At 44.2% G+C, this 54,246-nt stretch overlaps 3 protein-coding genes across 6 annotated transcripts; 2 read left to right on the top strand and 1 right to left on the bottom strand.

Annotated features, from left to right (window-relative positions):
- The first annotated feature begins 1,100 nt into the window (after nucleotides 1-1,100).
- Nucleotides 1,101-3,168, top strand: TMEM37 (transmembrane protein 37). Its single transcript, XM_068687276.1, has 2 exons — nucleotides 1,101-1,255; nucleotides 1,665-3,168. Exons 1-2 carry the CDS (start codon nucleotides 1,235-1,237, stop codon nucleotides 2,235-2,237), a joined length of 594 nt encoding a protein of 197 aa, XP_068543377.1. The 5' UTR covers nucleotides 1,101-1,234; the 3' UTR covers nucleotides 2,238-3,168.
- A 2,852-nt stretch (nucleotides 3,169-6,020) lies between these two features.
- Nucleotides 6,021-29,027, bottom strand: SCTR (secretin receptor). The gene is given in 16 exon segments (XM_068687275.1): nucleotides 6,021-8,800; nucleotides 9,836-9,877; nucleotides 10,053-10,191; nucleotides 10,286-10,377; nucleotides 13,023-13,092; nucleotides 13,616-13,676; nucleotides 13,768-13,921; nucleotides 14,636-14,768; nucleotides 15,749-15,846; nucleotides 16,139-16,242; nucleotides 20,582-20,692; nucleotides 22,893-23,019; nucleotides 26,864-26,915; nucleotides 26,917-26,963; nucleotides 26,966-27,025; nucleotides 27,027-29,027. Coding segments are annotated over 16 exon segments (1,530 nt in total). The 5' UTR covers nucleotides 27,090-29,027; the 3' UTR covers nucleotides 6,021-8,623.
- Nucleotides 29,028-30,656: 1,629 nt separating this feature from the next.
- Nucleotides 30,657-54,046, top strand: CFAP221 (cilia and flagella associated protein 221). 4 transcript variants are annotated; one of them, XM_068687268.1, is made up of 25 exons: nucleotides 30,657-31,063; nucleotides 31,290-31,399; nucleotides 33,281-33,465; nucleotides 33,776-33,876; nucleotides 35,374-35,460; nucleotides 35,562-35,657; nucleotides 36,059-36,159; nucleotides 37,241-37,344; nucleotides 38,863-39,022; nucleotides 39,547-39,664; nucleotides 39,747-39,858; nucleotides 40,077-40,182; nucleotides 40,747-40,834; nucleotides 42,556-42,645; nucleotides 44,001-44,096; nucleotides 45,334-45,424; nucleotides 46,331-46,458; nucleotides 46,901-46,981; nucleotides 47,965-48,072; nucleotides 48,217-48,393; nucleotides 49,841-49,999; nucleotides 50,406-50,500; nucleotides 51,012-51,101; nucleotides 51,300-51,416; nucleotides 53,571-54,046. In XM_068687268.1, the coding sequence occupies exons 3-25, from the start codon at nucleotides 33,327-33,329 to the stop codon at nucleotides 53,692-53,694; spliced, it is 2,568 nt and encodes an 855-aa protein (XP_068543369.1). In that variant the 5' UTR covers nucleotides 30,657-31,063; nucleotides 31,290-31,399; nucleotides 33,281-33,326; the 3' UTR covers nucleotides 53,695-54,046. The 4 variants fall into 4 exon arrangements, with proteins under 4 accessions (XP_068543369.1, XP_068543368.1, XP_068543370.1 ...); XM_068687267.1 differs by lacking the exon at nucleotides 31,290-31,399; XM_068687269.1 differs by lacking the exons at nucleotides 31,290-31,399; nucleotides 53,571-54,046 and adding an exon at nucleotides 52,470-52,518.
- The last annotated feature ends 200 nt before the right edge of the window (nucleotides 54,047-54,246 follow it).

The following is a 54,246-nucleotide window of genomic DNA, read 5'->3' as shown; positions in this document are numbered from 1 at the left end:
CTTTAAAGTCAGATCTATTCTTAATACTTTTGTTAATTAGGAGCCAAATTGCCTAGTGCTTTGCTGGATTGAGTCTATGTTACAGAAAGCATAAGTCACGTGAGGTTTCTGCCACAGATAAGAGTTGGTGTATTTTGTCTGGCCCCAGCCTGCATTTGCTTAGCACCGCTACGTGCAGGCAGAGTTTGTTCATCTCCTGCAGCAGATGAGACAACACAACCTGCTTGCCATTTTGACCCATAAGTAAATGTTGTTAAATCTAGAACTTAAAATGCAGAAAGACATAACAGCCACTGAGTGTAATGAATCTCAATGCTGATGTGGAAATGCTGTTTAAAAGCTCGGGATGTTCACGAATCTCTTCTACCATCTGATGAACCCAAAATGAAAAGGGACACGGTAAGCATCCACTTTGCTAGCCTGGATAACATTGTTGGCAAACAAAAACTGGTGCAGATCACAAAGATGTTTTACCAACTGCAAAAATTTTGTGTTGCAAAAGTGGAAAATCCCAATGCAGTGTTTGATCGAAGTATAATCCAATAATGCATACAGCCTGGGAGAGAAACAATTAAATGAAGGCTTTTGCAGGACAAGAGGAAGAAAAAGGTCAGAATTTATCATTAAAACGTGAACTGCGAAAACTACAGTAAACATGTTGTTCTGAACAATCCTCCCTGGAAGAAAAATACTAGAAATGGTGCTACAGGAAACACCCCCAGCCAAATCAGCGCAGATACAGACAGAGGGATGTATTTTTAAAGGAAACATGAGCGTACAGCTGAGTAGAGGTGACAGTGCTAAGACAACCCGCATAGAGGCGGGTTCAGAAACTCAGAATTTGTTCGGGAGTGGAAATGGGAGCAAGGCTGAAGTTACAAGAGCTGCTGCTCTGGTGTGGTGGAGGGGATGGGGGCAGCTCCTTGTGCTTGGGCCGAGCCCCGAGCAAGCCCCCATGGTGCGTGTCCTTCACGGCCACCCCACAGCCACCTCTGCTTTCGGCAGCGCCAACAGGGGATCCCGACACCCCTTTTCGAGCTGCTTCTGCCCGCCCTAATAATAATAATAAAGTCACATACAGCTCGGCTCGGCCCGGCTCCGCCCGTCGGGGCCGCGCTGCTGCTGACTCAGCCGCGGGGGGGCCCCGCAGGCGTGGCGGCCGCCTCCGGGGCCATAAAGGGCCGCGGCCGGAGCCCGCCCCGGCCTCTCCTCGGTGTGAGGTGCCGCCGGCAGCATGACGGCCATCGGGGCGCAGGTAGGGCGGAGGCAGCCCCCTGGGGCTCGGAGCGGGTGGGGATGGGGGGAAGGAAGCTCCAGCTCCGGGCGCCCCCTCGGTGCTGTGTCCCCCCCACCCCCCAAGCCCGTCCCTGCTGGGACCCCCAGGCGAAGAGCCGGGCTCGGGGTGGGGGCAGAGCTGTGGGGGCTGCACCCCTGGGATCCCCTCCTGCTCCCTCCATCCTTTTCCCTGTCCTCTGCTTTCTCCAGCCCGGGCAGGGAGCAGGATGAGGCGCTGCACGGAGCCCCAGCCCCCGACGTGCAGGCAGGCAGCGCCAAAATCACCTCAAGCACTGCCACCCGTCCTGCGAGCCCCCCTCTGCCTCGTCCCCACAGCCTCCTGCCCTCCCAAAACACTGCTCCTAACTCTATTTCTCCTTCCTTTGAAGGCGCAGAGGCTGCTGGCGCAGCGGAGACCGCAGAAAGCCTTCTTCGAGACACTGATCAGGAGCCTGATCATCCTGTGCGTGGCCATCGCCGTCGTCCTCTCGTCCATCTCCGTCTGCGACGGCCGCTGGCTGCTGGCGAGGGGCGAGCTCTTTGGGCTGTGGCACTTCTGCACCGTCAGCAACGGCAGCGTCCTGAAGTGCAGCACCGACCTGGGGCTGGCCAACGTGGAAGGGCTGAGCGTGGGCGTGATTCCCATCAGGAGCATGGTGTCCTTCGCCGTCGTGGTCGCGATCTTCGGCCTGGAGCTGCTGATGGTCTCCCAGGTGTGCGAAGACGCCAACTCGAGGCGCAAGTGGTCGATGGGCTCGGTCCTCATCCTTGGCTCGTTTCTGCTGTCGGCCGCTGGGGTTCTGAGCTTCTCCATCCTCATGAAGGATCACCTCACCTTCATGGGCTTCACGCTGACGTACTGGTGCGAGTTCATCGCGGCCTTTCTCTTCTTCCTCAACGGGATCAGCGGACTGCACATCAACAGCATAACGCACCCCAGGAACAGGGTAGGAAAAATCTAGGCGCCGAGGGTGTACTCTGCCTTTGTGTAATCAGCTTTGCCAATTAGACTGAAAAAAAAAAAAGGGGAGTCTAATGAAGTTTGAAAAGGACACCATGCCTTGAAGCATGAGGCAGATAATTGCAGAAGACTTGCCCAGCGGTCAGCGCGGAGGCTGGGACTGGCTGCTGCTGGCACGCAGCTTCCTGGGGGAATGGATGAAGAAGGAGGCTTCCTGCTGAGCCTGTGGAGGAGGAGCAGGCTGCAACCTACACAAGTGGGCTCAGCTTTTGAGGCTTACACGAAGCCTGTACAGGTGTGGGTTAGGTGCTGCTGGGCTTTCCCCTGCGCTCTGGAGCCTGTGAAGAGTGTGACGCACCTCCAGGGCATCTCACGGCTTTGTTCTGTCTCAGGGATGGATGACTTGTGCCTGGCCATGCTTACTGAAAACCTTCTCTGGGCCTTGCTCTCCTCCTTTTCCCTTTCAAAGGAGAAGGCACGCAGGCAAACTGATCACCTGTGTTGTGTCCTACAGCTGCAATCCCTGTCCCAGCCTCTTTAGGTCTGTCTCTAGCTCTGCTGAGCAGAGGGACAGGGCACTGTGGTTGTCCTGGGGCCCAAGGGCAGGCTCTGGGCGGTGCAGGAGTACAGGGAAGGCTGCACTTCGGGCAGCAGCACGTTCCTGTGCTTGCAGCCTCTCCCTTGCTGCTTGTCAGTGCCCATACAGCACCTTGGTCAATGCCAAGTGCCCCTTGCCCATGCTGGCCCCCTCACAGCCTTTGCATAGTTTTCTGTGATGGGGTTTCCCTCCTCCTGGTTTGTTTTCCATCTATCTGGTGATGGAAGAAGAGGGACAAGCTTTTAGTTGGGCATTGTGGCTACGCAGATCATACTTACTCCTGCATCTCGGCACACCTGGGGTGTTTGGTCATAAAGGCTTTCCTCCGAGGCAGTGGGAAATTCACTCATCCTCTAGCTGAGAGTTTTCTCTAATATTTCTCCTAAGCAGAGAAAACTAGGTCCTCCTGGTCACACCAAGTCCTTTTCTTCCCTTGATTAACACTGGATCTAGGAGGGGAAGCCTGTGATCACTTAAGGAGCAGCTGATGGGGGCAGCTGTGATCCCTCACAGCTGGAGGAACCCCAAGAGAGACTTGACTGAAATATTAAGGCTGGCCACCCCTTGCCATTGCTTAGTTAAGATCTCTAAAATTGTTGCAGCTTTGAAGTTCCTCATGGTGTCTGATGTAAAAGGAGAGAAGACCAAGAGGTTGTTTGTCCGAAATGTGTCCTCCCTGTGCAATGTACAACACTGACGGTGAGATAAATGTGTTCTGAGTATTTCAGGGTCTTTAGTTCAAAGTGTTTTGTTTTGTATCTGCTGTTAAGAGTGCTTGTATTTTGTTCTAGTACAGGTGTTGCTACATGTTTCATTCCTGTAGTTTGTTTGGTAGCTGTACAGCAAGATTTTCATTTCCTGTGCAGCGCGTTTAACACAAGTTTTCACCCAAGACAAAAGCATCACAGCATGAAGGCAAGCCATGAGTAAACAGATTCATGTTTAAAATGCTGGTTGTAAGGCAAGAATTGTAAGAGCATACATCTGCACTTACTGAACGCACTCGGGGGGGACTTCCTTTGTGAGGACAGTCCCTGTGCCTTCTTGGGTGGCCATAATCTTTTAAGATAATGTTCTGGGGTAAGTGGTGCAGCCACTCACAGAGAGAGACTGCAAGGTGCAGTCCCAGATGGCTGCACCCTGGCGCTACCAGGTGGTTGGGTGCCCAAAGTGACCACCGATCAGTCCTGGTGTGCAGGGATGCCCGTGCTGGGCAGCACAATTTCTCCTTTTTCTAGGAACCTGGGGGTATCTTCACAGAGTGCCTTCCTGCTGGCATCCAAACAGAACTGAACTGCATGCAGGATGCTGCCTGCAGCCCCTGCTCCTTTGGGAGGAGGGTGGGCAGAGGCAGCGTGTCCCCAGCCGGTGCCTCTGACTCCACTCAGAGGCAGATGACAATTGGCCTTTGAGTTCACGCAGGGCTCGGTGCAGTTGAGGGTGATTTCAAGATGCTCTCTGCTAACTAGAGAAGAGGTCTTTTGTTGGGGGTAGGGAATCCTCTAAGAGAAATACAGTAACTTTTTTTATTTTTTCAACTAGCTTTCTGTAGTACTGCTTGACTTCCTGGTGCTGGGTGAAAATGCATTTTGGTGGCTAAATGCTAAGAAACAGGGTTGATTGTCTCAGAGATGTCCTCGTATACAGCATCCTGTGCTGCATTTGGTAACCGTTCATTTTCTGAAGCCTTTGGAAATGTCAAGCAAGCAATATTCCTGAATTTTGTTAAATAAACTTCTTTGGAAAAAAAAAAAAAAGAGAGACAATTGTCATTTTTTATATATTTGGAGGTTTAAGGGGAGGAGTGGGGTTAATGTGCCCTCCCAGGCGCTGTCTACCCAGCTGTTTACCCAGCCAGACTGATGAAGAAATGGCAGCTCGGGGCTTTGCTGAGCTCCCACAGGGGGAGATGTGGCTGCATGGCCACCGCTCACCCCTTTTCCTTCCCCTCCGTGTCCGCACCAACCCAAGCAGCCAGCTCGCTTGCTTGTGTTTTGAAACAAGGGGTGGTCAGCTGCATTTTGTGGGAATTAGAGATAACCTTACAGGCTCCGAATGACTTCCTGCTGCTGCATGGGCTGTTTACCAGCTAAAGAGCTCTTTCCTGTGTCCTTTGCCTCCCTTTTCCCACACCGCACCCTGTCTGAAGCATCCTTACTCTTCCCCCAGCTTTGCTCATTTGGCCTGCAGAAGTGCTGTCTGGGTTCAGCTGGATTTGCACAGGTTTTATTTAAAGCTCGCTGTACTAATAGGCTTAGCTAAATGCAAGAAAGGTAAATTTCCAAATCACCACTGCATGAGTTTATGTAATCTCAAGCAAGTTAATTAGCAGCTGGTGCTCTCCTGAAGGGAGAGGCCATTGGCCTGTCTCATAAGGTCTAATTTCTCTTAAAAGCAGGGTAATGAACACCACCTCCTGCTGATGAGCTGTTCTGACTTGTCCAGTTCCTAACTTCACCCGTAAATGTGTGCGCAAACCACTGCTTGTGGATAAGAACAAGGAAATAAATCATGGTCTAGGGCATACTAACTAGGGACTTATCCTGGACTGTTTGTTGTATTTTCATTTTAAATCTACAGTGGCTTTGCGGTCTGTACTTTGAGGGATGTCAGGTTTGGGGGCTGAGCATTGCTTGTTTTTGTGACTCTGGAGAAGGCAATTGCAGGAAGATTGCTGCACTTGCCTGGCTTCTCCTTCCCTCAGCTGGGGCCTGTGCTAAGCAGGTAATTGCCCTTCTTCTAAACAACCTTCATGGGGTTTCACTTGTTTTCCAGCCACGGATCCAGACCCTGTGAACTGGCACAGCCCCCTTCTGAAACAGTTCCTTGCAGCTCCCCCAGCGCTCAGAGAAATGTTGCACAATGTCATTATTCACTGCAAAACAATACAGCTTTTTGGCTTCTGACAGTTTTGTTGGAACTTCCTCGTTGCTGTGTTGGAAGAAAAAAAAAAAATCATTAATCACTTCCTCTTAAATTCAGCTTTATGTCTGAGCGCTGGCATTGGGGCTGAAGGAGCTGCTGCCTGCGGAGCTGCAAGTAGCCTCCCATGGGACTAGGAGAGAATAGCCACAGGTTTCCCAAGTCTAACACCAGCATCGCAGAAGGATGTTAAACTGCTTGTCTGAACGATGGTGCGCCAGTCCTATTTACTGCTAACAACTGCCTGCTGTACCCTGAATACTGAGGAGTGAGTACTGAGAAGGGAAAAATCGGTGCACAGTAAATATGGAGCTTTCGTTTAGCCTCTGTTGATAATTTCAGGACGCTGAAGTTTGAGTCTGTGTGCCTTGCACCCAACCGTCTCCTGATTTTCATCTCATCTCACCTCTTTCCCCTACTATTCACCAGCACAGTTAATCACGGAGACACCAGCAGGGAAGAGCGCTTTCGCATTGCTGCTGCAGAAGACGGGAGAGCTGGCATCACCTGCTATGGTGGTGCTTGGCAGCAGCCTTCTACATCCAGGTCCCAGCACCATAAGTTGCAGGGACACCTGCTTCTGACACCTGCCCTCATGGACCTGCTCTTCCTAAAGCTCTGAGGACTCCCAGTGCCAGCTGATGTGACATCGGAGGGGTTTTATGGAGGCAGTGCTTGCTGCCCGGGTGCTCAGTGCCTGGAGTAAATGTGCAATATGGCAATCTGGGAAGCTTCCTCTTATCTGTTTATTTCAGGAAGGTCAAATAAAACCAAAGTGACCGTGTAAAACAATAGCTTATGCTTGAGCACAGATTTAGAAAACCACCAACACCAAAAACAAAAATACAAAATGCAGCATTTTCCTCCAGGGGATGTGGTTCCTGCTGTTTGGCCAGGACTTCTGTACAAATAGGTAACACACTCAACCGTCGCTCCACCCAGCCTTGTGCCATCAGTGCTGGGCTGGGCTCTTGTGGGATAGCAAATAATTGCATCAGAGCTCCTTAATTAAGCTTGATTGGATCTCTGGATATATATTTCTTCATTCATGCCAGAAGAAGGCATTTGCGTTTAAAGCAAACAGCTGCTTTGGCTTCAATTATAAATGTTTAATTCTCAGACAGGGAACACAGAGGTTGTTTCACTCTTCATGGTCTTACAGTAGCTTTTGTGGGCCACAGAGGAAATTAGGCTAATGGTTGTCTCTCTTTGGAAGTATCTGACTTGCTAAATACCCTGGGACTGAGTGAAACTCACAGATACTTGAAGGATCTGCATGGCTTGAGAAAATCAGTGAGAAGCAAGAGCTTTTACCCAAAGGTGTACAGAGAGAGATCTCCTTTCTCTCCGTCACAGGACTGATCCTGCTTCTGCTGTTCCTTCCACTGGTTGTGGCTGAGTTTTAAAGGACTAGGTCGACTCAAAACCTTGCCATTTCCAAACAACATAAGTTTAGGACTAATTCCTGGGAACTCTTGCCAGTTCACTGAATTGTACTTGATTTTTTTTTTCCCCTCTGGTGTTAAGAGGCTCAGCTCTCCCATTGCAGGGCGACAAGCATCAGCAGGCAAAGCCAAACAGGCAGAGGAGGCTGAACGAATACAAAACCCTTCCCCCTGACAAGACATCTGTCCCGGCCCAGCCACGGTACCCAGTTGATCAGGAGAACACAGGCTGTGCAATCTGTCAACACCAGCCGAAAATAATGGTATTTTCCTGTCCTGAATCTTGCCGTTTGCAGCAGCGCTAATAACAGCACTCAACAAATCGCTTCGGTGAAGGTAATTCAACTTTGAAGGCATCCTTTGAATCTCTCTGCATGTTTGTCTTCTGGTGAAATGGCAGAAGCCTGCCATGAGGGCTTGCTGTAAATAGAAGGTTATTTGAGTGGTTTTGGCAGAGCAGTTGGGGAGCGCCACTCAGTCAGCGCTTGGCAGAGCTGTGCTTATTTTGCCAATGTCATATGGGTGACCGGGAGCGGGGAGAAGGTGATAAATGCCACTTGCTTTCTGTTCAGTCATCTTTGCCCTCAAGGAAAGCTAGGCAAGAATTGCCTCAACTTGGTAAATAGAGATAAAAAATCAAATAGCAGACCTGACTGACTGCATTTGTCAGCTGAATTCTTTCACCCCTTTGCAATTCAAACCAGGGCAGTTCTCATGGCCACTCTTGGAATTTGCTACAATAGCTTCTACCTTTTCAAAAACCATACCGAAACCCAAACAGGACCACAGCTGTTTCCAAGATCACCATTGTTAGAAGAGGCAAAGGAAGAAAACTTTGATGCTGCCACTATCGCTGAAGAATACCTGAGCAATGGGTATACAATCACAGTGGAAGGAGGAGCTCAGATGTGCTTTATATTTTCAGCGTCCATCTTTGTTCCACCACAACAGAAAGACTTTGAACCTTGGTGAACTTTAGGTAACTTTGTATTTCAAACCCATAGTCTGTGTTGAAGGACGGTATTCAACCTTCATCTTACAAAGCTGAATATCCTCCTAGCTTCAACAGCAGAAGAAATACAAAACATCTGAAACTCACCCGCCTGGCCTAGCATTGGAAGGGAGCCACGTGGAAAATGAGAGGCTTCATTTAAGGTAGAAATAGCAGCTTAAAAATATTGGTGTGGAAAGAAACACAAATGACTGTGGCCAGAAACCCAAGGAAGAGCATAATGTTTTGGCCCATTTTGCCTTGCAAAATAACTTTGGTGCTACACAGGATATAGACGAACAGATGTGCTTCAAGAACTGCTGATCCACAGCCAAGTCCTGCTCTCAGATATATACACAAGACTCCCAGCACAGTCCATGGGATTTAACCACGTGTATCTGAGCACGGAGGTATCCCTCAAAGGTGCAGTGTTAAAGCATGCTTGATCTTTGGAGGTTTGCTCTCCTGTGCTGTGGTGGGCTCGACTTCACTACCTGCATCTCCTGAGTTAAGCCACTTCCTCCGTTACTTGCTGAGGTGCTAACGTGCTGATGCAAGTGTTTGCTTAAATGCCACTGCCTCCATTTTCTCTGAACTTCCAGCTGAACCTAGGTAGAAAGATCACAAAATACTTGGTTCAGCTAGTTTATCTTGGAGCCCAGCATTGCAGAGAGCAGTATAACAGGAAAAGGAGAGATGGTTACCTTTGCCAAGGTTTGGATTTATTTATTTAACCCCCACTTTAAGGGATTAGGGTAGGGCCTGTTTCTTGTCACTTCTAGTGATACGGCTGTTGCAGCTACACAATTTTCTGTGAACCTGTTTTTCTGTTTAATTGATGTTGAAACTGTTTGTGTAGACTAGCTGGCCTTAGTGTCTGGTTTGGATTTGCCAAAGATTTTTATTTTTTTAATCAAAACGGGACATTTTGACACAAAGGTGAAAAAAATGCGGATTTTCTTTTCAAAACAACTTTGTTTTTCTGAAATCCTGTTAAAGCACCATCCAACATTTTTCAAACCCATTCTCCCTTTCAAATCAACTTTCCTTCCAAACTTAGGAACTAACAGTTTGGGTTCTTTTCTTTCCTTCCAATAACCTCAGGATCTCCCAGGTCTGGATAACATTTTGCCTTGCCTCTACCAGCAGCAGTATTTCAGAGTGCCAGTTCTAGCCCAGGAGCCTGGGAGTTATAGGACCACAAAGGCAACAGACCTTCTTCCAAAAGCTTTACCTTATGAGAGTCCTAATAAATTTGGACTCGCTACAGCTTTTGCTAAATTCCCTCCTAAGGATCAAGCAACAAAAACAGACACAGGATGACAGATCATGCCATCATACATCAGAATCAGGTTCTGATTTTCAGTGTGACTGTGTGCGGGATGGTTCTCCCACCCTCCACTCCCAGACAGTAATAATGCTATCTGATTTAGGAAAGGGTTGCAGTAGATGAGAGATGAAGTTCGCATCTGGCGTATGATTACTTAGGTTTGCCAGGTCTGGGAGGTATTTCAGGAGTGACGATAAGTAGCTGGGAAGAAAACTGTCAGATAAAACATGTAATTCATTGGAGAAAACATACCCTACTAATTAATGAGATATACGTGAGCAATAAAAAAGAATGTTATCTACACAAAACTCACCTCACCATTAAGAAAACAATAAAGTACAGCCACGAAAAAACCCTGAAAGATAAAAAGAACCATAGTCACAGAATTAGAACTGCAGTTCCAGCTTTTAAATTCAGATGATATATCTCAAAGGAAATCAGACAACTTGTTATTGCCACTGGGCCTCTGTGCAGAGCTACACGTTATACCTCATATTACTTAAAGAAAAGAGTAGCATGTCAATGATTACCTGGAACGATCCAAGAGCCAGTTCAAAAAACAGCTGAATTTCCATTGTGCCAATACTTGTGTCTTCGGGGAAGAAAGCAAAGATGATGTAGTGAACCCCAAAGAGTGGGATAAGGAGGAGTGTCGACTTGGCAAGCTTCCTGGGAGTGGAAACAAAGGGGAAAACCAGTGTAGAAGGGGCAAGAGGAGCCTGGTGGGTTGATGTGGTATAAAGTCACGGTGTGCAGGACGTACTTGTACTGGTTGAAATCGTTGCTCCGTCTTTCAGGTGAGCTGAGCTTCTTCATCAGGATTCTTAAAATGTTGATGAAAAGAATGAAATTAATCTGAAAGTAAAAACAAAGAAATAAAAAGAAAATGAAGGATATATATATATATATATATATATATATATATATAAAAAAAAAAAAAAAAAAAAAGCAAACAACAGAAGTGTCCCATAACCTAAAGTGAGCTGCCAGGTCTCAGCAGAGTCAGTTGGGGGTGTTTTGGCTGAGCAGGCAGAACTGAGGGGCTGGGGCTAGACTGTGGGTTTGCAGCTCTCCCTGTCCCCATCCCTGTCCCCTAACCTGTCCCATGCCTCTCCAGCCTGCCCAGCCGCTCAGGGCTTGGGAACTGCCTGGTTTTCCCAGAGTTTGCTGGCTATGGTCAGGGCTTTTTAATGGGAGAAATCACTGAAGTGCAAAGGGACCAGGAAAGGCCTTGGGGAGCCCCTGTGTGTGCTGGGGGATGAGGCCACAGGCCCTGCTTTGGCTGCCAACACCACCTGCGAGCACCCTTTGCTCCCTGCTGAAAACACCAGAATGTTTTCAGATGGTGGAGGCAACGCCATTAACAGTGGGATTAGGGGAGAGCAGGGGCAGTTCTTCCTTCTTCAAACCCCCCTCTCTGAGGGCAGATCCCATGTAAAGATGCTGATCTACCACTGTGTTTGAGCGCAGGTGAAGCAATGGCTGCTTCTGTGGGCTCGAGCCCCTGACACAGAGCAGGAGCAGCAGTGGAGGCCATGCCCGCTCCCACAGCAGCACCCAGCCACCCTTGGCCTTATCTGCACCCGGCTGCACGCCCACAGCACCTTTCACAAGCTCCCATGCCAGGCCTTCAACCCTTCCCTACGTGTATTGACACATACAAGCGCCATTACAGGCATGCAACCACCTCATGGCAGCCTGTGCATGCAGGGCTCCAGGGTGGTGGGTTTGGTGGGTTTCCTCAGGAGACAGGGATCAACATCGGATGGGACAGACCCAGGGTGTCCCTGGGGCAGGGGGCTCCCGAAATTAGTGGGTGAGGAGGAAGCAAGTGTGGCTGTGTGGTCTGGGCTGGAGAGCGTGGGTGGGGAAGGCTGAAAGTTTGGGAGCTGGAGGTGAGGGAAGGAGCAGAGCTGTGAGGAGCTGGGGTGGGGAGTGTGAAGGAAAGGCAGTGAGATACGGTGGGGGTCTTGGGGGAAAGGGGGCTCAAATCTGAGGATACTGGTGATTTTTTAACCCAGCGGGTCAGACCTAAACCCTGTAGGCGGTGCAAGACTTTTTGCTGATGAAAATCCACTGGGAATGGGAGGACTGCGGGACTCCTGCTGGGAGGAATTGCCAGTGGGCAGCACAGCCAGCGTGTTAGTCTGGGAGGACAAAGGAGCTTATCAGTGTTGATTTTCTGCCCTTTGAACTGCTAAGGACTGTGTGCTGTGAGGAATAAAGAGATTAGATCTGAATTCTCAAGGACTGGCTGTTTGTTTGCATCTGTAGCTATGGGCTTGAGAAAAGCCTCTGTTAGGTAAGGAGGCAGGGCCTTGCAGAAGGCTCCCGCCTGAGGCAGCTGGCTAGATGTGATCAGGGTTTCAAGGGGATAGTGGGTGGCCCTTAAAAGATAAACCAAGACTGTGATTTTCACCTTGCAGAACTTCTGGGCCTTGTTGGAATTTAAATATTGCTGAGCAGCTCCTTTTCATTAGGGAAAATAAATGCTGTGGCCTCGTTGATCCTGAATCACTTTGTGTGGTCTTCTGTTTGTCTTGTGGGGGTGAAGAATTGCTCAGTGGTAAAAGGGAGCAGGGTTTAAACCACCACCTATGCTTGGGTTTCCAAGAGAGTGTGCGAGTGCTGCAGTTTGTGATTTGTAAACATAATGGAGCCTACTGGCAACACGAATACCTCAGCTTCTGCATTCTTACCCAGTGTCAGCAGGTCACTTGAGAGTAGCTAGCAGCTCACATGGTTCTCTAGTAAGGCTTCAAATTAACCACTGCGGACCCCCAGGGCCCACACTTGGGCAGAACTATCTCCATGAAGCAGCTGCAGCCCCTTGGTACCTTAAAACTATAAAGGTGAGCACCAGCAAATGCTCAAACCCTAGGTGTTGAATATTATTTGTGCCAAAGTGTTAACATCTCCTCTGCCTTGTACTGGGCAGGTTCACACTGAGTTTCAATCCCTACGTCTCATTTCAGTGAGCAATGCCTTAATAGCCTAATTGCAGTCTACTAACAGACGGCGCATGAAGCCTGTGAGCTGCTCTCATTGCTCAAAACAAAAGCTAATGATCATGTAAGGCAAGTTGTTTTTGGCTTTGCTAAGAGGGGCAGTGACCGTGAGACACAAAGGCTATTGTACTGAAATGTACAGCCACTTGGTTTCTCCTCCGGAGCCTTTCTTGAAACAGTCCAAAACAAGCTTCCACAAGCCAGCCAAATTCGTATGAAATCAACAGGATGTGGAAACCTGATCTTCTTCAGGCTCTTGCTTCTTGGGAGGACACTCTAGCTTTCCTTGCAACTTAGCTTCGGGGCATTAGTTACTGACAAAATCATGCTGAGCAGAAGTTGCTTAAGCAGTAATTCATGTGTCACGCCAGTTCAGGCACATGTCTAAGATCAGTTCATTAACACACTTCTAAAGCATGTTGAGTAGATGATCTCTGACTTCACAATATTTGAAAATACAGTTTGAATGTGCTTGTCCCAGAAAAGACTTACAAAAATAGACAAAACTACAGGGCCTTTAATGATCCACCAGGTATTGGCATTAGTGTTAATGTCCCAACACCTGCAAAAATAGAAAAGAAGGTGCATTCAGTTATCAACGCACTGGTGTCTTTTCAAAGGGGTTTAGTCTGTTTTGTACTTTAGATGGGCCCCCATTCCCTCTTCTACAGAATTAATTTCCTGTTCCCACTTAGCTGGTGCAACATTTTGGGAAACCCCTGACAGAAAAATGTTCACCTCCACTGGACAAAAGTATATCCTGCCCTTGAATTACATCCACTTTTCAAAATTTTGCAAGGGAGAAGAGAAAGGAACAAAGCTTCACTGATCAAATGTAGGTGTTTAAAACATCATGGGCAGAATTTGTTCTTGAAGGACATCTCCCACCCTTGAAAATGGTCAAATTAAAATTGAGGCTCTCTCTCAGCTTGTTCAGCTGGATGTTTCTTCCCTACCTATGCTGGGAACCTATGCTGGCTTGCACCACAGTTGAAATGCAGTTGATTTGCTTGGCTGTCAGTGGTTAGGAATGAGCAGGAAATCCCTGCAGCAGCCTGCACAACTCCCCACTCCAAATAACTTACCCGGTGTTTTCATGGAGTTGCCTTGCAGTGGCCCACGCAGCCACAAAGACACTCGGGGCACCTGCAATTGGAAAAGCCAGTTACTGCTCTACAAATCCATCCCAGAGGCACAACAAAGTGACAATTATGCACATGAAGAGGAGAGCCGTTACCCCATCCAAGGGTGATGAACCACCAGAAGAACTTCCTTTCTGAGAAGAAGGAAATTACCAGGAGAGCGTGGAGGTACAGTCCCTCCACGAGAAGCCAGCTGTAGTTAGACATAATGCAATACTGAAAGAAGACCATGGTAAGCTTGCATCCAGCCTGAGGAAACAGAGAATAATTAACTTCTGCTTGTGTTTGCATCTATTTTCAGAGTTTAAAGCACTGAACATGGCTTCCAGTGCCCTGCCCCCCAATATTTACAAGATATTTTGCTGCCAATAAAAACAACAAAGAAAAATTTATATATTTCAAAGTTCAATGTGTTCTTATATTCTATCTGTGAGCCCCATTACCAGGATCTAAAATCCACGTAAGAATCTCCACCCTGGTGGTGCGTCCCATGTCTATGGACTCTGACACCTGCATTTAGGTGCCTCTGTGTTCATGTGCTGAACTCCTGGTCTCTTCTGTGGCAATCTAGTCAATGCAGTCAAGCTGATGAATGCAGACACCTATTTTAGACCTGCCTGGGTACCCTCTGTGTCAACACTTGAGGGGACTGTAGATGCCTGCATATGGGTATCTATAGCTGCACCTCTGTTTCTGTGTGTTTCATCCAGCCTGGGCCCCTTTTTACATCCTCATACCTCCCTCACCCATTCAGAATCCTCCCAAAACAGGGAAATCTCAGCCTGGAACAACTAATGCATGGGGTTGAGCAACAGAGAAGGGACAGGGCATACTTTTCCCCTCCCACACCCTGGTATGACAAATAGAAACCTAGGATGAAAATTTTCTTCCCTGCACACTAACTATGGCTGGGATCCTGCTGGGAAGCTGAAGTGTGGAATAAGCTGGAAGGCAAAGGGTTACCGTGTGTGCCTCACAGTAGTTTGTGTCTTCAGAGGAGAACAAAACAGCATCTTTGATGAAGCTAGATGAGGCTCGCAAAATGAAGGATGTGAAGAGATGCATGTGGATGTAGTTCCTCGTACAGCGAAGTCTTCTGCAAGGAAAAGAGAGAGCTTCTATGAAGATACATTCCTAGACAAAGCAGGAAGCTTGTGTCTGTAACCACCAGGTTTCAATCCTTATTAATGCTGAACTGACAACTTAAGAACACTGTTTTTCTGACTGTGAAAGGAAGACTAATGGATTTCCAAAGAGGAATACCCTAGAGAAGACCTTGAAAAGCAGAAGTCACATCTGCTCCACTCAGGTACTAAAAAAAGCTGAGTGTTGCCAGAAGAACTGAGATTTCATGCCAATATGCTTGGTTTAGCTCCCATCTCTCCTTCCCAGGGCATCATGAAGCCAAGGAGCTGTGTTTATCCACACTGAGGTCGATTTCTTTGGTTTGTCTCAACAGTGCATTTGTGCCTGCAGTGTTTTCTGTATTATGTCTCCAGATAATTCAAGCTAGGAGGCCTTGCAGCCTCATGACTAGTCTGTGGAGTAGTTGGGGTTCCTCTGACCAGAGGTGCCTCCCTTATATTTACTGTAAGGGAGATGCATTTCACTGAATAAGCAGCAAAGTGCAAATTCCAGGTTATAAAGCTGTATGAAGATAAACCTACTGTCAGGTCACTGCTGTAAGCCTGCAACACCTCTCTAGAAGTCAATGCACTGGTTCTTAGAGCAAAGTTTTAGCCACAGTCTTGGGTGGGGTAAAAAACATTAGGAGGAAAGACACTCTGTCCCAGGGACACCAAAATCATGGCAAAATCTTAGCAGCGAGATGGTGCAAACTCCAGTCTGCAAAATAGCATAAACTATATTTTGGAAAGGACAGGAGTGCACAATATGAGGAACAGCCCTGACATTTGCTGTGAGACAGGACTCAGCTCTTTTCCATCACTGATTTATGTGAAAGTTTTCAGAAATACTGCGATGTTTAACTTGCCCTGAAAGCCAACAGAAGGGTCTGTGTCAGCTGAGATGACCAGACATCCTGCCCAAAGGCAACCCAGCGATGCTTCTCCTCACCTTAAAGAGGCCAGGACCACTAAGGCTATTGTCAGCGTCACAAGGGAGGTGCAGTATCCAATGGTGTACATGGTCTTCAGGGTCATGAAATAGGCTTGCTGCAGGGGAACAGATATAAACATCTTTACCTTTGACTATCTGGTAGAAATCAGCCCATACCAAATGAAGGCTATCCCTTATTTCTTATCAAGTAGATTTTCTTGTAAAATCAGCTGTGGAAGTTTTAGGCTGAGCAAAACTCACTGCGAAAGCATTTGTGCTGAAGAACACTTATACCCACAACCCCACCTGGGGTAGATCACATTATTCAGTCTCTCCTTAACAGATTGAGCACATCCCTTCCCAGAGCCCCAGAGCTGCAGATCTGTGGTCACAGGCACTCGGACTCACTCTTTTCTCATTTGCGGTGTCATTGACGTTGTAGCCACAAGCAATATCTGGTCTTGGATATGGGTCTGACCAACCCTCGCTGGTACAGTTTCGGTAGATAAAACCTGTATGGTAACAACAACAAAAGAGATAAAACCAGGTGTAACTATTTCCAATCGTATCGTTGTTCTTATCATCCCCAATATGAAGGGTTCCTCCAAGAGCAAGGAGAACATTTTTTCCCCAGGCAGTGTACTCAGCATAGCTGGAGGTGAAATGCAGCTGAGCTGATTGTGTTGATACTTGCCCAGTGTATTTGTGTGGGTCATAATATTGTTTGCCAACTCAGGGATGACTGTGATGGATGTGTTTTTATTAATTGCAACATAAATAATACTGTTCAGTACATCTGGTGTTTCTTGGCCAGAGTTCCAAGATCAGCAAACATATGACTTGTTCGGTCATGGATTCATACTCCATACAAGCCTGATACTTTCTTGGACATTCTCACCACCTCAGGGTTGTACTGTGGTTTGTCACAGTCTGAGGAGAACACAAAACGTTAGACGGGCACAGCTTTTTGGGGAGACTTAAATGGAAACTAAAAGGCTTGTACCCACAGCCAAGTCCAGGCGTTGTCTTATGCAGTTGATTTCTTTGCTTACTTGGAAATCAGAGGCTAGGTTGGGAATTCCCTCAAGTTAGACTTCTGAAAGCAAAATGCTTGAGTTTAAGCGTGTCCCTTGCAGCCATCTTTCTAGTCAGTGGAGAAAAAGAGCCATTTGAAGAAATCATCTCATTTTCAGACAGACATCTGCACAGGGTGGTTTGTCTGACCTACTTCTATTCGGACATCTGACTCCTCGAGCTGGGTGAGATGGGTCACCACCAAGCTGCACGTGGTTAAACAGGACAGGTTTGAATACGCCCACTTTCGTGTCCAGCACCAACACACCTTGCAATCTCACCCAAAGAAAATGGCCCCAGCAGGCAGGTAGGCTACGGGCTGAAGAGAAGAGAAACTTCCACAAAGAAATAAAGCCACTGCCTGCTGTCCTAATCACATGCATCTCTTCAGTTGGAGCCACCCTTTAGAAAGAGGGCGTAAAACCCTGGCTCTGCTGCAGTAATAGCTGTACTTGCAAGGACTTAGGACCTGAAATCAGCAGTCCTTCTTAGTGGAAGCCTTGACAGCAGGCACCATAAAAGTCTATTTCTGTCTACGCATTTAGCCACAGGGACTCTAGGGCATCCAGTTTCTGCAAAACATCCCTGCAGTGCTGAGGGAACAGGGGGAGATGCATGTGCAGCAGTGTTTGGCACTGGTTTATGCTTTTCGGAGCCCTGCTGGGACTGTCAGGACAGTCAAGGCTCCTGCTACCTCTGGGTTAATTCTGGAGACCTCCGAGCATGTCCACACTTGGTTTGCCCTCAGCTCTGTAAAACAGCAAGGCACAGCAAACATGCTGAGATCTCCAAGCGGGGAGAGCTCTGGGTGTGTCCATACCCGACTATTATTCTGATGCTTTTATGAACATTTTGTTCCAGTTTAGCATCTTTGGAAGGGCCGGGCTTGTTTTTTAGGCCAGGTTTTCTGTACTCTGCTGCAGCACAGCAACAGCAAAAGGAAGAGAAAGAGCTCTTCCCAGCCAACCATGGGTCTCTCTGTCCAACGTAGGGCCACCAAGCTGACCAAGGGACTGCGGCACCTATGAGGAGAGGCTGAAGGAGCTGGGACTGTTCAGCCTGGAGAAGGGGAGGCTCAGGGGGAACCCATCAGTGTCTGTAAATACCTGAAGAAGTGTGCAAAGAGGATGGAGCCAGGCTCTTTCAGTGGTGCCCAGGGACAGGAGAAGAGGCAATGGGCACAAACTGGAACACAGGAGGTTCCCTCTGAACATCAGGGAGCGCTTTGTGCTGTGCAGGCGACCAAGCAATGGCACAGGTTGCCCAGAGAGGTTCTGGAGTCTCCTCCTTGGAGATCTTCATATGCATCTGGACATGGTCCTGGACAACCTGCTCTAGGTGGCCCTACTTGAGCAGGGGGTTGCACAAGGTCACCTCCAGAGGTCCTTTCCAACCTGAGCTGCTCCGTAATTCTGTGATCCTACCTTGGCACTCAGCAAGTGAGAGGTATGGTGGCAAATGTTCTACTTCAGCTTCAATTAAAGACCCATGTACTGGGAGCAGAGTGTCGTGCTTGTAAACAGGTCCAGAACTGGGCATCGCCTCACGATGTCAAAGTTGATCAGACAAGGAGAGGTGAAGTTCTGTGCTGGTGTGCTTGCAATTGCATCACAAGCAAACCATAGGAGATTATGTGGGGCTTATTATATGGATGGACATGAGCACACCTTTAACAATGCTGCTTGCTTATGGGTAAAATACATACTGGGGAAACTGCAGCATGCCCCACTCAGAGCAGACTCAGGGGCTGCAGCCCATCTAATGTTGGGTGCCTTGGAGGACTTCAGGGATAAGCGGGAGCAATGTCTGAAGGGAGGGCTGTGGGACTGGGGCCATTTCATGCAGCTTCCTCCTCTGACTCCCCACAGACATCACACCTTTCCCCATTTCTTGCCTGTGGGTTGTGAACTTCTGGTATGTTACTTGGTTTCAGATTGTTTTGTTTCTTTGGTCTGTTATGTGAGGAGAGGCCAGACAGTCTGGGCTGCAAATACAAGTCTGGATGTCAGCACAAAGCTCGGCCTCACAGAGACCAGCGTTTGGGTTCAGAGCGATCTGCATCCCTTCACATATGGGTCTTTGGCATTTGTGGCTGCCCATCTCTTTTGTTAAGTGGCAAGGAAATAAAACTTTCGCTTTTCTTTCAAACAAAATGATATTTGTTTTTCTTTTTGCAAAATTGCTGAAAACAGGGCAACAACTGTAGCGGTAATTAAATGCATGAGTCAAAAGCCAGCCACAGTGCAAAATCAGAGAAGAATGTGGCTATGAGAATGAGAATAAACTATTGCTGACTTGGACCCAAAATGCCAGATGAAGAGACTGAAATAAGCTGTAAATGCCAATGAACCATGTCTTGGGTTTCTGTTTTGCGCACTGTCACTTTGATTAGTGCTTATCAGAAGTGGCTCAGCTCTCAGCTTCTCAGTAAGGAGGGCAACCAAAGTTTAAAGCTGTTAGACTATCTACCTCCAAGATAATGCAATACACATTTGATATGCAATTATGACCTTTGGATGTACAAACTCCTCTTTTTCTGCCTGGCCGGTGCTGGCTGCGAGGGCAGAGGCAGGGAGCAGTTCCCTCTAGTGGCTGCACCAGCAGGGATTTCCTTTAGCACACTTAGTAAGGCTCGGTAGCCCTGTGCTGAAATTTGTGAGCACATGCCCGACAGATGATTTTCTCAGCAATCTGTGTCTTTATATAGTTTTTCTTCTGTCTTCATACGAGATTATAGGACTCAATGGGCAGCTACTGTTTCTGTGTACAGAAAGCAGCATGGTATTTCTTTCAATGCATATGGTTCGTGTCTGATTTTATTTAAAGAGAACTAAATGCTTTTCTTCCTACTTATCTAATCCTTAGTAGACAATCTAATACTTTGCCTCCTGTTCCTCCCTCCATAAAATCAATCTGTCTGCTTTTCTGCGAGTATCAGATCTCATTAATCCATGTCCTAGAACCAAAGAAAGGAGAGCCCTCTTCTGATTCAAATCATTAACTCACCAAAGAGAAATGTAAGCACATTTCTCAGGCATTGTTAAAAAGTCAAAAATAACAAAAAGCAGGCAGAAACTACTACTTAATGGCTCACAATTACTGTAATATATTGGGAATAAATGTCACTTCATTTCTAGCTGAGAAATCTCAAAGAATGGGCAACAAATGTTGCTTGAACTCCTATCTTTTTGAGTAAGGGATTTGGTGAGCCATGGGACTAATGAAGCTTGAGTTCTTGTGCATTTGTGCTGCATCCTTGCGTGGAGACCGTCACACATTATGGATGAACCCCCATAATTTCCACTTGACGGAGGCACAAAAGGGGTTCTTTCCCTTACCTGGTTGGTTGTTTTTGCCAAAACTTGAGTGAGATTAACGCTGTGTGAACTTTTGCCCTCTTGTCAAGCTTGGCTGAGATCAGCCGCCTAAGAATTATTAGAAGGGGAAAGACAGGCGGAAATACATAAACAGAGACTGTGTGAAGAAAACCCTTTCCCTCAAGAAACCATGTTAAATCTGCTTTTCAGGATAGCATTTATTTCCTGCACTTTTCTCTGCCTGTCTAAGAGAAATAAACTCTTAAACCATCTTGCTACTTTAATTCCAGGCTTTCCCACGTTTAGATTAGTGATGGAAATGGAGCTGCTAAGTGGCCGTTGGTCTTTAAAAGAAGCAGGGCCAAATTTTCCTTCAAGTTCAGACCTGATGGTGACATTTTTGTAAACACCGTGTTTAACAAAAGACATCTCAGCAAGAAAAGAGTGTTTTTAGCGTTACCTTTTTTCCCAGTCAGCATCTGAAAGAATTTGGGGCAGGGAGCATCGACAGTCTGTCCCACAGCTGATGAAGGCCAGCAGCTCATGTTATCCCACATTCCAGCACATCTGCCTGGGGGCAGCAAGGAAACACCATCAAACTTCTCCCAGCGAGGACACACCATGCAACACCTCCCAGCAATGCAACACTGTGAAACATCTCCCAGAAATGCAACAGCACACAACAGCTCCCAAGGACCAAGGCAGCTATGGGAACAGAGATACTCAGTACCCTGAAAAGCAAGCTGGATGAGACAGAACAAGTCCTGCTGAGACCTATCGAGACCTAGATGGGACAGAACAGGTCTTGCTGGCTTCATGCCATACCCTTGCAGGCTCCAGACCCATCCCACTCAGGTCCTTGACTGCACTGGTCTCTACCAGCTGGACAGAGAAAGTTGGGCCATGGGGAGCCTTGCACCAGGTCCTTGGCTACCAGTCTGTCTTCTGGTAACTAGTGAATAGCCCTGGAAAGATGAAGGAAACCAGATGTCAAAAATTTAGCTCACTTTTCAACCCTTCTAAAGCTTCCACTTTGAATCAGCCTGATGTTTTCCTTACATAATCCTTGTGTAAACACAGAAAGGCACAACGTGACTAGGAGTTTAAACAGCTTCAGAATGATACTGGGGAAAGGGCAGAGAGGAACAGCATTGTACAAGCATAAATACTCTGCCTCTAATTCATCTCTTTCATTATGTCCAGCCAGTGCTGGAGTGAATAACACCAATAAACCACGGACTGGGTTCAGCTGCGGGTATCAATGGCTCTTCTGCTGTTGGAGAGCAAAACTTCACTAAGCTCTTCCCCAAGGCTGTGAAGGGAAGATCACCACATTTACAGGCCAGGGGAAAATGTAAATCCTCTGTTCATTTGTGCCATTTTTTTAAGGATGTGAGCATGCAGCAGAGACAGCACTGTGGCAGCTTGTCCCTTGCTTTGCCTTTCTTCCTGCTCCTCCACTTGGTGCTGCCTGCCCACACCAGGCAAAGCTTCTGGGGCAGCAGGTGCAGGAGGAATGGGGTACGGAGGGTTAGCAACACCCTGCAAAGCCCATGCTCTGTTTCCCTGTATGGTACACCAAGGGCAGGCACTGGATCCCCAGAGATTTGTTTCTCTTCTTCAGACTGAAGTCCCCGTATAGGATTTTCTCCACACAGACCTCGGAAATGCAGATAAAAAAAGGATGGAGAAATGTGTATAATAAAAGCATTATTTCCTGGAATAAAAGCGTAATTCTATAATTCACCAAGGTAACAAACCCTCCTTCAGTAAAGACTAGCAGAAGGAAATTCCTGTGCTCTCTCTTCAGAAGCCATTACCTGGGGACAGCTGTGCATCTTCCACCTCTTTATTTTGGGAGGGATTCACTGTCAGGAGAAGCTGTGTTTGCAGAGCTACAGCAACGGAGAGGGGCTTAGTCACTCTGGCCACTTCCAGCTTAAAGCTTTCTGCTACGTGGGTAGCCCCCAGCTCATGCCAGTGTGACTTGTTTGATCTGTTTTGCAGAGGTTAAAGAGGCATTTTGATGGCCACTGGAAATGCTTCCTCAAAGGTTTAACACAGAGCTATAGTTTTAACTTGTTTCTTTGGGAGAACGGCACAGAGTGTAGGGGTGTCCTGTGTTAAAGTATCTAGGGGGATGTTTAACATTTGGATCCAACTTAATCCAACTAGATTAAGTTTCTTTTTATATTCGATGAGTCAGATCTGCATTCTGGAATATCTGCCAGCCTGCCACGAAGTACCCTGTAACTTCTGCTATATGGGCGTAATGCCCCAGGGCAGTCTCACGCCCATCAGGCTGAAAGGGAAAACACAAAGACAGAGAAAAAGGCTAGGCATGCTAGAAAACAGGCAATAGATCTATATCTAATAGGAGCAAGGAAGATCTTCAGGTACTCATTGTTTCTGAAGGCAAATACAGCTGAGTAACTTTGTACTTAGTGGGCTGATTTTATAAAAACATCCTTGTCTAAGGTGAGAATAACTCCAAATCCTATCCAATTCACATTTTGTTGCTGATGTGCTCTCTAGCTGTGAAGACTGCAGTCAAACCACTGACCCTGAAGTCTCGTATGATTACCATTTGCCATCACAGTAAGGTTGAATCCTGCTCTCGGAGCCTTGCAACACATCTTACCTGTTTTTCTGCTCCTCACGGAGAGGCACGCATGGGGTGCATGCCTCCTGTGGGAAGGAACGTGGGGGTGCTGAGGCCACTCGGCTGACCTGAGAATGGTTTTCACCTTGCACATTCCCCCACCCTTTACCTGATGTCAGGAGCAGATCATTTTCAGGTGTCCTGTTCCTCGCCTCCAGGGACAGAGTCTCAGCACAGTTTTCTTCCTCCTTTTTCAGGACGCTCAGGAGGTCACAGATAGGTGGGGCAGCCCTGATCTGCAAATTTGAAAAGCAATACAATCACTTTTCCTCTTAAAACGTGCGCTCCCTCAACAGGATTCACCCCCCTTCTCCTCACATTTTCCATGTGATGCCGTCAATTGATTGTGGAGGGTATTTCCTTGAAATTTTCAATTTTCTTAATTAAGTCTGCGTTTTTATGATAGCCAACCACAGATTCAGCTCCTGTCTGCTCCCATTTGCTGAGGTTGTTATTGAGAGAAATGAGGCTGTTATTCTGCTAAATAAAGTACCCAGGCATGCTGCTGTTCCCCAAACCTGCAGAAGCATCCAGGGCACTGCTGGACGCTCCTGGAGCAACGGAGAATTAATTATCCACCTCTGGCAGTATCAAACCACAGACCCTTGCAGTTTGTTTCCCTGGATGACATTTACTTGCATGGCTGGCCCAAATATGTCCACTGGCTGCAGACCACCCAAGCCTGTTTCACTGCTACCGATCACGGAGCTGCAGGAGCCAAGCTGACTGCTAGCAGAGTCTCAGGGAATTTTTTTGCGAGGAAACCGATCGTAAATTGGCCCGAGCACACCACACCACATTCCTCTTTCTCCATCCTCCTTTCTCACAAGGAAGGGCTGAAATGTTAGTCTTAACGCGGTCCTGAAGCAGCAATTAAATGTTCGGTTAATGTTTTATGTAGGTGGGCCAAAATGAATGTACAAAACAGCTACCCACCATTAACATGTATTAAAAACCAGTGCAAAATGAGTTGTAGGACAAGATCCCAGTCTTAATATCTTACAGTATGTTTGTTGAAAACTGTCCCCAGAGCCTGGGATGTTTCAGCTTTCAGGCAGTATCCAGAAAGTCACCCTGAATCGCTGTGGGATGCTCTTCCAGGCACATCAGGCACCCCTAACATCTGGATTTGTCCGAATCAAAACCCATAAATCTGATTTCCAGCTGTAACAGACCTGCTTGGTCCCCAGTGAGTGGAAAAAAGTACTTTCGCTATTTTTGCCTTGTTCCATCATTTATGACAATCAAAGTATTGAATACAGCCAGGTTCCCATGATAACAAAATAACAACAACAAAACTTTATAAATTCCCATTATAGAAATTGTATGTAGATGTATACATACAAGTGTATATATACATGCATACTTAAAAGGTTAAAAACAAGTCATCGGGATGTATTAGTTGAAATTTTTATAAACAGATTTTTTTAATACATTTTGAGTGGGAAAAGGTAACCCGGCAGCATCATGTTACTGCTCAACCTAACCGGTCATGTAGAATTGCTGATCACATTCTGATTAGTTTTAGGAAAAAAAGAAAAATCAGACCAAATTCCCAATTTATTCACTTGGAAGTATTTGGGGTACTGCATTTCTGAACTAACTTTGATATTTTCAGCAGTGTTTTGTGCCTTGTCTAATTGGTATATTCTATTTTACTGCAGCATCTTTCTCCTTCGTCTTTGTGCATCCTGAAATAAAGAAACTTAAAACCATTCATTTGTGCACGATGTAATGAATTTTCTTGAATCACTCATGCAAAGAACTCAGATTAAATAAACTATTCTCTGATACCAGGATTTAGATACATTAAATCCATTTGATCTTTGAAAAGTTGGAAATGTCCAGCTGGAGTAACATGGCTAAAGAAAGGTAACTGCATTGAGTAGTTTCAGTTGTTAGCTGAAGGCTGAATTTGATCATTGTGTAAATATTGACAGATCTTTCAAAATGTATTATTTATCACTCTCTGTCATTATGTATTTGATTACCAATAGTAAAGCAATTAACTACATTTTCATAATACACAAATAGAAGTGCAACTGTCCAAAAGTTACCTTGAAATTGTGTTAAAAATCAATATTAGCGTTAAACATTTAAAGCAGACAACGAAACCTGTTTGGTGTGCATGTGGGTTGCTCACCACGATACTGAATGCATGTAAAAATAAACGTTAGCCACCACCTGAGTGATGATCTCAGTAACAGGAGTATTTTTCACCTTAAAAAAAATAAACATCCTGCGGGTGCTGCTTCCTTTTAAAAAAGGTATGTCCTAAGAGAGCTTTTGTTTCAGAAAGATTTTTAATGCCTGCTTTATTTTCCTTCTAGAATAGGGCTACATGCTGGTAGCATATCCAGAGGTGAAGACCACCTAGACAATTATTTTTTTTAATAAAATGTTGCTTGAGCAGGAGCATGGTGTAATCAATGCCTTCCCATTACTCTTTGACCCAGCAGAAGGATGTTGACTTTTCTCTCTGGATCAGACACCCCTGTCTGACACCAGACCTGGTGGCAACTGGATTTTAACCCTGGTGAGAGCAGAGAGCCCACAGGTTCTGGCTCAGGCACGTTGCTTCCCACAGCCTGCATCCCTCCTCTCTGCAAATCCGACCAGATGGGCCACAACTGTTTGCTGAGCACCCCGAAATGTGCCATTAATGGGCCACCTGGCCCTGCCTCTGCCCTGGCATCTCCACACACATGTGTGCCTTCCTCGTGTGTGTCCCACTGTTTGCTCGTGTACAGGCACCGCACGTGTCCTGAGGGCACCTTTTACTCCAGAAGGAAAATCCACTCCTGTAGGTGTGGATTCTCCATCTCTTCCTAAATATTTCCCTGAAGCAGCTCCCAGGTTGTCAGATTTTGACAAAGGGGCAAGGCATCCTCTTATTTTCTATACCTCTGATTTCTTTAAAGAAAATGTAATGTATCGAAACCATTCCAAACAGAAATAGTTGTGCTAACTAGATGTCAAGAATGCACAGAAATCTGCAATTTGTGATGCCACTGGCACAGCCAACTACATTTCCTAACCTGTGAATGAGTGGATCTAAACACAATTTAATATTTGCAGCCACAGAATTCCCAGATGTATGAATTCGAAAATAAGTATTTCTAGTTTAATGAGAGGGCTTAAGGGAGAACAAAGGATGCTAGGCTATATGCTGTAAACAAAATCTGTATTTTGAAGGACTAGAAAGGGAGCAAGTAGAAGGAGGTGGTGTCAGTGGCACCTTGAGTAAAGACATCTATTTATAGAGTCCTTTGGGTAGCACCTAAGAATAAGAAACCCAAATGACAAGAAAATCAGCAGTCATTTTTTAATTATTGAATGCAATCAGAAGGTAAAGCAATGCAGGCTGCAGTCCCTGTGCAATTAAAATGCCCTGGCAGCGCTCAGGTTTTGTCAGAGTTCAAGCCGAATCCCCTGCTGGGACAGAGTGAATTTCCAAGTGGTTGCAGCAATTCTCTGTATTGATCAAGAGTTCAACCACCTCCCAGCTTCTTACAGCTGAGCTGGGCATATTTCAGTCTTGGTTTTCTGTGTTTTGCAAAATCTGAAACACCCGAGCAGCTCAGAGATCATACCTCAGGCTCAGCTGGGCGCTCGGAGCACAGCAGTGGCCGTGCATCACCTAAATTCCCAGTAAATGGGTAAAGCCAAAAGAAGGGAACCAAAATGTGTGGGGCAAACACCACCTTACACTCCTTCAATCTGAGTCAAGTGAGGCATTGGCAGTGGTGGGCATTCCTGAGGGGATTGTTTGCTTGTGTAAACCAGCAAAGTTTCTCGAAACAGCATCAAGTCCTCCCTCCTTCCTCCCAGCACCGGCTGAGTTTACGAAAGCAGGTTGTGCAGCCGGGGAAACTGAGGCACCCAGCATCTGGCAGTCTGGACAACATCAATTAGTGCAGGAAGCAGCAGAAGCAAGAGTAATAATAATAATAATAATAAAATCCCAGCTTATACACAGACATTTTAAAATTACGATGCCACAACTTAACGGCACAGAGATGCACTTATTCAGACACCACGATTCCATGCAATTCGCAATAAATAGCCCCGAGCACCTACCAGGACGGTTGAAATCCAGAAGATGATCACCCAGACGGTCCACATAGTCACTCAGTCTGCTTCCTTCATCCTTCATGCACCAGAGGTCACCAGGCTGTCTGCGTGCTCTCCAGCCTGGCTCTCAGCTCCTTTCACTTCATTCCTTTCCCTCCTTGCTTTTTTTCCTTCCCAGCTTTGACCATCCCGAGTCAACGTTTCTCTCCAGCTGCCGAGCCCCAGAGAGCATCAGCAATGACAGGACCCCCCCGTCCGCCCTCCAAGCTCTCCTCCTCCTCCTCCGCAGTTGCCTCCTGTCCCAAGAATAACAGCACCTCTGTTGAGCATGTTCCTACTATCGTCTGCCTCCCTTCCCGGCTATTACTCACTGCTATCGACGGGTGTCGGGAGGGAAGGATCATTCCTCATGCTCCCATGATAAGGGACCAAGCAGGGCTCCCGGCTAAGATGTCAGCCCCACAATGGCACGGGTAATCTATCAAGGGGAAATAGTCATTAGCACAGAGCGCAGCCCGGGGAGGACCCAGCCCTGGAATAAGCGCCCTGCTGGGAAACAGGGTTTGAGGAATGCGATCCAGGCTGCCGGCACCGCTCCTGCTCCCGGCGGCTCTGCACGTGCCTCCCACAGCGAGCTCACATCCCCGGGCGCTGGGAATCGGGAGGCTGGCAGAGGGAATCGGGAAGCTGGCACAGCCTGCTGCAGCAGGTCCAGCTTCACACGCCTCCTGCCCAGCCACCGGTGCTGGAGGTGAGCTAGATTTTGGGGTTAGGTTATCAGAGAAAGGGTGCAAAGAGGATCTGGTCTTCCCACCGCTTCCAAAGGGGGCTCCAAACGCCCCCTGGACTCCAGCCTCTCATCCAGCATCCAGAGAAACAGGCGGTCTGCATGTGGTCCTGATGCTAGGGGCTGTGAGAGCCTCACATTTGGGTCCTCGTGGTACCTGGTGGTGGGGTGTTCCCCATAGGCAGCTCCCTGGCAGCAGAGCATGCTTTATTTCTACAGGTTTAGTTTCTGTGGAAAAACTGCTACAAAGGTGTGCTTACCCAGGGCGTGGGCACCCAGACACCAAGGCAGGCACTCCAAACTGGGCTTGCCAAGTTTACTTGTAGCACAAAAAGGAGCACGGCCTCAAGAAAGAGCTGAAGTTTGCACCGTGCACTAGTGCCCACTCTCAGAGCACTTTTCCAATTTACCATCTCCCGTCACTCCAGACATAGGCCAAATGTGACAAGGGGCTCCCCAGGACATCGGGTCTGCTCTCCGGTCTGCTGGTGGTGTGCTCTAGAGCTCCTATTTAAGTCAAAGGCTGTGACTGTAAGGCATCTAGCTTGTTACCTGTGCACAGAAAATCCCATCACTGGATTGAGCAAGTCACCTGCCAAGCAGCGTAACAAAGGGACCTAGATTTCCTAGAGAGTCTTGTCCCCTTTCCTGTGCCCACTCCAACCACATGAACTCCAGCTCATCTCTCCATGTGCTCCCCAGGACAGCTAAATTGCAGCGCTCTGCTTCCCCTACATACTCCCCTCATCTCTCCCTGTACCCCCAAAGTCACCAAGCTGTGGCTGGAGAAGAGGTACCACGCTATGGCTGTCCTGCCCAGCCGAATTGGCCAAAGGGTTAAACAGATTGTTAAAAGGAGGTATGAGAGGCAGCCAAGCAATGTGATTATAGTAGTCTGAAGAAACCGCATTGGCAGTGCTGCATCGTCTCAGTGGGCTGCTAAGTCATTCTCTCTCTTCCTTTGGCTCAAATAAAATTTTATTATTCTGTTGTTATTGACACAGCTTCCCCTGAAAGCCACCGCTCATGCTTGTGTTTGTGGCATCTACGCAGCTTTGCTTCTGAAAGCACTTTTAGATGGGTGTGTGTGTGTGCATTTTCTGATAGAGGCAATGGTTGCCCAGGGGCTTTGAAGAGCCAATGCTGGATTTAAACACCAAGAGAGTGAATGAGGACCCAATATTTTGTGACCCTTGCATTATATTTACGTGCAGGCTGAGGGCTCAAAAGACGATGGATACAAGATAAGACCTGGAAAACTCTCACCTGTGCAAACCCTTGCTTGATGTCAGCACTGTGGGAGGGCCACGCTGTGCTGGGAAACCTACAAGCAGTAGCAGACTACGGAGAATTATTATTAGCAGAGAATTATTAATAGAGATTTATTAGCAAGAACACACAGATCCCAAAACAAGGTGTTGCTCTATTAAACAGAGTAGCATTGCACTTTGCTACATTCATCCCTACCCAGCATATCTATTTTAACTTTGTCACAGCTGGAATTTGTTTCAGTAATCTAAACCAGAAATGAAACACTGGAATTTGTTCATGCAATCTTGAAATACTTCAAATGGTAACTTGAGCAGTGAATAAATTAATTTGCTTTATGTTACTTTGATTACAGGATTATTTACTTATCAAGTACCTTAACAAGCCTCAATATTAAATATTTATTAATACATAAAATTTCCGTTAGTTCTTCAGTCTAATCATTCATTTTTCTCCCTCCTTTGCTAAAGAATTGTTTGTACTCCCTGTTTTACAGCTTGACAACCAGGCCATGCATTTTTCCTCTGATATTTGGAATATAGATATAAAATCAAGGTGAGACTCACCTATATAAATCCCAGTTCAAAATCCTTATTTACACTAACCATCCCAAGGAAATTTGAAGAGTTGTTGGCCAATAATCCTCTGTTTTCAGCTACCTTTTCCATTTATTTCCCACCTCTCAGGAAACCTTACAGAGTGCTTTTCCACCAGAGGTGCATCACATTCATCTCTGATGTGGAAGTGGAAATGGATTTAGTTGCACACTCCATTATGACCGTGCAAATAGAGAGACACACAGGTGAATCATGTTTCCGTGGGAGGAGAAATATGTTAACACACTATTTGCTCCACTATATTCCCACACCATTTTTCTTGGGGGAGAGAAAAAAAAAAAAAAAAAAAAAAAAAAAAAAAAAAAAAAGGCAAAACCACCATAGAGCTAAATAAGTTCAGTGTGGGACACTGTGATTAAGTTCTGGGGCTGGTGCTTTTGTTCTCGTACCAAATTGTACCATGCAAAAAATGCAGGTTTTGCAGAGATCTGTCCCCAGAGCTACAGGCAGCCCGGCCGCAGCTCTCCCACAGATCTGTCCTGCAGGGGGGAAGAATTTCAGCCATCTGCCTGGCTCTTGGGCTGTCAGGTGGAGAACAAACTGCTGTCAGCCCTAGCCGCAGCTGTTTACATAGCTGAGGTGAAGGCATAACTTGGAAAAAGGCCGGCTGCCTTTCTCCTCTCAAACTTGACCAGACCAAAGCTGCGCACGAAGCAGAGCTGTGGCTGTGGGTGCCAGAGCCCAAAAACCCCAGCAGGCAGTGAGTGGGCAGGAGGTGAGTGGTTTCCAACCCAACTGAGTTTTGCACGACTTCTGGTCATGTTTCACCTGTTAGAAGTGCTGAAAGAGGATAATTTTATTCTCAGAGAATGTAAGAGGATAAAAACCCAGTTCTGGAAACACCTCTGGTTTCCTATGATGTGTGCCCTCAGACCACTGTGGAGACAACAGAGGGTCCACGAGCATGTTGGTGCCCTAGACAACCATGATGAGCTCCTGGCAGGAGGGGCTGGGGCACACGGCTCTCTCACATGTCCTTCGTTATCCCATTTTGTTATGATTATTTCACCTAATGCAGAACAGCCGTGCAGATCGCTGTGGTGTGAACCACTTCGGCTCTTCTGCTGGGAATCTGGAAAGCTAACAGGTGCGGGCCCCAAATGAAAACGCTCACAACAACTGCCAGGACACCTTTATTAACGCGTTTTTAGCCCAGAACCGTTTGGGTGTTAGGAAGAAGCACATCACACACCCCACCCTCCCTGAGGTGGCCCCGGCGCCGCCATATTGCGGACCCAGCGCCCAGCCCGCCGTGCAGCGCCGCCAGGACGCGGCCACTGCCTCTGCTGGGGGGGTTCCGTGGGCCCCAGCGGGCGGCGGGATGCCCTCGTACCCTCTTCATCCCGCTGAAATCCATCCTCTCCTTTCTGCATCATATAAAGCACGAAGCCTCCCTCTAGGGGATTTTCTTCTCCGAAACGGTTGCGTCTGGTGGCTGCGGGTCTCACCGTCTCCCCCCGGGGAGGCGGGAGTGGTGCGGCCCGCTTGGGCTGCCTGTTGCCGAGCAACCGCGGCGGCCCCAGCGGCGCTGAGGTGAGCGGGGCCGGCCTGAGGGGGCCGTGGGGCCAGCGGGGGCCACCAGGGGCTAACAGGGGCTGATTTGGGGCCACCAGGGGCTGCCTCTGGACCCCAAAGGTCCCCAGGGGTTGGGGCAGGACCTGCAGCACCCTCCGAGGCGGTGTGGGGAAACTCGAAGCCCGTCTGTCCGCTCAGAAACGCAGCTGGTTTAATAAAAGCGCGTGTCCTGTCACTTGTAAAGCCACAGGAGGAAGAGGAGGGGTCGGTCGTACCCTGGCCTCGGTGCCTTTGGGGGGACTTTTGCCGTTGCCTGCGATGGGACCAGGATTTCACAGCCGCGGAGATCTTGTGGTGATGATTTTGCACATTTTAGTCTGGAGAAGGGGAGACCTTATTACTCTCTACAACTACCTGAAAGGAAGGTCTGGGGAGTTGGGGATTGGCCTCTTCTCACAGATAACTGGTGATAGGACTGAAGGGAATGGCCAGGGAGGTTTAGCTTGGAAGTGAGGAGACATTTCTTTTCAGAAAGAACAGTCAGGCACTGGAAGGGGTTGCCCAGGGAGCTGTTGGCATCACCATCCTGAGCTGTGCACCCACTTTCCCATTTGTGAAGAGCAAATACAAAATGAAGCATCTCGAGGGATGAAAAACCAAGCGTGGCTGCCTTTGAGCTCAATACTTTTGCCAAAAGTATCTTGTCTTTTTCTCCACGCAGTTCACAGGAGAGCCAAGGGCCATGTGCTGAATTTAGGAAGATAATTTTGTGCGGATGGATAGTGTCTGGTGTCCTGATTGTGCAATATTTGCTCTTGTCATTAGAAAAGTTTATGTTCTGATAACTGTGCTTACTTAACACCAGATCTATAATACCTTTGGCCTTCTGGGTTTACAGTTATCTTCACTAAACAAATAACCCAACTGATGCTATCTAAACAAAAGATTGAAATGCCAATTTTCTTATCCCTCATATTAATATTTAAAAGTTAAAAAAGAATCTGGAAGTTAATAACCCAAACACTCGAGAGACATTGGGAGAACATCTCTGCAGAAATCCGTTTGGATTGTGGCATTATCAGAAGAGTCTTCTCTTCTTGTCTGTGCTGGGGGACGTGAAGGAGGAGAGAGATGTCCTGAAAGCCAAACATCCCCAGTAACCCCTGGAATAGCTGAAGATGCCCTAAGTGCTAGGGCTTGCCATGTGAGTGAGGTTCCCTGGAATCACCCCATCCTGCAGATGTGTTAGCGCGCTGTCTCTGCAGCAGACCCTTTGGGGTTTGATGTGGAAAGCTGGGGTGAGCCACGTTTCCTTGGGCACAGCTTATCTGCTCACACATGTCCTGCCCTATTGGGGTGCCAGGCCTGTGCTGCCAACGACACAGCTGAAGATCACTGTCTGCAGGGACGGAGTATGGCATCTGAAAATCCTGTGGAAGGGTCTTAAGCAATTGTGCACATCAGCGAGGTAAATAACAAGCAGATGTCTAGCGTTTGGAGCACACTTGTGCAAAATGGGCTGTGTTACATGAAGACTTCTGGTCACAAGCTTGACCTGGGTTGAGGTGGTGGAGTTCTGGTGTATGCCATTCCTTCCACAGCTTGCCTCTTTCTTGGTTCAGCCATGCCCTCTCCAGCAGTGGGATGGATACCGTAGCTATCAGCTTTCTTTGGAAGTTATTGCTGGCTGAAACTATTACCTCGTGTACTGGCTTGACTTCTGGAGCCCTGTGGATGTGCCCACACCTGACCATGAGACCCATGCATCCTGGCTGAGTGTGGATTCCCCGGGGTTCAGTGGCCACGTAACATCAGCAGTAGCACAGAACGTGGCGTCCTGAGGAACTGGCTGTTGGCTCTGTTCCACAATGGATCTAGAGTGGATAATATCAGTAGGAATAATGATGCCAGTCTGCCTGATGACTTGACACTTGGCTCTGTTAAGTGATCGGAAGTTTACTTTCTATTTTTGTCCTCCTTGAGGCATGTTTGGCACTTAGCTGTTTGGTACTTACGCCTGCCAATTACAGTCCAGAGTGTGAGACAGTAACTCCATTGTTCAGGTAGGGGGAAGAATTTTAACTGGTCTTGGGATTTGGTTTATTCTGTAATCTACTTCGGGAGGGAACAACAAAAACTCTCTCTCCTAAATGTTTTTAAACAGTTTTAGCCAACAGATGTTAGCAGTGTAAGGGAAGGCACTTCTGTCATTATGTTGTTTTTATTTGATCCCAGGTGCTGATGAATTTTAGTAGCCTTCAGACTCCGTTTGTGTCCTAACATGGACGTGATTGAATCAGCCTCCACGGAAAACACAATTGCTGAGAAACCTTTCAAGAAGATACCCAGCGTCCTTCTGGACAGCCTAGTGGAGGAACCTAAAAGAAGACGTGCTGTCCCCCATCACTTGCTGGAATCAAGTACGTTTGTGCTCTCTGACTGTTCCTAAATGATTGACCCTAAAGTTTTGTGATGGCTTGTGGAAGCCATGAAGAGAGAGATGCCAAGAGATAAAGTGGTGAAAGGATCGTGGATCTGCTTGGGTCATAGATGCCACCTTAACTCTCCACTTAAGAGTCATGCATGCCTAACAAGAGCCCTGTTTTCTTTTTCTCTCTGTAACACATTAGGTGCTACATGAACATACTTGCTAAGTGTAAGTAACACTCACCATGTGTGTTTCACTTGGTCTCCTTCCTAATCTCCCTGTCTCACCATCTTTCTTTGTAGAGATTTATTCAGAACGTTACAGGAGCAATGTTGTACAGGCCGAGCCTGCTGTGCTACACTACGGAGGGTATGAAGTTGGAAAACATCACCAACAGACGCTGGTAAGTGTCAGGGCAGGGATCCTCTTGGGGCTTGTAAAAGGATAACAGAAGCCGAGTAGACTGCTTGTGGTCATGAGGCCATTTGCTCTGTGAGTGCTGTAAAGAGCAGCACTTAAAATCACTGTCCCTGTGGTAACAAAACAGACAAGTGCCATGCTGTTCACATCTCTGCGCTTTACAGTCTCTTTTGTCTTTCTTTTTCCTGTGTCTGTGAGCAGTGTAAGAGTGATGTGTGACTTGCAAGTCACAGATGAGGGACTCATGCTTTAACTCCATAAGGGACTGTTATCAAAGTGTACTTGAACCATTTCTGTGGCTGTAACTAGGTTCACTGCTGCAAGGACTTTGACAGCACCTCTGGCCTTCTTCCAGGAGCAACATAACCTAAGGAAAGAAAGTCAGGACATGGGTTTGGTTTCCTTGTCTAGTAAATAGTCTGAGTACCTCCTTGTTGATGTGGTGTTTTGAAGAAGAAGTTGGGTGATGGATGGACAAGGTCCATCAGGTGTAATGAAAATAAATAAGGATCACCTCCTTTGACCTGCTGGCAACACTTTGCCTAATGCAACCCAGGTGCTGTTGCTGGCCCACCCAGGGGCAGAAGCACCCTGGTCCTTCAGCTGTATGTCCCCCCCTTTGCTCCTTCTTTACACCAGTTTTTCTTGCTGAGCAGAATGCCACGTGGTATGAAATATCCCATTGGTCAGTCTGAATCAGCTGTCCTCACTCTGTCCCCTCCCAGCTTCTTGGGCACCTCCTCACAATTATCTGAAAGGAGGCTGCAGCAAGGTGCATGTCGGTCTCTTTTCTCAGGTGACAAGAGATAGGACTTGAGGAAATGGCCTCAAGTTGTGCCAGGGGAAGTTTAGATTGGATTTTTAGGAAGAATTTTTTCCCAGAGAGGCTGGTCAGGCATTGGAAGGGGTTGCCCCGGCTAAAGATAGAGTTGACTTTGTAGTGTTAGGTGAGTGATTGGACATGATGATCTTAAAGGTCTTTTTCAAATTTAAATGGTTCCATGATGCAGGAGACTTGGCAGGGTGGACGGTCACAGTCCAAACGTTTATTACTTTGTGATCTAGAACAAAACCTTATATTAAATCATTTCTGTTGTTTCAGACCCCTGCAAAAGAGAAGTCAATAGATTGTTGCAAAGGAACAAAAAAAATGCTTTTTTGTTCCTAAGCAAAGCAGCATGAGAATTTGATTCAACAGTAGCATCTTTAGTAATTAGTCTCGCTGATTTCAGGGGGTTTCATGTAAAAAAAAAAAAAAAAAAAAAGATGCATTTCTTTCTAACTAAGGACTTGTGACTTGGTTCCAAAGCATAAAAACACAGGATGCAAGGTTTAAATAGTTTTCTTTTTAAATTCAGAGCATACTCAGAATTTTTTTCACTGAAGTCGAAATGATTACTTCCACGTTTAATACACCTTTTTGGCTATGTGTTTCCAATTGCTCTCATATATTGTAACATGGTTTTCTTTTGTTCTACAGAAGCTGATAAATATTTCTGGTGATGTAATAAACCTTCACATCATACCACCCCAGACAAAGTATTTTCAGATCAAATACAACAAAACTGTAAGTGTCAGAAAGCCTTCACACTGCTGTTTGCATGCAGCACTGTTTCTGTGTGCACATAGGCAGCTTTTACATGTCTTGTATTTTTTGTCATTTTCTAGCATCGGCTTGTCCCTGGCTTGTCATATGTTGTTACTGTTGATTTCTGTCCTGATGAGTGGCGGTATTACTATGACTGCATCCGAATTCATTGTCAGGTGAGTATTGTAAGAAAATATTCTTAAATTTTTAATGGAATGGAGCAACTGTTAGGACATGATGATAACAAAGTAAAGGCACAGTTAATCACCTACACCCCCATGTTTTCTCCCATTAAGGCTGGATTTATCTTTTTTTTTTTTGTTATACTTTGCTGATAAATCAATCTTTATGCCACACTGATGTAATGTCTTGGAGGTGCTCTACATAGCTACTGAAAGTATGGAAAGACAGATGGATACTACAAGAAAGCAGAATGTCAATGCCATAAGGAGCCACAAGGATGATATTGGATGCATCTCATGCCCACTTACTGACCAACCACTACAGAAGCTTTTACTTTGCATAACATTTATTCATTACAATAAATAAATATTTACCCTCTTCTTTTTTTTCGCAGGGAGAAGATACATTGCTTGTTCCTGTGCATGCTTACCCTGCTGTGAATGTTGTGGAATTTCCGTCATTTATAAGTATGTCTGATGTATCAGTTGGTCAGAGGTGAGTTAAAGACATACATTTGTCCATTTTTGTGGTACATGCATAAAACCTGAAAAATCTCATTTTCCTCTACTTGTACATCAAAAAGTCCTGGTAACTTTAAGGAAGTCAGCTACCATCTGGACTGCAAAACAGTTCTGTGTATAAACTGTTCCAGACACACCTTCACAGGAAAATGGGTGCTGTACAAACTAAACATATACATAGATGGGACAGGGCTTCAGCTTGTCTAAATTGGTGCTGATTCACTTCACTTATATGGCGAAGAAATATGGCTGTATGCTAGCTTGCGGTTTGTAATCTGTCCACTCCCAAGTACTATGTCTTTTTAGCATCAGTAAATCCAAAGTGATTTTTTTGTTCAATTTTTTAACAATTGTGAAAGTGTACAATATTTTCTCAGAAAACAAAAGATTAAGCAGAGTAAAGAACACCATTTTAAACGATAAGAGAAGTTTCCAAGGCAGCTTGAAAAGGTGTGTGCTGAGTACCATCACACAACCAGTGTGAGACACAAAAGGCTTTTACGAAAACCAGGCTGTAGTGTGATGACTTCTGTAGTGGATAAAGTCCAGTCATTCTGATGTGCTGGAGTATTCAACGCTTTTGAAGAGTGCACAGAGTCTTCTTTCATCCTCTTCTACAAGGAGAGTTGTGGGATGAGGTGAATTTCTGGTTCCGTACTTAGGGTGCTCTGGTTTTGCATTGTTTGTGCTTACTAGATACTGAAGTTTACAAGAATGTAAGTATACACCTAAATAACTTCTGAAAAGGAAATTTGATGATTTTTAATCAGATTTGATGATTTAATCAGATTTTGTAGGGGTTGGAGAAAGTAAGTCAAGATATAAAATACCCAGCAGTCATATCAAGATGTAGGTCTCATTTCCCTATTGAGTGAAAGGTCTGAAGTATTTTACTACTTTGTAGCAATGGGAAATGACTATTTTCACATTAATACATAAGCCAGCTCTCTGGCACAGATATATTCAGGGGATGTTGTATCTAATATAATTTTCCAGCCTGTAATTGGTGATTGCCTGTAGTTTCATTTTTTTTTTCTTTGTTTCTCCCTTTTTAGTAAGGAGTATGTCATCCCACTGCAGTGCAGCTGCCCAATAGATTTTGAATTCCACATTGATTTTATTCAGTCTCACAGAGCCTTCACCGTTGAGCCAACATCTGGTAAATTGCATTTATTTAACATTCTAGATGCTAAATCTGTATTTATTGAGTATACTTACTCATGACAGTATACTTGGTGCTGTACAAAAGTGTGTGTAGAAAGATAAAGCCTTTGCCTCAGAGTGCTTCTAGGTAAAAACAGGCTGACAAATATTATTTATATGCAGTCTCATGGCAAATAGCCCTCTGTGGCTGGTGGGTTTCTCCTCTCAATGCCCATCTGTAGATCTCTGCAAAATATGGGATTTCCCATATTTCCTTCCAGTCTTTGCTCTCTGCTGGTGCAGCCTTTGGAAAGGAGAGAGGCAGTAAGGTATAGCCCAGCATTCACCCCTTTATCACACCTTTCCCCAAGGGCTACCTGGCTCCTGCCTCATTAATGAGTTACAGCAGTGGATATTAGATTCTGTCTAGACTTCTGTGTACGGGCTTTACAAGAGACAAGGACTTTTGGCTACACGATAAGCTATTTTCATGCCTAATGCTGTTGAGGGCTCTGTCTTGAGACAGACAACTATTTGCAGGTCAGTTGCTATCATTGTGACATTTGCCAGGTGCCCGCAGAAGCATGTCAGAGCCCAGTTGAGCTGACAAAAATGTGTAGGTGAGTGAGACCTGGCTGTGTAATTCACTTAAACACTCTGGTCAATTCCACACATACATAAAGATTTAAATAAGTAAAAACCTTCATAAATCTCACTGGCATTTGTGACACTGGAATTTAAATTTTGGTTACTTACACATTGTAATAAAAGGTGCTATTATTCTTCTATGTAGAATGACATGAATTTGGCCTGATGTGTCAAACTTCCCTTAAGAATTGTTCCCCTTCTTCTGTAATAAAGGTAAAAATGTTTTAGGTTGGACTTTCAGAAAAGGTGGGGTCCTACTTCCCCAGATGAGTTGTTCTGGGGAAAAAAAAAAAAAAAAAAAACTCTTCAATTTTGTTACTACCTGTGCAGAAAAGCCAAGGAGTATCAGGACCTGTATCCTGGGATTGCACTGATTTTTAGGGACATGAAGGGAATTTATATAATTTTCATATGATTTTTCAGGGATATTTAGGGATTATTATTTGATAAAACCATGGAATAGGTAATAAGGAAATAAGACCAAGTAGAAACAACTAATGCACCAAGTCCAGGCAATTCCCCAAACTTGGGAGAATGCAGAGAAATATGTCTGTAATGCTTTGTTTGAGAGAGCAGGATGTGCCAGAGAACTGAGACCAGCAGATGTAAGTGAAGGACTATTGCATTTAAAAAGTCAGTTGTTTTCACAACAGTATGAAATACTCTTACTGTCAAATCTCTTTCCTATTGCAAAATATCTCCCACTATTTGGTAACTTTTCATTCTGGAAAGACACTTTGAAACCTGATTTTTTTTTTTTTTGAGGCTTACTGCCATCCATTCAAACAGTAACATTGTTTAAAAAATGCAGTCCAGAATCCATTTCAGCATGCTTAAGTGGGCTCACGTTAGATGGATTCTTACTGTGTCTCTTCTCTAATCACAGGAATCATTCCAGGCAATGGGAAAGTGGAAGTAACTGTGAAATATTCCCCACTCGAGTATGGAACAGCACAAGTGAAAATGCAGTTGTGGATTTCACAGTTCCGCTCAAAGCCCTATGTATGTGTATTCACAGGAACATCAACACCCCATTTGGGTCTAATGTATGTGTGGCTGACTGATCTTTGGATATTTTTGTCCAGTTCTAAAAAGTACATGTGTAATAGGATTTTATGCAATTTTGCTGTAATCATTTTAAGAATTTCTATCTATGGTGACATAAAATGCACTGATGTCATTCAAGTGTTAATACACGTACATGCTCTTTTACATCATTTGTTCAGAGTGCATGTCCTCTGTATGACCTAACACTGTTACTGTACCAAAATAATGATACTAAATAATCTTAAAGAGATATTGAACATCCTCAGTTTGTCTGATCTACCTTATTCTTATTTTTAAGACCTTGCCAGATACTTTTTTTTTTTTTTGAGCACTATGGTCTTTTGGGCTGTACCTATTTTTGTGAACTGAAGTTAGCAAGTTTAGAAAGTTTGGTTCCACTCTTAAAATTGTGAAGAGAATTTCTGATCTTCTTTTATATCTAGAAGGGTTATATATACTTGTGCTACAATTATATACAATTTACAGAGTACTTAAAAGAACAATCTTTCCTTCTGACATCTAGAAATGAACAATTTGAAAAACAACAAAGCCGTCCACAGAGAAAAGCAGTGTCTGCGGGAAAGTCAGTGCAGTGGAGAAAACTCCAGTTCAGCCAGCCACGATCCCAGCCTATTCAAAAGGTAAGGGTGTGAAGAGAGAATAATCACAAGTACTTTTCTGGGCTGAAAATCTTTTTCACTTCTGTTTCTTCCTCTCTCTTAGGAAATTGAATACCAGAACCTCAGATTCCCCACAGATCTGTCAAATCCGTATGCTGTAGCCACTGTTTTGAATCAGGAACCAGGCAGAATGAAGATTAGGAACTTGAAAAAAGGTAACGTAATTAAGCAGTGTAAACACAATCTTATCAATATTTGTAGGTTTCTCTTGAGAAACTCAACTTCAGAATTGCTGATGTAACACAGTCGTGGTTTCTGTAAGAAATTCACCTTAGCTTTACAGATTAATGAGTTTAGTTATCACTGTGGGTCTTATTTCCCAATTAAAAATGGGAATGATATGGTACGATATGTCTTTCTGATATTCTTGCAGTCCTTTGCCAAGGCGATGAAGAGATAAAAACAAGACAGATGAAGGAAGCCATATTTGAAAATAAAGTCAAACAAAATATTCAGGAAGAGGAAGCAAATCATCTGAAGTGAGTGTTAATTAACCATATTAACGACACGGAGTTTTGCTTAGCTGAGACCTCTGTGAATGATGTATGCAAATTCACTGGTGCATAAAGCTGCTATTTCCTGTCCTGATGGGCATATCCTGATCTTAACTTTTACAGTTAAGATACTTTTGTTTTGCTTTCATTTTTTCCCTTCTGCCTGAGGACAATCTGAGTGTACCCAGTGGGGTTTTCGATTGTATGATAGTTGCAGTTAGAAAGAAACCGGCTGAAACTTTGTTCATCCATCCACATGCATTCCATCCCACCTAAAGGCAGAGGGAGTTTTTGTCATGGTTGTCAATAAATCAAGGCTAAAATCTATAATGGAATGAACAGAATTGCATTTAAACATCAAATGCTGTAAAGCAGAGCACATAATGTGTAAGCATACTGTGGTTTCACTTGCATTTGTCTGAACTGCTCTTACGCTGAATATTATGGGCTCCTAGACACCTTAGTAAGAGGAGAATCAGTCTATTAACCTCTAAATATAACAAATTGTATATTAAGTAAAGCATTTTCTTGCCTCTACTGTAAATACAGGCAAGTTCATAAAGGCAAAGATCCAGTCTCTGTGGAATTTAAAAAAGAGGTTATCGAAAACCGGCAGAGGGAAGAGGAGTGGTACAAGGTAAGCCTTTGCTCATTTTTTTCTATAAATTTAAGGTCAAACTTATACTTTTATTTTACATGCAGTGCACTAGAGGACTGTACAAGCTCTTTATGTCTTCAGTTTTTCTTAATGCATTGATATAAACCTGTACTAGCTGTACTTGTTTCTACAGTTACATCTTTGTTGCTACAGTTATATCTTTATTATTTCTGTGCATCGCTTTTTTTGAGATGGTTTTATCTGGGAGGTAGACAGAAAGCTAAGTTATTAATGGAAATGTAAACAGATACCTGTTACAATAGGTATTGCTCAACCTGGTAGATTTCCACCTAGCTACACAGTGCAGCGTTGCAGCAATCCTGTCAACACTGTGGATGCATCCAATGTTCTGTTTATTCTGTACCTCTCAAACAGCTCACAATCAAAGGGCTAAACCCAGTCAGTCCTCTCCTGCAGAGCCACGGGGAGATAATTCAGCAGGTTCTTCTACTGTCACTCTCACTCTTTTTGGCTTCCTCCAGTCACCCCAGACTGCAGGTGGTCTTTTGTAGAGGTGAGAGCTGCAATAGGCAGTGGCATAAAATATCTACCCCCATGTGGCACAGCCTTCAAAGATAGGATGGGCTCGTCCCTATTTTCTTGCCTCCTGGATATTCAAGTAGATTCTGACATCCTACTGGCTTCTCAGGCATTGTTTGTGGGAGTCACATTATTTATAAATAGGTCAAGGCTTAATTTATACACTAAATTAAGCAAGAATTAATTAAACCATTATTTTTAATAGTAACAAGGGAGGAAATAAGTAACAAAAACAATGATCTAAAATGTGAGATCGGTGTATCATTGAATTAGATGCATATTCACCTTGTCTAGAAATATTTACCTAGTTACCTGTTGGCCATCTTTTGTCTGTGGAGGTTTTGGGGTGATTTCACAGTTGTCCCCATGACTTTCTGACAGAGGTGTACCTTTGCTTGTGCTGTCCTTGTTGCTTGTTCACCTTGGGTGCCTTTAAGCCTCACAAAGTATTTATTATTCCTCCATCGCTTGTTCAACTGGCCACTGTGTTATACAGCCTGGCACTGGGTGTCCTGGAGACCTTTAATTGGTCTGTCTTTCATTGTCTTAACCAAAACTTCAGTCCATCAAAATCATGTGAATTTCACTCCCTGTAATAAAGCCAAGGTTAAAGACATAGTTGTGCCCTGGGAATGAAACAATAGGTAAGGAGGAGTGTGGTGGAAGAAGCACTGGTATTCATCCAGTATGCCTGAATGCTTTGAGAGAGTCTCAGAAAAGTGAAGTGAAAACAGTACTAAACTATTGCACACATGAACAGATTAAAGAGCAGGCATCCCTGGAAACCATGATGGAGAAGATGTTCACAAAATATAGGAAAACTGCAGGAAATTCTTGTAATGCTGTTACCTGCATAGCGCTGTTCAGGTGCTGACTTATGTGGTTGGTTTTGTAATCTCTTACTGGTTCTGCCTATGCAAAGCAAACTGCGTTTCATTAGGGCAGGGATTGGATTGAAACTCAGACCTAAAAGAACACTATTTTACTTTGTGACTTGCTAAAGGGTTGCAATAATCACTTCCTAGAAGGGGGTGAAGTCTGTTTTACAACATACCTCCAGAATAGGTACATTGTAAGTGAATTTATGCTAATCATAAATAAGGGAAAAAATCACTGAATGCTTTAAACTAATGAGATTGTTCTTCCTGCTGACAAATTAGATTCAAAGAGGAGAACCTATCATAGAAAAGGAGTTTCAAAGGAAGGAAGTGGAAACTTCTTCCAGACGTGTTATCCGGACTGTTGAGCAGGTTTGTTTATGTTATTATCACCCACTAAGCTAACAACCAACCATAACTATTTGTCACTGAATGTTTTTCCTCCTAATGTGGCCATTTCTGTATCACTGTCATACTTCTTGTTTTACTACACTAGAACCAGCAATGAGCTGCATGCACAACTCATCTTCTGATGTTCTGACCTTCTAATATGAAAGACAAGTGGAAATGTACAGGCCTAACCTGAGATTCATATTGCTTGTTCCTGAAAGCTCTCTCAGGAGCAGCTTTCTCATGCCTAAATGTTAGATTAAGTAAATCACAAGGCTTGCAAACTTTACCTTGCAGGTCTGATTGACAGGAACCTTTCTGGTAATTAGGGTTTTTGTCTTTCTCTGTGGTGTGAGGTAATTCCCAGGATCAGTTTCCTAGGATTATTGGGAGCTTTGTTTAATAAATAGACTGCTACTGAAGGAATATTGGCTGTTAGCAACACAAAGGATCCTTGCTGCTTTCTTCTTGGGGAACATTATAGCTGTGGTAGTTGGTCTTTTCCTGTACTTTTGTGCCTGTTCTGAAGCGTTGAATATCGTATGGCGGGTGTGGCATGGGGCTGTGTGGAGTTGGTTCTGAGGACCTTCCTAACCTACATTTTGGTTGAATGGCTGCCGTCCTGTGAAGAACTGTACCATGGTTCCTTCTAGTGCTACATTTTTCTATCACATCAGTTTAAAACTGGAGAGATCAATGCAGCAAGAAAGATTTACTTGTGTTCAAAGAGTATTCAGACAACTCAAGTCATTAAATATAGGGACATCGCCCCCCTCTCAAGTATGTCCAAAGCCAGAGATCATTAGATGTTGGGAGTTTATTCTGGGGAATTATCACTGCAAGTTTACCCTGGTCTTTCACCCTGCTGTAGGTCTATGCTGTCAGCTGTTATTGGAGAGAGGTTACTGAATTTTCTGAGTTTCTGGTTTGAGCCCTTACAGTTATTCCAGCTTCACATCTGTGCAAGCTGAAGTGTGCGCTCAGCAGAGACCTGGTCCATTCTCCCCACTGACTGCCCACATATTGGACTTCTGCCATAGTATGTGGCTGCCATTTACATATGGATGCAGACCATGCAGCATTACCTCTCCATTTCCCATATTGCATCTGCAGATTTTTGGTGATTATCTCCCATTAAGCCCTACAGAGAAGACTTCTGTTTAAATGCCAGTAGGGTGACATGGAATGAAATAATTCAACTTCAACATTTTTACTTGATTTAATTTTAGTGTTGGGAAATAACACAGGGATTCTGACCAAGGAATAGCTTGGGCTGGAGAAAATTCCACCATTGACTAGTTTTGAAAGTGGTACCTCTTTTTTTTAATACCATGCAGCATCCAAATGTCCATCCCACATTCAACTTGCTCCGTAACGACCCCTGGGACAACAGAAACAGGATGTTGAGGAAATTCCAACAAGCAGCATACAAGGTAATGTGAACAACTAGAATGCAGTGTGATGGTATGTCACCTTGGAAACAGCACAAAAGAACATGCAAACTAGCACGTAACAGTCTTCACAGCTAGCCAGGGATTTGACAGTTTGATAAATGTGTCCCTGCTTCACCAGGAATTAAGGATCTGGAGTAAATTTATTTAAACAATCAATACTAAGCAAATGTAGAAGAACTTAGTGGTTTTTTTAATGCACAAAATATTTTTGAATGAAAAGATTTCAAAATGCATGTAGAATATGATGTTCAATTTTGGGACCCTAGTACAAGAAAGATGAGGACAATGGACACAAATTCCAGTAAGAGAGCTATAGTCTGTGTGTAAGAAAAGCCTTTTTCACTATGAGGACAATCGTTGGAGTAGATTGCCCAGAGCTTGTGCAGTCTACATCCCTTAATGCTTTCGATACAAGACTGAATAAAGCCCTGAGCAACCTGGTCTGATCTCATTGCTGACCTTGTCTGGAGCAGGAGATTGAACTGGAGGTCTCCTAAGATCCTTCTCAGCCTGGAAGTTAAAGACTAAATCTATAAAATCACTTGTTCCATTGAGTTTAAGTATTAACTTGCATTTCTACTGTTCATCTCTGAGTAAATATAAATGCAGTAAGCAATACATAACCTTCCTTCTTTCCCAGTGCCCACTTCAGGTATTCTTCTCAAATCTATTCTTTACCACAGCCCCCAGTATTAGGCTCCATACAAATGCTTTGAGATGAAATGTGTATTGCACAAATAAGGAGGTGGCTAAATGCTTCCTTCTGGTATTTGAACCTAGGACTCCTCATTGTTACCCTCTGATAAATAGCATTAGGCAGATCTCACAGTGAGTGTTACTATGTAATTCTCTTTCACAGAGCCACAAGTATTCATATGGCCATGGTCAGCTGACAGTTTACCTATTGTTAAATCTGTATATGCTGGTAGACATAGCTGAAGGATTAAGATCTAGTGAAAAAGTCTAATTAAACTGTAAGGCTAAACAAATGGCTGATCTGTTTTGTATGTGTAGTGTCACTGGAGTTGAAATCCATTCAAAATCTTTCCTTCCCCATTTTATCCCTTCTGAACAGAAAACTATAGCAAAATTCCTGAAATAGATGTCTGAGCGAGATTTGTAGAATAAATACTGTTGTATGTGTATTTCTATGACTCTAAATGTTAGAATGTTAAACTTACTATTAAACTTTAAAAATTTAAAATCATTCCTTCAGATTGTGATTCAGAGTCGACTAAATCGTTTACTGCATCTGTTCCGTGGGCTAACAAGAGAAGCCAGAGTAGTGGAGGAAGGCTCTGCATCTGGTAAGGAGCAGAAGAACAAGTTGATAGTCTGGCAATGAATTATTGATAATTCAGGTTGTACTGTGGCTTGTCAGGTGCGTGCCTATATATGATAGTTACATAAAGAAAGAGTCCCTACAAAGGAGTCTACAAGCAAAAAAGAAGTGTGACAAGGTGGACATGGCTGTAGTCAAAATACATCTATTTTTCAGACATTATCTACCATATTTTAAAAATGTGATTCTCTTCTTAGGAGCCTTGCAACTTAGTGACTTAATGATAGGGCAGCTACTTACAGGGCTGAGAAACAACAAGGAAAGGGCAGGTGGGATTGTATGAGAAACAGACGAGTAGGTAATCAGATCAGATGGAACCCAAGCAGTTAGATAAAGTGTGAAAAAGGCAAGATATCTGAACTCAGTGAAATGAGGCAGAAAGAACTGTGAGATACACAGCCAAGTGGCCAGTACTGGGTTGAGTGTCCCTCCTCATTTTCTCACACAAGTGCTTTCAAGCAACCACTTTTCTTTATGTTGTAATGACAGTGCTGGCCTGGAAAAGTCACTTGTTCTTTAACAATTATGGAACATAACTAGCCTTGGATGTGTGTCACAGTTGGCTATCCTACAGACAGAAGAGGATTCATGTTTCTTATTTCACACCACCTCATACACATGCAGTTTGACAACTTTCCATATCAGGCCTTCTGCCTGTGCAAGTGAGCGCTCTTTATTTCCCAGTATGCTGTTTTGTAGATGAGGTAGTCTAAAAAATTTAGAAAATAGTACCTTACTTTCCATATTAAAATGAACTGACACATCCTGTGTAAGGAAAATGTTAAATATGTTTTGTGTCTTGATTCTATTTTTGAAGCAGTGAATTAAGTTACATTACAAAATCTTAGTATTGGCTTTCCATTCTTGACAGGAAACAGGTGTTTCAGCAAAACAGAGAAGAGTGAAGAACATGAGGGCATTTCTTCCAGCATATCTGAAGATCGCATATTACCTTTTGAATTCCCCTTCTACAGTTCCCTTGAACTGTGCCGTGATTTGGTAGGTATAGTAATTAAAATGGTGGCCAGCAGTAAAGATAAAATTTTGTTGAAGGCATTGGCCCCAGAACCCATATTGGTTTTTTATACTTTACAATGTGACCGGTGTTCTGGAGTTCCAACAAATTAATTCAGGACTTCAGGTTTATTGAGAGTGCTGCTAAGCACTTAAAAAGCAGTTAAAAGTTTGCATTCTCTTGATTACATTCTAAAATTATGTGTAATACATTAATGACCAAAGTTAGTTAAAATCCATGATTTTGCACAGGAAAATAAATTAAAAAGTGACTGAAATGCTAAAGTCCTAGAAAAGACTGGAAAAATATTAAAACGTTTGCATAATTATTTCCATATCTTTTCAAGTAGCCATGCTAATGGATTGCTGCCAATGCAAAACAAAATGCCCACCATATTACTGGGTTTTAAATAGTGTATTCTTTCAGGAACCTGATGCTCTTGGCCTCGTTCCTATCAAACCTGTAGATGTGAAAATCAGACATGTTATTCCCTTCTATGACTTGAAGGTGAGTCAATACAGCTCCCTCAGCTATATCATGTTTCTTTCCACAGTCCAGTTCAACATTTTGTGCCTTAATCAGTGGCCCCAGCGTGCAGCCCAGTAGAAATGTTGTTTTAATAAGGCTGTGTGATTAGCATGCTTTTATTAAAAACAAATCTCACCGGTTTCTGTAAGTAGCAAGCCTGTAGTCAGCAGTTCTCCTCTCTTCAGACACAGATGAATTGTCTCAGCTGCAAATATTATGTCTCAAGCAACAAGATGCATCTATGAATGAGGATACTGCAAGCCCTGTGTGACACACAGCCTTTCCTTTGATTTTAGAGAGCAAAAATACCATCACTTGTTAGTGTCCTTTTTATAAAGTAATTTAAATTTTCTTTGTTTTGGGGTTCTAGTTCTGTATGCTTAGTTCCTGCATTCTTGCTTAGGAAATGGAAACATCTCCTCCTTGAAATACATAGTGCTGTTTTTTCAATTTATATGTACAGATCTTTTTCTTCTCCTGACCTCTAAAGACATTCCTCTCAAATTTTGAATGGCAAAAGATCACATTCAGCACTCTATCAAAGCAAAAATATTACCTCAGGTTCAAATCAATGCAGACTTTGGCTCAATTATTTCCTCTTCCTTTTTTTTTTTTCCAGGTGGTATAACAATCTTTTTGTTAGTGTCTTTGCTTCATCTGCCAGTGTTAATTTTAATACTTAATAAAACCTTTCTCAACCCCATTAAGTTTAGTATACTTGATTTAAAAAAAAAAAAATCAAAAAAAAAAAATCAAAAAAACTTTTAAATCCACGATCTTTCACAGAAAAGCAAGAATGAACTTTCTTTATACACTCATTCAGCTTGTCCTTGTAAACTTCTCAAAGTTTTGATCATATACTACATTCCAGAATAGCAATCAAAGTATCCTTTACCAATGAGATGTGATATGTCTGTGATTATTGTCATCTCCTGCAGTGTGTCTTTTTCCTTCGCACTTAGGTTCCTCAGCATTTCAGGATTATGGGTTATCAGCCATTTTGTACACACCATGCAGCCACAAGTTACAAACCTCGAAAACTTTGCCGGCCGCTGAGGCAGGGAGCCCAGGTAACAAGTAATCTCAAATACAAACTCCCTTTGCTGAAGTCACTCCCACCCCTACATTTCTGCAATTATTTGACTAATTCTTTCCCAACACTTTATAACAAAAGGCTTGCTACACTCTGAAAACCTTTGTCTGTGTTTTTCAAGGATGAATTGGTTCAAGTAGTTCCTTCTCCTGAGGGGCAACTTAACCTGGTCTCCCACAGGATGGATTTTGACAAACCACCCCCAGAAGAAGTGGCAGAAAGAAATGTCAGCCTCTTAAACCTGGTTCCTCCCCAAGCTTTAGTCTACCCTACAGAGGGCAACCCACTTCGCATTTTTGTAAGTAGAAGTCAGCTTGAACAAAGAACCTAAGAAAGGATGGGAAAGGACATTTATTGGTGGGCAGTTCTGTTACTCAGATTGGTATACAAAACTATCTTCCAGAGCATGAATAATCCTTCAAGTTGCAAGCCTTGGTAGGTAGGAGCCACAGAGCTCATCCCACGGAGAGGGACACCGTTCCACTTTAAGGTGGAATTTGGATCAGTTTAGCAGAGGGATGATAAGGCAAAGTTGCCAGTGATGGCAGAGAACTGGAGTCTTCCCTTTCAGTCCCATGCTCCACAAATTCTCACTGATTCCAGGATTCCCTGAAACACCTTGGGGCCCCTTCCTTCTTGATTTGTTTCCCTGGTTGCATGTTAAGAAAAAAAAAGCCACAGACTTGGCATCTCAGTCCTTCTATAACCTCATGCTCTTACCCAGGTAAGTAGGACAGGTACAGTCTTCTTCAGCTGAAGAACTGTGCTTCTGCCTAATCCTTAAGTCAAGTGAGGAAAGTGAAGTCAAGCTCTTTGCTCGCATTGCATCCTGCTGGGTTAGAGTTTCTAGTAGTTCTCATTACATCCCAAGCCACATTTCCTAGTTACTAGGCACAGGGATTCAAAAAAATCACAACCAGGTGCATTGGAAGACTTTCAGTTATTTAATTTTCATGTAGATTGTGCTACTTGGCACCAACTATAGAAGGTATTTCCCACACAGTGCAGCACAGCCTGGAGGTCCTTTGGTGACTTTGAGCCCGCAGAGACAGCTTTTAGCTCAGTGAAGTGCCGTGTGTGGGCACAGGCAGTGTCTCCATGCCAGCATGGCACGGGGCCTGAGTTGGGTGGCTCAGTCTTTCAGCATTAGTTAGCTGAAATGGCCCAGAGCCCAGTGTGCCACGCTGGTGGTCTTGGCACAATGTACACAGTATAGACTTGTCCCCACTGCATGGGGCTAGGACTCTGGTGGATTTACTGATGAGATCCTCTGTGCATCTCTTTCATCCCTCTGTCATGTCAGTGTAAGAGGCAGGCACAACCTGACAACCTGATTCCATGCTACACAGCACTAAACTGAAGGCAGAAGCAAATGCTAGCACAGTGAAATAGATGATAAAATGCTCACAAACTTCCACCACAGCAAGGCCAGTTGACTTCCATGGTTTCTGAACTGTTCAGAGAAACAGCATTGGATTTTGGAGGGATCAGGCAAAAGTTTTTTTCTTCTATACTTGCAAACAACACCTAAATTCCAGTATTTTGGACAGCAGAGAGCATGGATAAGCCAGGCAGATTATGGGTCTGCAACGTGGGGAGAGTCAGGAGATGGAGATGTTACGCTGAACAAGAGTCATAATGAGACAAATGTGTGAGTTTGGGGAGAATATGTTAACTGTAAGGCCTGAACTTTCATCAATTCTTTGTGGTGCTCAGAATGATTTTCTAAAATCTCTTTTTTTTAGAACCCCACTCCAGGATTATTTCCAGTTTTACCTCCTTTAGCTTATTCTGAAACAAATATTGAATATCATCTCTGTCCTCTTCCAAAATACACCTTTACCAAGGAATGCCCCAAAGGATCCAGCATTCCAGTCACACAAAAGAAATTTCTGCATCACAAGGTATGGCCTTTTGGGTTTATTGTATGAGTACCTGCCTTGGGTGTGTTCTTGCTGAGAGTTTGCTCCAAGGATTTATGAGGGAAAATGAAGAGTCATCCTAGATAGAAACGCTTTCAAATAAAAATTATGTAGGCACCTAAATAACCAGTACGTGGGTCAGAATAACCTGTTATTAGGCTTTGTCTGTATTTTTTTTGATCTCTGAAGTATTTCTCTTCTCTTTCCATTTTAACTGTCTGTTGTATTTTCATGACCTTGCAGTGGAGGAAGCATCATTTAAACATGGAGAACTGCAGCTCTCCAGATTCAATTCTTAACCAAGAAATCAGATGCTCTGTCCTGCAAGTTTCTCTCCCCACTGCATTATGTGTTAGATGTCTGAAAGTTGTAGCACTTATAATTTCAGGAAGTGATTTGTGGAGTGATGGAGTGGAGAGAATTCTTACCAGTGGTGTATTCCATCTTTTCAAACGCTCCCACATTGGCAAGTACAATATCTAGGTAAGAAATTGAATAGACAGTACCTCTAACCTGTGCACCTTTCTGCTGTCTTTAACTACATGACCAATAATTAGTCCTACAGGTAATTCTGGGCATATGGGTGGAATTATTTACTTCTCACCAATCCAAAATCACTCTCAAGGTGGGTGAGTTAAGAACAATATTGCTAGAGGAAATACCTAGTCCTGGAAAGGAAGTTTTACTCTAGACTTCTAGTGACATCTGCCCTGAATGCATTTTGCTTCAGTGCCAGAAGACACCGGGAGGTACAAATTCTGTCCAGCAGATGTATGAACAGCGAAATGTTTAATATGTGGACACCTGCACCAGTGGTAGCCAGCATCTCTCAGGCTCATGTTCCTCCATACCACAGTAGTTTCCGATTTTTTTTCACAGAATATTTAAAATTACATGATCTTCTCTGTAACAATAGCTACTATTGTGAAGCTTCATAATGTAACTACTGACTGCAGTTACTCCCTGCCCGATTTAAATTGCATTTCCATCACAGGGATCCTTACAGTTCAGATATGCTTCCAACAGATGTACCACCAATGCTGTACGACTTGCCTGAAAGAGACAGAGAGAACGTAATTGACCAGTAAGTCTCTTCTCTTTTGTGTTCAGTGTGATCGATTTAAATCTTAAATGCTTGTATGGATGTGTCTGAACATCTGAGAGATTCTCCAAGGCAAGAGCACAAAGTCACGCTTGCATAAGATATATTTCTGGGTTTGTTGACTTAAAAAATAATTTTAAAAGGATAAAACCTGATCGTTCTCAATCTTACTGATTTTAGTGAGACAGATGAAACTGAGTTCAAAGTGATTCTTACTCCAGAAATGTTGAGAGCTGAATTTCCGCAAATTGGGCAAGCGTTCACAGAAGGCAAAATGAAATCATTAAAAGAAGAAAGGTAAGTGTAATATGAAATTAGGGGAGAGGAATGGGAAGGAATCTGAAGAGAAGCATCTCCTTCAGAATTATGTAGAAAGTCATATGGAGATGCTCCAGGGGCTCCATCATTGCATCAGATGCAGATCTGGCACTTCAAGCAAAGCAGAAGACTCACGTATTGTATTTTGTGCTGCAGATATGATCTCTGGATTGGACTTAAAACAGCTGTGAATGTTAGCCTGGATGTCTCTGACTTCAGTTTTATCGGTATCATCTAGCATTGGAGGCAGTCCCCTTGCCTTCAGAGCTATTCAATGTTCTGGGACCAGTGGCTTTCCAGTGACCCTTTTGGTTAGACTTTTAGTGATGCTGGTAGTGGTGAATAAAATCAGCATTGGCTGATGATTACCACCACGATTTTAGAAGAGTGTGCAAGGCTGCCCAGCAGTTCTGTGGGGCTGGAAGTAGAAGTGGGTGCTCTGTATGAAGCTTGGAGGTACGTGATGTCACAGGAAGGATTCAGGGAGGTATCAGCTGGTAGGTGGGACGCTGAGGACAATGGACTTGAGCAGTAGGCAATATGGGTGACATAAGTGATTGCAGAAGAACGCAGGAGATGGCGCTGAGTTCTCACCCAGTGTTTTCCCAGGTATCTCGTGTGGCTTTGAACACATGAATTAACCTTTCTGTTCAATAGTTGCCATCTCTTTAAAGTGATAATGATGATGATTAGACACCTAGCTAGTCAGGGTGTGTATAATAACCTGGAATTCTCAGAGCCACCAAGAGACTTGTACGTCTTTTTATTTAATTTTAGAGGGAAATGACTGATGTTCAAATTTTCTGCAACTCTATCATTCATTAAACTTTAAAACAGTGCTGAGTATTATGAGGTCTCTGACAAAACATTGATTGCAGTATTGTGATTATTACAGCATTGGTTGAAAATAATTTGCTGTACAAACACGTATGTGTCTGACTCAGCACTGCTCTTGTCACTTTATGACACCCTGCTTGTCAAAATGTGAGGATTTGCAGTAGCTCATGTAACTAAAGTCACTTTTCTCCACAGTCGTACAGTGTTGGATGGTGCTTTTTCTAGGTAAATAGCTTTTATAACCATAAGTTTAATTCTTTTGATGTTTTCTTCAAAGTTGAAAATATTTTTCTATATTAAACACTTGTAGGTATCTATATTTCAAGTGTTCATTGCAGTCCATTTTACCTAACTCTAAATCATCTACTTCAGTTGATGTTCTTAATAACTCCAGTTATGGAGCGTATGTTACATCTAATACGACATATGTGCACCACCTCATGTGCTTTCTGGTGTCATTGTTACTGTTTTTTACTAGCATGATTACACCTCCGTGTATGCAAATAGTGTCCATGTTCTACTTTTAGAAAACAAAGTTATGGTCTGATAGCAAAAATAAAAGAATTTGTACGAAAAGTGCAATTCTGCTTAAGGATGGGACTCTGGAAATAGCTTAAAGGTTAAAATAAACTCCAGCCTAATAAAAGTTGGCTGTACTGGTGTCTGAGAATGGCCACTAGAGAAGAGAAGGTGGCCCTGGGAAGGGACAGACGGGATATTTATATGGAATCAGCCTCCAAGCCCTGATTCCCAATAGGACTGAGGACATGAGGAAGAAGAAAAACTTTTAGCAGGTTTGGGTTGGTCTACTTTCAGTTTCTGCTGCTAACTAAATTTGCCTTTTAAAGTAAGAAACAAAAATCTATTAGCAAACAGTGAAGTCCAAATCCTTTCTTTTGTCACTGAAGGTTCTTCTTTTTTTTTTTTTTTTTTTTACTGTTTCACTGGATAACATCCTACTGCTCCTCCACAGCAATTTCTGCATTTTATCCTTGACAAATCAGTTTTTCACGTGGATTCTCTTCTAGCTATTACAGCATATGTTTCTTCACAGATAAAATGTAGAAACTCAGCCTAGTATGTGTTTACCTATCAGATGGTTAACTTTCCCAAATGACCAAGCCAAAAGTGAATGTTCTTTTCAGTTTCACTTGCTTTCCAGTTCTGCATAAATAATGGAATATCTTCTGTGGTCACTATAAAACAGAGAAATTGTGTCTCTTCCTTTGTTTTTGTCAGCACTAAGTAGCTTCCCTGGCTATTTTAAGTACAAATGATCTTTTAAACTTCTTGCAGAGATGCACAACACCATCCAGATGAGCATTTTCAACCTCAAAACAACAGGCTCAGAGAGAAGGTTCAAAAACGCGTGGAGAAGATGAGGATGAAAGCACATAATAAAACCCTTATTCTGGATTAAGAATAATTTTATAAAGGTCATGGTTTGGTACTGCTTATCCTGTTAATGAATGAGACTTCTTGTATCACAGCTACTGTGTGTACTGCCTGCTACACTGCGTGTTCAGTGAGGTCAGCTGCTTCTTATGCAAAGAGAAGAGAGCCACCAGCAATGTTACCTCTGTCAAGGACTCTGCGAGTGCCCATTACCCGAAACGCAGTCGTTGCTCCAATGAGAATCCTCAGCCACGTGCCTGCTACCTTTGTGCTGGTGTGAAAGATCAGAAAACCCCAGTACTACTTTGTAAATAGTTTAGTAATTAATTTATAGTCCATCACTTTCAAATAAAAAGTGACAAGTCCCGATGACCAAATTCTTCAGCTTTTGTTGGTTGGTGTTTTCTTTTTTGTTGTTGTTGTTTTGCTTTGTTTGTTTGTTGTGGCTTGTCCTTGAATTTTTGCAGGTAAGTCATTACATTTCAGTCTTGACTGTAAATCATACAATCGAAATCTTTAATGAAAGGGAGGAACTGAACACTGTTTCTGTCCAAGCAGGTTTAATTATCTGTTAGGT

The sequence above is a fragment of the Anas acuta genome, chromosome 6, assembly GCF_963932015.1.
Source record: "Anas acuta chromosome 6, bAnaAcu1.1, whole genome shotgun sequence".
Lineage (NCBI taxonomy): Eukaryota > Metazoa > Chordata > Aves > Anseriformes > Anatidae > Anas > Anas acuta.
The sequence above is the reverse complement of the archived record's forward strand: the minus strand, read 5'-3'. Positions and strand labels throughout refer to the sequence as shown.

Excerpts from the sequence above, each read along its gene's own strand:
- TMEM37 (XM_068687276.1), top strand. The coding sequence starts at position 1,235 with ATGACGGCCATCGGGGCGCAG. Across the intron at positions 1,256-1,664 it reads TGACGGCCATCGGGGCGCAG|GCGCAGAGGCTGCTGGCGCA; the intron begins GTAGGGCGGAGG and ends CTTCCTTTGAAG.
- CFAP221 (XM_068687267.1), top strand. The coding sequence starts at position 33,327 with ATGGACGTGATTGAATCAGCCTCCACGGAAAACACAATTGCTGAGAAA. Across the intron at positions 39,023-39,546 it reads ACACCCCATTTGGGTCTAAT|AAATGAACAATTTGAAAAAC; the intron begins GTATGTGTGGCT and ends TCTGACATCTAG. Across the intron at positions 50,501-51,011 it reads TTGGCAAGTACAATATCTAG|GGATCCTTACAGTTCAGATA; the intron begins GTAAGAAATTGA and ends TTTCCATCACAG.